Source organism: Chiloscyllium plagiosum, unplaced genomic scaffold, assembly GCF_037043375.1.
Source record: "Chiloscyllium plagiosum isolate Xiang-an unplaced genomic scaffold, Cpla_swu_hap1 HiC_scaffold_13, whole genome shotgun sequence".
NCBI classification, from domain to species: domain Eukaryota; kingdom Metazoa; phylum Chordata; class Chondrichthyes; order Orectolobiformes; family Hemiscylliidae; genus Chiloscyllium; species Chiloscyllium plagiosum.
Genome location: NW_028270151.1, coordinates 109651511 through 109723599, shown reverse-complemented (window position 1 = coordinate 109723599; position 72089 = coordinate 109651511). Strand labels below are relative to the sequence as shown.

The window sequence follows — 72089 nt, the reverse complement described above, 5'->3', positions numbered from 1 at the left end:
ATAAAAAAAGTGAATAATGAGCTGAAAACATGGAAACTGCTCTGTTAGATTCAAAATCATTCAATGCTCAGTTACTGAACATTACTGACTCTCAGAATATTCGAACCTGCAGAATCACAGTAAAAGGGGAAAGTAAACAACATTCTTGGCAAAGATTTAATGAACTAACTGCTTGTATAAAAACAGCTCAAAACAAAGGGGCTGAATCCTCCACAAACTGACAAACACAGGTACCATTAGATTTATCGATAGACAATGAAATCCTTCAGAAAAACACTTCCCAGTTTATGGTGTGTGGTAGCCACCATTCTCAGAGTGAACTGCCACTTATTTCCTTTGAAAAGAGTCTCTGTTTCCCCTCAGAAAAGCAGATGTGTCGCGCACTTACAGACTGACTTACAGACAAAGGAAACTTGATCTGAAACTCACAGGTTAATTCAGCTATTAGTGACAGTCCCTTCCACACAACAAGAGCTTAGACCACAACAGATTCTAGTGAAACCAACAATGCAATGAAAAAGATGAATAGTCTTTATAATCATGCGGCCTCTCTCAATTAAATAACCCCAGTCAACTTCCAAACACTTTAAAACTATTAATACCAATGTATACATATTTATTTCCTTTCCTAATTTCCTCAAAAAAATATATCTGACTATTCTCTTCAAAATGTATTTTAAATGGTCAATTCATAATCACAATTCATTTCCAATTATTCTTAGTACAAAACAACTTGCAAACTAAAGTAGTTTTCATGTTAATAATAACACTGGAAACTTTGTTATGTAGTTTAACCATATTTCCAAATATTGGTTTGGTTCATTATTGCAGTGAAGCTAAAATTAAAGTCTTTTTATTTTCTCTGATATCCTTCCATTAATTTATTCCCTAATAACAACGCCCATGGTGTAATAGGTGACAAGTATTAAATAAAATTGAATTTTCATTACAAGAACTTGTACAAATAATCACATATTATTCAGTCATTCATTGTCGTTGATTATCAGTTATTTTCACTGTATGATCTCGTTAAAATCACTTAAATAATCACAGTAGAAATTTCACCTCTGTAGATATGTAAAGTCAATATCAAATTATTAATGTTTCAAGTCAAACCAAATTCACATTTTGCTCTGTTTTATTCCAGGAATGAAAATGTGTTGCTGGAAAAGCGCAGCAGGTCAGGCAGCATCCAGGGAACAGGAGAATCGACGTTTCGGGCATAAGCCCTTCTTCAGGACTTATGCCCAAAACGTCGATTCTCCTGTTCCCTGGATGCTGCCTGACCTGCTGCGCTTTTCCAGCAACACATTTTCAGCTCTGATCTCCAGCATCTGCAGACCTCACTTTCTCCTTTATTCCAGGAATGACAGGATGTGTTATTTTATTATGGGAAACAGGAACAAGTGAGGACTTAAAGCCAAAGGGCCAGATGGTGGTAACAGTGGGGGAGGTACCGAGTCTCCCACTCTCCTTAGAAGGCAGTGAGGATGGTGACACTGACTGGAACAGGTTAGCTGACAAAGCGCCCATGTATGGACAGAGGTATGGCAATGGGTGGGATCACCCACCACACTGCAAGGCCCAGAAGGCCGTGTCTATGGCACCGCTGGGCATCAAAGCTCAAAGTTGGACAGACAGGAGGGGGCAAGAAAGGGAACTGACAGAAACTAAACCTGAACCATTTACCCGGCTACATAACAAGTGTTGGTGAATTAATACCCAACCTGATAGAGAAATGGTAATAATGGGCCTTATTGGGAGAATACAGATGAATTAGTTGAGGTACAGTCTCACCGATGATGGTGTCAGGCCAAAATCTTTTAGGCCAAGATGTCCCGAAGTGTACAGCAGAACCTGTCCCTGCAATGAGAGGGTGAGTGCGCGAGCCGGTTCCCCCCAGTGCACAGCCGATCAGTGCCTCCAGGCATTTACAGATATTACGGGGCACACTGGGGAGAGGACAGGCTGAATGGGCTAAAATAACCTTGGTGTCTCAGGGAACCAAGGGTAATATCGAGGATCATACAGAAAGGAAACCTGAAGTATGTAAGGACCACAGAGGATTACCAAACCCAACCTGTGATCATGATATTAGTTTGCTGTTTTTAAACTGGGAACCTATTTAACTGTAATTATAAACATGGGACTGCCAGTGGGAGATAATTCTAACCACATTCTGAATTGGGCCATGAGAGCTGAGGCAAACTCAGAAACACAGGGAAATAGCTGCAGTACAGGGAGGGTAACCAGACCCACATTGTTACAAGTGAATCATGAAAGGACACATAGCCAAGGTACGTAGGGAGATAGATATTCACACTGTGTGTGTGCATGTGTTCACATAGGCACATGAATATTCATTGATGCTGCGTTTGGGAACCAGCAGAACATAATATTAATATAGGAGCATCTATATCAATTTCGGATACGGATTTGCCCCTCACCCCTCAATTACTAAAATGAGAGCAGTTGGAGAGGGAATCGAGGAAGCTGGATGAAATAAACCTGTCATGCAGATCATGGATATGGAAAAATATATTCAGATATGGGAGTGTGAAACTGAGGAAGGGACCATTCTGGGAGTTGCCATTTTAGAACAGTTCAGACCAACTATTGATGTAGAGACACAAACTGTAATATGGGAACAACCTGGCCAGGCCCGGGACAGGAAGCAAAGGAGAGGCGACATCTCCAGAGTAGTTACCTTGCAGGGAGACTGGAACAGTCAAAGAATCTGGGGAGTTATAGCTAGGACCCAAACAGCAGTGCGGGTAACTCAAACAGGAATGTGGTTTATTATCTGAAGATCCTGTAAAGATCCAGGGCCCTCTCACTCCCCACACAAACCAGATCCCATTAAAGCTGGGGCTGAGGAGGCAATAATTGTGACAGTAACAGATTGAGAGAAGCAGGGAATAGACAGACCAACAGTATCCCAGACTAACTCACAGAAGCCGAACGGCTCATCCTACCTCATAATTAAGTATACCTCCCTCAGTAAATCCGCCACTAAAGAGTATCCTACAGTAGCGAACCACACCACATTATTTAATGGATTAAAATTGCAACACGATACAGTCTCAGCCCTTGATATTGTGATTGGGTTCCTGTGGACCTGGAACGGCAGAATAAGCTAGTATTTACTGTCTGAGGGATGCAGTAGACCTGGATCCAGTTACCTCAGGGCTCCCATAATATTCCAGTATATCCCACCGATACATGGCTGATGGAGTTTGCCGATTTAATCTGACCATCACCTCATTACCTCAGTTGGTGAGAAAGAACATATCCGGATATTACACAGAGTATTGGGTCAGGCCAGGCAGGCCGGGCTTAAAATTAACCCACAGAACGTGAGAACGTAGGGAGATATGTACCTGGGACATCACATCAGGGAGATGAAATCAGGAAGGGAGGGGGACAATCTCAGTGGAACGAAAGACCATGATTTCAAAACTATCCACCCGCACACCGTGAAGGGGATAAGGCAAACTTTAGGATTGTTTAATTATTGGAGGTCTTTTGTGGAGAATTACCCAGAAATGGCAGAACCATCACGAGACCTGACAGAAGCATTGACATTAGCCAGGGGTCAGGGAGTCAGCATATACACAGACAGACAGCATGTCTTTGGTATAGTTCATGACCAAGTGATGGCCTGGGGTCGGTGAGGGTACATCACCCTGTCTGGTGGCACATAGAGCATGAAGGACAGGTCAGAGAGTTTGTGGAAGCAGCTAACTTTCCCAGTGAAGCAGCAATAATGAAGATTATAGCTCACAGGAAAGTAGAAACCTCACACCAACAGGGCAGTGAGTATGTGGGTAAGGCAGGTGAATAGACAATAGGCGCAGGAGTAGGCCCTTCTGCCCTTCCAGCCAGCACCACGATTCATTATGATCATGGCTGATCATCCTCAATCAGTATCCTGTTCCTGCCTTATCTCCGTGACCCTTGATTCCACTACCCTTAAGAGCTCTATCCAACTCTTTCTTGAAAGTATCCAGTCTTGGCTTCCACAGCCTTCTGGGGCAGTGCATTCCATACACCCACCACTCTCTGGGTGAAGGAGTTTCTCCTCAATTCTGTTCTAAGTGGCCTACCCCTTATTTTTAAACTGTGTCCTCTGGTTCAGGACTCACCCATCAGCGGAAACATGCTTCCTGTCTCCAAAGTATCCAATCCTTTAATAATCTTATAAGTGAAATGCTGACTGAAACAGTGCAGACATTTGAGGAGATGGCAATGGGCGTAGCTTCAGACGTGAGAGAGGAGGTTTAAAGATATTCCCAGAAACAGTCCCACAACAGGAGAAACAGGAATGGGAAAAGGGTGGGGCAGTAATAGGACACGTCAGAGTCTGGATGATCCAGCAGTGCCACTACATTGTACAAGACAAACATTATTAAAAACATATCATGGGCTGGCCCATATTGGGGAGGATAAAATGCAATATCAGATGATCCACTCCAATCCTTGCCTGGAACAGGGAGAAATACAGCAAGGTTTTGTCGAAGGTGTGTCGTCTGTTCACAGTGTGAACCAGGGAAAGCAATCAGGATAAAATGGAGGCAGCAGCAGGGACCCAGGGGCCCATGGGAACAATTACAGATGGATTTTACACACACAGCCATCCCAATCCCAGGGAAGGAAGTCATGCTGGGTTTTAATAAATAGGTTTACTCAGTGGGTGGAAGCATTCCCCTGCAGATTCTGACCAAAGGAAAAATGTTACAGGGAACATAGCTAAAGAGCTATGTGCCCTGTTTGGTACTGAACAGAAATCCCATCTCCCATACCACCCCCAGAGCTCCGGGACAGTAGAAGGAATGACGCAGACACTGAAAGCTAGTCTGATTAAGGCTCTCTCAGAGACAGGACAGCGATGGGTTAGAGTACTCCCCACCAGCCTAATGAAACTGTGGACAACCCCAGGAAGGCGGACGGGGCTGTCACCCTTTGAATTAGTGACTGAATGGACTATGCAAATGCCACATGGTATGGTAGTGGGGGGGGGGGGGGGTGGCAGAGACATGTGGTAGTGGCAGGCTGGAGATGTGCAATGACAAGGATAAGGTTAAACCATTTGTGTAAGAACTGGCAAAGCAGCTGCATGAGCTGAGAGAATCCGAGACTGTGAAAGGGAACATGGAAATATCCAAGCTGACATTCCAAACCCTGGAGTTCAGGTCAGGGGGAAAATATCACTGGAACGTATTAAGTAAACACATCAAAATGCTGGACTTATCTGGGGGAGACAGAGAGAGACCTCTCCCATCATGTATTAGTAAGGACCTCTGAATAAACGTTGGTCATGCTGCTCAACACAGACCTCAAGGCTCCTCTTTGATATTTCTCCCAGCAACAGTTGTGCAGGGGCATGTTGCTGGCTTGAGGTCTATGGCTAGTGCTGTTCCACAAGAATCAGAACTGGGACATCTGTTGTTTGTAATTTATATAAATGAAAAGTTTGAAAATGTAAACGATTTAATTAGCAAGTTTGTAGATGGCACAAACTGTTGAAGTTGTGAATCGTGAAGAATGATGTCAAAGGATACAGCAAGAAAGAGATGAGTCAGAAAGTTTTGTGGAGAAATTGCAGATATATTTTAATTCAGACAAGTGTGAGGTGATGGGTGTTGGAAGACACATAGCAAGAGGAGTGTAAGCAATAAACGGAAGGGTCCTGAGCAGCACTGATATACAGAGGGATCTTCAGTTGCAAGCTGAGAAATCCCTGAAAGTGGTGAAGGAGGTGAATGGCAGGCTTGACTTCTTTTGTCAGTAGAGTGAATATAAAACTATAATCAGGCCACCTTTGGGGTATTGTGTGCCGTTTTGATCAAAATATTATAGGTAGAATGTGAAGGCTTTTGGGAAGGTGGAAACAGGTTTACCAGGATGTTGCCTGGATTGGGAGAGGTTGGAAAATCTTGGATTGTTGTCTTTGGAAAGTCAATGGCTGTGGGGTGACCCAACTGGCACAAACAGAGTTTGTAAACCATGGTTTACTACAGAAATTGCATCTCTTGTTAAGGAGAAGATAGAGGCTTTTGTGTTGATGAGGCAAAATGGTACAGATGAAGCAAGAGAGAGTTATAGATCAGCTAGGAAGGATTTAAAGAGAGAGTTAAGAAAAGCAAATGGAGGACACGAGCAGTCTTTAGCAAACAGAATAAAGGATAAGCCTGAAATTTTCTATAGGTATGTGAAGAATAAAAGAATGATTAGGGTAGGAATAGGGCTAATCAAAGACAGAAGTTGGAAGCTGGGTGTGGACCCTGCAGAGATCGGAGAAGTGTTAAATGAACATTTCTCATCGGTGTTTACACAGGAAAAAGAGAATATTGTAGAGGACAAAAATGTGGTACGAGATATTAGACTAGAAAGGATTGAGGTTAGTTAAGCACAGGTGTTATCAATTCTAGAAGGAGTGAAAGGAGACAAGTCTCCAGGCCGGATGGGGTTTATCAGTGGATTCTCTGGGAAGCTAAGAAGAAGATAGCAGAGCCTTAGACTTTGATATTTGAGTCATCATTGTCTATGGGTTTAGTATCTGAGGACTGGAGGATAGCAAATGTTGTGTCCTTGTTCAAGAAGGGCAGCAGAGATGACCCAGGTAATTATAGACCAGTGAGCCTTACTTCCATTGTAGGAAAGGTTTTGGAAAGGATTATAAAAGATAATAGTTATAATCATCTAAAAAGCAACAATTTGATTTCAGATAGTCAACATGGTTTCGTCAAGGGCAGGTCGTGTCTCACAAACCTCATTGAGATTTTTGAGAAGGTGACCAAGCATTTAGATGAGACGAGGACAGTTGACGTGGTATACATGGACTTCAGTAAAGCCTTTGATAAGGTTCCACATGGTATGTTGATGGAGAAAATGCAGAGGCATGGAGTTGAGGGTGATTTAGCTGTTTGGATTAGAAACTGGCTTTCTGAAAGAAGGCAGCGAGTGGTGGTTGATGGAAAATATTCAGTCTGGAGCCCAATTACTTGTGGTGTTCCACAAGGATCTGTTTTGGAACCACTGTTGTTTGTCATTTTTATAAATGACTTAGACGCAGGCATAGGTGGATGGATTAGTAAATTTGCAGATGACACTAAAGTATGTGGAGTAGTTTGGAAAAATGTTGCAGGTTGCAGGGGGATTTAGATAAACTGCAGAATTGGGATGAGAGGTGCAAGTGGAGTTCAATGCAGCTAAATGTGAGGTGATGCACTTTGGGAAGAATAACAGGAAGGCAGAGTGCTGGGTCAATGGAAAGATTCTTGGTAGTGTGGATGTGCAGAGGGATGTCAGAGTCCATGTACATAGATCCCTGAAAGTTGCCACCCAGGTGGATAGTGCTGTTAAGGCGGCATACAGCGTGTTAGGTTTCATTGGTAGAGGGATTGAGTTCTGGAACCGCAATATCATGCTGCAACTATACAAAATGCTGGTGCGGCCACAGGTTTAACGTTGTGTACAGTTCTGGTCGCCCCATTACAAAAAGGATGCGGAAGCATTGGAAAAGGTGCAGAGGAGATTTATCAGGATGGTGCCTGGTCTGGAGGGAAGGTCTTATGAGGAAAGGCTGAGAGACTTGGATCTGTTCTCATTGGAAAGAAGGCGGCTAAGGGGGATTTGATAGAGACATACACGATGATCAGAGGATTAGATATGGTAGACAGTGAAAGTCTTTTTCTTAGGATGATGACGACAGCTTGTACGAGAGGGCACAACTACAAATTGAGGCGTGATAGATTTAAGACAGATGTCAGAGGCAAATTCTTTACACAGAGAGATTGGTAAGTGTGTGGAATTCTCTACCAGCTAAGGTAGTCAACTCAGCCACATTAGGGAGTTTTAAACAATCCTTAGATAAGCTCATGGATGATTTTGGGAGAGTGTAGGGGGACGAATTGAGAAAATTCCACAGGTCGGCGCAACATTGAGGGCCGAAGGGCTTGTTGTGCACTGTATTGTTCTATGTTCTATGTTCTATAATCTGAATCTTTTTCCAAGGTAGAAATGACAAATTCTAGAGGCCATAGATTTCAGGGGACGGGAGAAATTTAAAGAAACTAAAAACCAAGAGAACAGCAGATGCTGTAAATCAGAAACAAAAACAGAAACTTCTGGAAATGCTCAACAAATCTGAAAGCATCTGTAAAGAGAAATCAGAGTTCACATTTCTGAGGAAGGACCCGAAACATTAACAGATTTTTATTTTCACAGATGCTGCAAGACATGCTGAGCATTTCCAACAACGTGTGAAAGTTTAAAGGGAGTTATGTCAGGCAAGTTTCTTATGTAAAAGGTGGTAGATGACTGGAATGTATTCTCCTGGGAGGTGGTAAAAGCAGAAACAATCACAATGGTTAAGATGCATTTGGGCAGGCGCATACACTGGCAGGATTTGGCAGGTATATGGATCATGACCAGGCAGGTGGAATTAGTTTGGGATGGCATCATGGTCCGCACAGACATGTTGGGCCAATTATTCAGGTGCTGCACTGTTCTGTTTTCCAGGGTGTAGAATGTGTGGAGTGAGAGATAATATTTTGAGTGGAATATGTCTCTTCTTTAGAATACACAGTAAGTTGATGCATTTTGAGAGAAGCAACGTTGAAACGGAATATATATTTGAATGTCACAGACACAGAGAGCAGGACAGCAGGAATGGGGGACAATGTGTACCAATCATTAAAAGAGAGAAGTGTTTTGAGTGTTTTGAGTAAAACAAATGGGATGTTGGGCTTCATTAATGGGGGAATGATAACAAACTCACGGAAAAAGATGCTGACCCTTGACAAAGCTCTAGTTGGGTCACAGTCAATCATTGCATTCAATTCTGGTCAACAGATTCCTGTTCAGAGTGAGGAAGTTAAAATACCATAGAGGGACCAGTTCCATACCTTTTGTTTTCTTTAAGGACACCGTGGGGTCTCAAGGGTTAAACAGTCCCTTGCCAAAGGCCTTATTTCATCAACTGAAGGTCTGTACTCTTAGACTAGAGACAAAACACCTCGAAAGTGGGGAGGCTGACAGTATCCCAAAATAGAACCTCTTGCAGCCACACATGTGGATTGCCCGGTAACCCCAGACAGAGGAATTTGCCCTTTCCAGACAAGACTGAGTGCCCTGGGCAAAACCCTGTTAAACTGCCTCCCGCTCCGATTGTCTTACCTCCCCTCCATATTAGCATAGGTAAGTGAATCCCCCATTTACTGAAGGAAGAACCCTTCTGCCTTAGTCTCTTCCCATCAACACATAAACATGAACATTACGATAATCAGTTAATGTAATCCATCACACGTTATCACAGGACATCGCCATTCATCAAGCTTTGTAAGGTAATAATTACCTACTTTAAACTATGTAATGACAATCGCCCATGTGACTGATATGCATTTGTCTAATTCCTATTAAATATACTGTCTCTGTGGGTAAGGCAGAGATTCTTGAAGAAGAGTCTCTACAATTAGACACTCGGCTACTTCAGAGATGCTTTGAAACTCTCGCCGGCTGTCCAATAATAAAACTACTGCTGTTGTGCAGAAAACTTGTGTCATCTGGATTTGTGGAACAAAATAGGCATCAACAATGAAGGATATGAGTGATCTTCAGAGTGTGGAGTACAGACTTACTGGAGTGGTTCACTGATGAAGAAAATGCAGTCACTGGATTGATCTGAAGAAATTGCAATTTTCTTTGAAGTGAAGAAGTTGGAAATATTTTTGATAGAGCTGTATAAGATTATAACAGACCTAGATATAGCAGACAAAAATATCCGCATTTGATAGTTGATGGCACAAGAGTTAAGGTCAGGTGTAAGGTTTTGAAACAGTGGGAGATGAACAAGTGCTTTTGCTGACTGTATTGGCTGGAAATATGCAGAACATGTTGCCTATTATGGTGGTGCAAGTTGAGAAGATCAATGATTGAGAAAAAACAATTAGATCAGTTCTGAGGGAAATAAACTTGCAGAGTTTGGGGTACGTAGAGGGAATGAGAATATTGGATTCTGCTACAGAGATCCAGCTTGGATTTTATGGGCCTCGTTCTGTGCTAAAGTGCATTTTATTTGGACTTGCTTAACTTGCTGTGGTCACCGATTAAGTTGTCATTTAGGTAAATCTGCTCAGTGTTCCTACTCAGACCAATACAGGCTGTCTCTCCACAGCAGCAGATAATGTTTACTGCTTTATACTGGGTTCTTGGGGGGATGTTGGAGGGGGGTGGGGTGGGGGCGGGCTAGCGGTGTGTGTAACAGTCTGCTACCATTTATCTGAAATGGCAAAACACCAGTGCAGCCAGACTAGGGACCGACTCTGGAAATGTAGGGAATGCCAGAAGATAATTATTTACCCATCACACCTGGAAACTGGCCAAACCAGTCAGACTGGGGAGAAGCTGTTCATCTGCTGTACGTGTGTATGTGTGGAGGGGGTGGGTGGGGGTGGGGGGGGGGGGTGGGTGGGGGTGGGGATGGGTGGGAAGGGACTCACTCAGGCATCCAGCCTGCTGAGATACCAGTCAATTTACTGATAGCCACAGTTGAAGGATTTATTTTCTCTTTTTCACGCCCAAGTAATGAACAATGGTTTTGGCAGCTCATAGAGTTGTGCACACAGAGATCTTAGCTTTGGAAATGTTCACAACATTATAGAACATGCACAGATTCACACTGGGTACATACTTTTATTTTCCTTTATTCATTCACAGGATGAGGGTGACGCTGGCCCGGCAGCATTTACTGCCCATCCCTAATTGCCCAGAGGGCAGGTAAGAGTCAACCACATTGCTGTGGGTCTGATGTCACAATGTTGGCCAGACCAGGTAAGGATGGCAGCTTCTTTCCCGAAAGGGCATTAGTGAACCAGATGGGTTTTTCTGACAATCGATTAATGGTCATCATTAGACTCTAAATTCACAAGTTTTTTTAAATGAATTCAAATTCCCCCATCTGCTGCAGCAGTCTTTAAACCCAGGTCTCAAGAACACTATCTGGGGTTTTAGATTAACTGTCTCGCGCCAATACCACTCGGCCAATACTTCCCCACATCGCTGTCCAGCTGCACAGAGTGAACAGCGATTTTCTGGTTCATCAGAACTGGGTAATCACACATACGTTTGCTCAATGATTGTAGGAGTTGGATGTTGATTGGCTATTGACATCCATCTCCGAACCATGTATTCTGGGGTTTGTTTCTGGTGATGATTGGAAGCACCATCAGTCTTGTTATCTTTTGGGGATAACAACAGTTTCAATTAGCTTTCTGTTAAATGCATGGCAATCAATTCTATCTCACAACTCTCAGGCAGATAAGTTTCTTTTGAAGGGCTCTCCATCTCCCCAACCACCTCCATCCTCACCCCCAACAGTACAATAATCTCATAAAGTCTCTTTATGACTGTGAATGAGACAATCTGATCAGCTGCTTCTTTCCCTACTCCTATGTCAAGTTGGATCTTAAACTCCGCCCGTTTACTGCAGTTGTGATCCTGCATCATTGTACAGTGTTGCTCGTATTTCATGTCTTGGCCTATCATTGTTCATGATACTGCAAGTATTATATGGGGCCAACAGTGTAAGAGTTTAGCTCATTCCTTCCAACAACAGCAATAGAATTGCGCTCCAACAAAAATTACAGAGATCACGGACAAGGATATCCCCCAACTTACCTCTTACTATCAAACCAGAGTATCAATCCTCATTCAACTGAGAGAATCCAGGAGGGTATGCCAGTAACAGCAGCATGAATACCTAAAAAATGAGGTGTTAACCTGATGAAGTTCCCAAAGAGTTCTACTTGTGTTCCAAACAGCATAAGCAGCAAGTGATAGACAGAGTGAAGCAATCCAGGAAACAACAGAACAGATCTAAGATCTGCAGTCCAACCAAATCCAGTTGTGAATGAAATCAGAGCACAGCTGGAGTTCTGAGGACAGTTCTCTTCAAGATATTAACCAACAAGAATGTCAGACTGGATTAATTGTCATAAAACTCAAGTCCTTTTGATATTCATATATTTACAATCAGTGTTCAATTCACCAAATGTAGCTGAAGGTAAAGATAATCTTCAAGTGATTGTAACAGTGAAGACATCTGAATACTTGATCAGCAAATTAAAGCCTGTTGTGTTGAGAAAGTAATAATTTTAAAGATAATTTTTAAAAAGTAAAGTGACTTGAGTATAATGGAAGAAGTTGATTGATGGGTAGCTGATAATTTTGTTTTAATCTGAAGTTAATTTAGGATTAGTGAACAAATAAACACATGGTAGGGAATCCAAGCCCCATGGAGTGCACATCCAGTTCCATGTGGGAAATCCAAGACATTTCTTGTCTGAGCGACAACCACAAGAACACGGAGGTGACGTGGGAAATGTCTGGAACACTCGTTTGACTGCGGTTAAAGTACTGCACACACTTCTGATCCCCTTATTCCAGGGTTGATGTGATCACACCAGAGAGGGTACAGAGGAGACTGATCAGAATGTTTCTACAATTGTAAAATTTCTGCTCTGAGGAAAGGTTGGAAAGGCTGGGGATGATTTCTGGGCAGGATGAGTTGAGATTTAATTGAAGTGATAAAATGCTGAGGAATCCAGATCGAGTGGATAGGAAGGAGCTATTCATTAACTGAGAGGTCAGAAACTGGAGGTTTTAGATTGAAACTAATTCCCATAAAGAAGGAGGGGAGAATTCATTTCACTCGGAGATGGTGGGGAGCAGGAACTCATTGATGGGATGGAAGAGGCAGTAACCAGCATCACATTAGAATAAAAGGACATGGATGTAACTGAGATGCTGGAACATGCAAGGTTGTGACTAAAGTCTTCAGAATGGGATCATTGTGATTTATTTAACATTTCCCCAGAATATTAAACTCAAGTCCAATTTGAGAATTTATGAACATCATCCGACCTGAATTCCAAATGTCAGAATAAATTTATCAGAAAGTACAGCACAAATCGAGGCCACTTGGCCTATCCTGCATGTATTGGCTGTAATAGAATGACCCAGGCTTTACAGCGTTCTGTACTCACCAATGAGAGCAACAATTTCAGGCTGCGTACTCTGCCATCTATGTTGTTATAACCTGTTTATTCAATGTATTTCTTTGACAGCTGCTCCCCTTGTTTCCTGGTTTCTTTCCCAGCCCTAACTCCATTCCACGTGGCCTTGAGGGGCTACCATTTCTGCTGTTTAATCTCTCCTGCCTTCTCCCGTGTGACAGACTGTCGTTTTGTCCTTGTCTCACTCCCACTTTGCTCACAACTTGTTACATTTCTGACGGTTCCCAGACCTCTGTGACTTCACTGCGTCCCCCGGGTCAGTGGCACGAGTTTTGAATTCTCTTCCTCATGAGATAATCGGAAATCTTTCTGGCTGCAGTTTCCCCCAGATTTTATTTTGGAAAAAAAAAGGATTTGCGTCTGAGTCAAGTACTTGTGAGCCTTATCCACAATCCTGAGCACTTAGACATAATATGTGACCCTCCCACAGATGTGCAAGTTTGATGGATTGGCTGTGCTAACATGGCCTGTAGTGTGTAGGTTCGGCGGGTTGGGTTAGCCATGCTAAATGTGGGGTTATGGAGGTAGGGTGGGACAGCAGGTAATTGCAGACTCGATGGACCGAATAGTCTCTTTGTGCGCCTAAGGGACTCTGTAATTCGAACTAGTTGTGATTGTTGTCACATTTTCCTAAGTCCAGGTTCATTCAACTCAGGTACACATGCTGCCTTTTGTGTTTCTGTGGGTGCTCACTCAATCCTTTCCTTCTGATTTACATCAATTTCACACTGTATGTGAGGGTGGGAATGAATGTGTAAATTTAAATACTCCAACCGAAACCCCTCACAAGTCAGGAACTGTTTCTGCTACTAGCATCACTCACAACAGGAAAATAAAGGGTCAGTCACAAATCTGACAGAAACACAGTAGTTATAATCACCCGGAAAGGCTTAACAGCTTAAAACTCTTTTCTTAAGAAAAGAGGAGGCTGAGACACAACCTGGTACAAGTAGGAAGCTTTGTGTCTGTGTTTTCAGAGGTTTGAGGTTGAAATCATTGGGTCGAAGCATGTTTCATTGCCCCAGGTCATCGAAGGTGCTATCTAAATGTGCATCCATCTTTCTGCCTATCTGTCTGAGTCAACAATCAAATGGATATGTCATTGTCTGAGTGTTTTCCCAAATCCCTGATTGAATTTGCCTCCCCCCACAATCTCAGGTGCCAGCTGCCTCTAGTCCACCCACATGGGCATGTTGAAGAGCATGGCAGGAGAATGGATTGAAACCGAGAGTTCAATGCCAGAACGAAATAGGAAGAAGGAAATAGACGGGATTTTTGGATCCCAGGGGATACAGACTCCAGGATTAGTCCTTGTGGGCATTCCCGCAATAACACGAGACAGCATTCCATGATGAGAGTTAAATCCGGGTGGCAGAAGAGGGAATCACTGAGCATGAGCAGGTTTAGTTCAAACACAGGAGGATTTTTCAGTCAGTAACAGTGTGTTAGACATGGATGTGAAGTGATCATTGAGGGGAAATGTTACCACAAGCTGCAGATGGATAACTTTAATTGGAACAGGAGGAAGCCATTCAGCCCTTCAACCCTGCTTTGCCATTCAAGAGATCATAGTTGATTTGTGGCCTAAGTTGCAAAGTTCAAAACTCTCCAAACTCATCAATAAACTCCTCTGCAACAGACAAGATCAATATACAAAAACGAAACATCTGCAAATGCTGGGAAATCAGGAACAAAAATAGAAATTGCTGGAAAAAATCAGCAGATCTGGCAGCATCTGTGGAGAGTGAACCTTTGGGTCCAGTGACCGGTCAGGTGACCACCTGCAGCTGACCATTCTGCCTTTTCTGTAACACTCTCTGGAACAGGTTCCAGTGCAAGGGGAATGAGATTGTCAATAACAACTGAGAGAAACAGGAGGACGTGCTCAATCAGAATAAATCCCATTTTGGTCTTTCGCTTTTAATTCAACTGTAAAAAATTGTTCATTATCATTTAAGAAATACGATAATAGGCCAGAAATCAACTCTTCATGTCGTTGGGTCTGGGAAACTGTGTTAATTCTGACCTGGTCCAGCCTACATGTGAATCCAGACATTGAATAACGTGGTTGACTCTGAACGATCTCCTGGGCGGTTAGAATGGATGACAAATGCTGCCCCAGCAAGTGATGACATGCTCACATGAACAAATCCAATCGCTGTGGTTAGTTGTGAACTCGCCAGTGTTATTGGAATTGGACGAATGGGAAGGTTTGTGGGGTAAAGGGAGAAGAATGCATTCAGTGAGGTGATCCTTTGGAGAGCTGATAAGCCAATCAGCCTCCTTTCGTACAGTAACAATTCAGTAAATATTTCATTCTGAGCCATCTCAGGAAATATCAGGGCAGGGTTTATAAAGAGGTCAGATTGAATGAGTGTCTCGGTGAACACAAGTGAGACACAGGTACAGAGAGGTTTTGGGATGGATTTAATTATGTTTTATACATTTGCATAGTCATCAACATTATAGCAGTTAAAACTGGGAGTTATTTATGCAGCGAAAGGGGATGCTGGGTAAAGATACCGGAGTTAGTGCTTATTTTATTCCAGGCAAACCAGCTGAGGAGCACATCCTTCCTGTATCTATCCTCTCGAGCTCTTGAAGATTTTTCTTCCTTTGAAGTGTTTCATGTTTAGATACTCCAGAGAAGACAGCTTGAAGCTCGTCAATCTCTCCTGCCAGGGCATGTTACTGGCTGCTTCATGGACTGGAACTGACAATTGAGACTGAAATGTTACTGTATAAAATATCTTCAATGGTATTGCCAGACGAGAGTGGTTTTCGGGAAATGACCTTGACTTACGGGCATTGAGTGTCAGAGCACTTCCTGTTGTGGGGCATCCTGTTTAGATTCAATCTATTGATAACTATTAGAACTGACTTGCACTGGCTCCGTCAACGTGGTCAGAGCATTATGACTGTCATCGAAGCTGGTAACAAACTTCCCATCGGTTAAAATCGTAAATGATAGAGTAGGTACGAGGCCTGAGGGCACTGATGGAGTATCGATGTTGTTGTTAATCACATTAACTCGGCTGGAGTTGACTGAATTTATATTGTCTCTTTCTGAATCTCAGGATGTCTCTCTGGGCAGGAAGTCTCCACAAACAGCAATGTGACAATGAGCAGGGATCATCTGTTTTGATTTAAATTGTGACTGTAGCACTGCTGCTTCACAGGACCAGGTACAAGGTTGGAGTCCAGCCTTGGTCAACGGCCTGTGTGGAGTTTCCACATTCCCCTATGATTGTGTGGGTCCCGTCCAGGTGCTCTGGTTTCCTCCCACAGTTCAAATATTTGCGGGTTAGGTGGATCAGTTGTGCGAAATTGTCCACAGTGTCCAGGATTGTGCAGACTCGGTGGATCAGCCATGGGAAATGCAGTGTTACAGGAATGGAGTGCTCCAGGTGGGATGCTCTTTGGATGGTTGGTGGGGTTTGATGGGCTAATGCTCTCCTGCCACACTGTTGGGATTCTATTCTATGATTGAGGATAAAGCAGGGTGTTCTTAGAGAAGGAGCATGTGGTATGTTTCAATGCTCTCGATGCCTTTAGATAGAGGTTGGCATCGCAGGGGATACCGTGCTTTATCTCCACTGCTGCCCCCTCACCCCTAACTCTACTTTGATTTAGTCCCTTCCCATTCTGTCATTTGAAATGGTTTGCTTTGCCCCTAATGGGCTTTGTTTGTAAATATTCAATTGGTTACACGGGTGGTTTACTGCAGGTGATTGTATCTTAACAAAAACCCAAAATGGCGTAATGATGAACGTCGGAAGGTTGCTCAGCTGTATGTGATAACACTTCTGGGTAGGAGAAATGGGGGGGGGGGGGGGAAAGAACACTTCACAGCTCACAGAATGAGAAATGAAAAGCAGTGAAATCAAACCAAAGGTTCAGACAGGGAGGGAATATTTCCCTGGAGTTTGAGTAACTGGAAAGAGGTGGTGTCCGGGAATAGACAAGATTTTGTTTTACAAGGCATTTGAAATTTTTAAAAACTGTTATATTCAGATAGTGTCATTTCTTTTTTTTGGTTTTATTTATTGTGGAATAAATAGCTACAATATTTTAAACCCAACTTCACAAACCTTGCATTAAAGACAAATGTTAAATAAATTCATCAAACCGTCCCTCACTGAAAACTGATGTGGAGGTGCAATCTCCTGGAGAATCCCTGTCCACTTCTTCCTACCCGGGCTCCAAGGCTATATACATACCTGGGAGATAGCAGCAGGAGGCCATTCGGCCTTTCAATCCTGCTCCACCATTCAAGGGAAATCAGCTAACCATGCATCGCAGTCTCCTGTTCCTGCTGTGTTCCAATCCCCTTTCATTACTTTACCTTGAAGAACTATATCTAAGTCCTCCTTTGGCTTCACCACCTTTTGTTCCAGTGATGTTGCAGTGTTACTGTGTGGGTATAGGCAGGGGTATCGTGATGGTGCTGCCTCCTGGAGGATGCACTCAGCGTCCCTCATCATCCTGCAGTAACATCAACTGGGTTTCAGCATTTCCAGGATATGGGCATCACTGGCTCAGCCAGTATTTATTCCCCATCTCTAGTTACCCTTCAGTAGATGGTAGTGAGCTGCTGTCTCGTACCATTCACAGTCCATTTGGTGCAGGTAGACCGACAATGCTGGGAGGGAGAGTGTTGCAGGATTTTGGCCGACTGATTCTCTATCTTTGGTTCTTCAAATGTTGTTTAACTTAATCACAATCTGCATATGATTTTGAGATTTCAGTCTGCAAATCTTCACCATCTCGCACCCTCTATAAAGGAATATGTACAGATTAGAAATTCAGAGCAGACAATTCTAGTTTCTCTGGAATATCTTTTTCCCCCTTTCTTCCCTCAAAGCTGTAACCCTCCATCACACTTACTCTCTCCCACCATTCTGACTCTGCTACCCCCTAATGTACACCCTCCCCATTCTCATGGAGTTGTTGATAAACAGATCCATGCCACCACTTCCCGCCCCTGGTTAGACGCTGCACCCTTTCTGGGTTCACTTCCTTTCCCTTCAGTTGCTGCAAGTCAATAATGTAACAGCAGAATGAAACGAAAGGAAACAGACAGGGAGGTGGCAGATCCTGGACAGTAGAGGAACCTTCAGTCTGGGAGAATGGGTCAGATCCTTCTTTGTTTCTCATTGGTAGATTCCAGTGTTATCACAAGTTGGGGATGGAACTTGGTCCCATGTGGGTGTGGTGACACTTTGACCCTCGAACAGATCAATACTACAAGCAAATACGTTCCTCCTCCAGCCAATCACAGTGTGAAATCCTTTCCACTAGTTCCCCCAAAGCACATGCTCCAAAACTTACCCACATTCTGTACTCGGGCAGTTCCAGGTTTCCCCACAGACGTGTGGTCCCTGCCTCGGAATTTGGGATTTGCAGTCCTCATGCAGCCACTGGATCCCTGTCTCTGGAACGTGAATGAAAAGTGTGGGGTGGAAGATGTTGTGTATTGGACCCCCATTCAGACACACGGGACTTGTGGGCTGTCACTGGGATGCACTGAGACATCCGCTTAGACAACCTGATTTCTGATGTAAGGAACATAGATTCAGCCAATTGGGGGTTAGGGAGGTTAATAAGGGGCAGCAGGTTTTAAGCAGAGGTGGCTCAGTGGCTAGCACTGCTGCCTCACAGCATCAGAGACCTTAGGCGACTGTGGGGAGCTTATACATTCTCCCCATGTTTGCATGGTTTCGTGCAGTTCTCCAGTTTCCTCACACAGTCCGAAGATGTGCAGGCTAGGTGGATTGCCCATGCTAAATTGCTGACAGTGTCCATGCACGTGCCAGTCAGACAATTAGCCATGGGAAATGCAATGTTACAGGGAATGAGTGGGTCTGAACGGGATGCACATCATAGGGTTGGTGTGGACTCGATGGATGAATACCCTGTTTCTGCACTATAGGGACTCTATTCTATTCTCATGAGGAAGAATGTACTTATCTCAATGTGTTGTGAATCTGTGGAATTCTCTATTCAAAATGCGGTGGATGCCAGGACAATGAGCCAATGTAATGAAGAGATACAGATGTTGAATTTGCAATGGGTTGAAGAGTGAGAAAGAGCTGGCAGGAAAATCCAGCTGAGACCGATGTGAGCTCAATGATCACCGTATTAAATGGTGGGGCTGGTTCTCCTGTGCCCAGTGCGTCTCTTCTTACGGTAATAACTGGAAAGCGGAATCCAAAACTCACCACCTTCACCAAAGGAGATTTTCGGAAAATGACATAGTCAGGTGGATTAGCGTTACAAGCTTAGACAGTGAGGAAGTGTGTAGGAGATAATGATTTTGCAATTTTAAACTGAGGGGAGACAGTGATTTATGGTTTTAGATTGCGTCGTACATTCGCAGCGTCCAGTGTACGCTGTTGTGAATATCTATCCTGTACTTTATTACAAAGCCAAGGTCACTGACAATGAAAACCGAAACACCCAGGTAACATCATCTCACCTCGTAATCTGATAAAAGACTTGTGATAAGTCTGGTTGAATTTAGAACACAGATGGAAAGCTGGAAGATTAGATCCACTCCCAAGATCCTGTGCTTTTTAAACAAAAGGAGACTACAATAGGATGAGGCAGAAGTTGGCTAATGTAGACTGGAAACAAAGACTTTACGGTGGGAAAGTTGACAGACTGCGGGAATATCAAAGCAATTTTTTGAAGTGCTCAGCAAAAGTATATATCAGTGAAAAGGAAGAACTGTAGGAAAAGGAATAATCTGCCATGGGTGGCTCAGGAAATAAGAGAGTGTATCAAACTGAAATAGAATGCATACAAATTGCCAAAGATCAAGGAGATTAAAAAAACTTTAAAGATCAACAGAAAGCGAGATGGGATTGGGGGAGAAAAGTGATGAGTAGCTATCCCCAGGGCCAGAATAGCAGTTTACACTGCTAGAGGGGAACCTATTGTGTGGGGAACATATGGCGTCTAATTGTTGAAGCACTGAACTGTGACCATAGAGATAATCCTGATCAAGTTAAAAATCACAACACACTCCAAAAGCTTGTACTTCCAAATAATCCTGTTGCACTACAACCTGGTGATGTGTGGTTTTTAAACATTGTCCACCCCACCACCGGCTCCTCCACATCAGAATCCTGATAGAAAACCCCACTGAAACTGAAGTGCCTGTCAGATACTTGAGGGAGGCACGGGGGCGTGGGGGAGGGGTGTGTCGTTTAACCACAAAGTGCTGAACTGAACTAGACTTTCTAACTGACCGTTGCCATGGAGATAATACTGAGAGACAGTCTCTATTCAAAGTCCCAAAACACAAAGGTATAAGAATGGGAGCGGCACATCGGACAGGCGGGGAGTTACCTGATGCTGGCTGGAGGTGTTTTGCATGTTCACTATCCAGGTAACTGCCATGTCTCATCAATAAAGACTCAAAGAAGACCTCTCAGAGTTCTGTGCCTGGTTATTCCTATCCAGCAGGGTTCAGGAATATGAGTACACCAGCAGTCAGTCTTCACATTGGAGAGTACGAAGAACATGCCAGTAATTGATAAGGAGACTGAGGAAGGTGAGGACCTAGATAACCATTATCATGAAAGAGTTAGAGCTGGGCAAGGTATGGAGCTAAAGGGAGACAAGTCTCATTGCCCTGATGGAATGTATCCCAGGATACCAACAGAGTTAGTGGGAGAAATAGCAAATGCACTTAGAGTTATAAAATCCTACAGCAGAGACAGGACCTTTGGCCCAAACTGGCCCATACTGACCAGAATGTCCATCCATGCTAACCCCATTTCCCTGCACTTGGCCCATCTGCTTCTGACCCTTTCCTATCCATATATTTGTCCAAATGTCTTTTACCTGTTGAGTGTTCCTGCCTGAACCACTTCCACTGGCAGCTCATTTCATATACATACTACCCTCTGTGTAAAACATTTGCCCCCCCCCCCAGCTTCCCTTTTATTCTTTCTCCTCTAACCTTAAACTGATCCAATCAAGCCGTCCAATCCTTGAGTTCGTGGGAAAAAAGACTGAGTGCATTCACCTTATCCAGGCCTCTCATGGTGTTATACACTTCGAGAAAAGAACCCCCTCTGTTTCCTCTGCTCTAAACATAAAATCCTCACTTGTCCAACCTCTCCCTATAACTCTGACCCCTGAGCCCTGGCAACATCCTTGTAAATTGTTCTGCACTTTTTACAGTTTTATAACTGAAACCTATATTACATTCATCATATTTCCAGTATTTGCCCACAGCGCTGGAACCGACGTGACAAGTCAATGGATTATAATCCATGATCGAGAATGAACTCCTTTACAACAATCCCGTTTTCATAGTGTTTCCCATGGTGCAGGTATCCTTGTGTCTTTCTGGTTGCATTATTAATTAAAGACTTGTCCTTCTAGAAAGCAAAGTTGTGGCTTAATTGTTCCTTTGAAATGTGCCATGATTTTCCAGACTTTCAAAAGCAAATGGAATCTCTCTCCCCAGTCACCATGCTGACATGGACTTGGCTGTGTCTCAGTACTTTTGCAGTCACACTGACATTTGGAATAGTCGCCCACGGACAGAATGCACACCTTTCCTTCCAGATGAAAAGGCCAATGATATTCAGAGCGGCACGGATCAAGTAACGATCAGATCTGAACATGAAGTTCAATTTGAATTTCTCATCCGCAAATCCACCCTTTCAGTACCTTACAACAGAGCACACAAGTTACCACTGTTCATACAAGATGGAAATTCATAAGACAATTGTAGTATTTAAACTGTAGCTTCCTTGTTCCTCCAAAGCTTTAAGCATCAGTCTCACAATTTCTCTCTTCTGTGAACTGAAATCCAAACCCACCCCCCCCCCCCACTCATTTCCTCCATACCCAGTTCTCTCACACATTCTCTTCGAATTCAGTTTCCTAGCTCCTGATGAGAACTATCCTGCATACATTGCTTCCTGCAACTCTGGCCAAGACCCATCTTACTAAAATGAGCCAAATTAGAATTCTAATTGCAGGCCCATCCTTGTCCCTTTCCATAACAACTCTGAATCTTCACAAAAGAGTTCTGATCATTTTCTGCAAAACGCTGCACCACTGATGGTCTGATCACATGTCAGAGTAGTAAGAAAGGTGCCATTTCCCTGGGTCCTGCTCCCAGAGGAATGAAGCTGCTAATGATAGATTAATTCATCACACCCACAGCTTCCTTCCCAGACACTGACCTAGACTGCACATACTCCCACAGTTGCAAGCACTGCGACCGTGCACTGGTCTCCCTCCTACAGCACGTGCTCCCGATCATACAGGAGTCCGGGTGATTGACAGCAGCTGCTGCCCAATATATCCGAACCCCTACAGTATGGAAACAGGCCCTTCGGCCAAACAAGTCCATACTGACCCTGCAAACAGTAACTTGCACAGACCCATGCCCACTAACTAATGTAACTAATACTATGAGCAATTTAGAATGGCCAATTCACCTGCCCTGCACATCTTTGGATTGTGGGAGGAAACCCGCTCAGACACGGGGAGCACACGCAAACTCCACACAGACAGTCGCTCGTGGCCGGAATCTAACCCGGGTACCTGATGCTGTGAGGCAGCAGTGCTAACCACTGAGCCGTCTCTATCGAGTGGAGGGGGCATTGCTGGAGGACTGGGTCAATGGGATTGTGAACAGTGAATGAATTTGGAGGACACTGGGGGATGGACATGTCAGTGAGCGACAGGATCAGTGCAGCAGCAAGAGGGGATCCTAGACAAACTGAGCAATGGGAGAGTCTGACAGTAGAGAAACTACAGGAAGGTTCTGTTTAGAGGCTCAGGCAGGGACAGCTGGAAGACAGTATGGCCTGGTGGCTTGGGCAGGTTTACTAATCAGCCTCTTCAAAGATGCTTTTACACAACTCTGAGCCTGATCCTCCTAGTCCAGAGGTAAGGACATTTATACTATTTCCTGGTGGGCAAGGGATACAGGGACTGCCTTTCAAAAGGAACTTACCTGTGTTGGTGACATTAACAGGACTCAATACAGACTCACTGACAAAATGCTGGTGTACTTGAACTTCATCCAGAATATTAACACCTATAACTGGGCAGCGCAGACCCCAATGTACAGAGTTAAATCCTGGATACTAATAACAGCTTTGTGCATGGGAAATCATATCTCATGAATTTGACTCAGTTTTTTTGAAGAAGTTAACAAAAAGGATTGCTGAGGTCAGAGCATGGACATGATCTACATGGACTTCAGTAACGTGTTTGACAAGGTTCCTCATGGGAGACTGGTCAGCAAGGTTAGATCGCATGGAGTACAGAACTGGCCCAAAAGTAAAGGGCAGAGGGTGCTTTTCAGGCTGAAGGCCTGTGACCAGTGGAGTGTCACAAGGATCGGTGCTGGATCCACTACTTTTCGCCATTTATATCCATGATTTGGATGTGAACATAAGAGGTATTGTTAGTAAGTTTGCAGATGATACCAAAATGGGAGGTGTAGCAGACAGTGAAAAAGATTACCTCAGAGGACAAGGGGATCTGGATCAGAAGGGTGAATGGGCTGAGGAGTTCAGTTCAGAAAAATGCAAGCTGCTGCATTTTGGAAAAGAAAACTTTAGCAGGACTTATACAGTTTATAGTAAGTTCCAGGGGAGTGTTGCTAAACAAAGAGTCCTTGGAGTGCAGGTTCATAGTTCCTTGACAGTAGAGTAGCAAGTAGATAGGATAGTGAAGGCGGCAGTTGGTCTGCTTGCCTTTATTGGTCAGAGCATTGAGTGTAGCGGTTGGACGGTCATATTGTGGCTGTACAAGACATTGATTCAGCATCTTTTGTAATATTCCATGCAATTCTGGTCTCCTTCCTATCAGATGGATGTTCTCAAACTTGAAAGGGGTCAGAAAAGAATTACAAGGATGTTGCCAGGGTTGGATAGACTGTTTTCGCTGGAGAGTCAGAGGCTGAACGGTGACCTGAAAGAGATTTTTAAAATCAGGCCGGGCATGGATAGGGTAAGTAGACAAGATATTTTCCCTGCAGACGTGGGAGTACAGAACTAGGGGGCTGAGAGGGGAGGGTAGGCAGAGAGGGGGTGGGCGGAGGGTAGGAGAGGGTGGATGGATCGAGAGGGTTGGGAAAGAAATGGGTGGGGACAGAGAGGGGGATAGAGAGGGGAGGCACAGAAATGGATGGGGACAGAAAGCGGGATTAGAGAGGAGGGGAACAGACAGGGGGATCAGAGGGGGCGACCGACCGACGTTTGGGGGGGCGACCGTCAAAGAGGGGGAACAGACTGAAGCGGGGCAACCGATGGAGCGAGGAAAGAGACGGGTGTGCGACCGACAAGGGGGCGACTGACAGAGGGGGAACAGACCGAGGGGGCAAAAGATGGGGGGACAGACCGACAGGGGAGGGACGACCGACGAGGTGGGGGAGCCGACAAAGGACTGACCGACAGAGGGGGGAACCAGACAGAGTGGGGGGAGACGGGGGGAACAGAGAGGGGGAAGATGGAGAGTTATTTTATACATCTACAACTCAACCCTGTTCGTGTTTTCTCCTCTTCACCTTAATTTCCTCTGAAGGGCTCAGAACAACTGCACAGTTCCTGGAAAGTGGAGTTTCAGGGAGATCAGGTGCTGAATGTGGCATTTGGGACACTGACCTTTAATGGAATGTGCTGGTCAATAAACGGACTCTGGTTTGATTCCACTGTCTGTGTGGTATTTGCACATTCTCCCCGTGTGTCTGCGTGGGCTTCCTCTGGGTGCTCTTAATTTCCTCCCACAATTCCAAAGACATGCAGTTTAGATGGATTAGCTTTGGATAATGGTAGGTTACAGAGTTAGGGTGGAATACTGTTCCGATGGTTGGTATGGTCTCATGGGCTGAAAGGCCTGCTTCCACACTGTGGGGATTCTGTCACTGAGTGTAGGGGTTAGGAGGTCACGTTGTGGCTGAGTAGGGCATTGGTTAGGCCAGTTTTAAAATACTGCATTCAATTGTGGTCTCCATGATTTCAGAAAGATGTTATCAGAATAGGACTCAACCTCTTAATGGCAAGTTCTTGGGAAGTGTTGACAAACAAACAGACCATGCAGTGTAGGTTGATTGTTCCTTGAAAGTGTGGTTGAAGGTAGTCAGGTCAGTGAAGGTGGTGTGCTGTATGCTAGCTGTTATTGGGCAGTGCATTGAGGATAGGATGTTTCAGTTGTACAGTTTATTGGCTCGGCCACTTTTGGAATCCCCAGACTGCTTTCAATTCCAGTCTCCCTGTTACAGGAAAGATGTTGGGAAACTTGCAAGAGTTCAGAAAAGTTTTACCTTGTGGTGCCAGTATTGGAACATTTGAACCATAGGAAGAGGCTGAATAGGCTGAGGCTATTTCCCTGCAGCAGCACTGGACATTTTAAGTGGCTTTATCGAACTTTATAAAATTATGAGGAGCAATGATAGGGTGACCAGTCATGGTTTCTTTTTTCCCAGGGTAGGGGAGACCAAACAAATGCTCCTATTAACAAGCAACAATTTAAAATTCCCACCCTTGATGTAATTCCTGGTTGTGAACATCCCTGTCTCCCTGCACCACACAACCTGTGAGACCCCGACAACTCATCTTCTTTCAGACTCCCAACGATGAGTTTATTCATTGCTTCAACTGTCTGGCTGGTTCTACTGTTGCCAAGGCAACACGGTCTGGAATTCCCACCCTAACCCCCTCAGACGTGCTTTCCTCCTTTAAGGTATTCCTAAATACCTGCTTATTTGGCAATTATTTTGATCACCTGACCTAATATCCCCATCTGTGGCCTTATGTCAGAAGTTCTCAATAGTATTTCTGTGGATTTATAAACATGATAAAAAAAAAACTGTTGTTGATTTGCACATACATTGTCAACTCTTCAATGTCACTGAGTGAATAATCTATAACAGCTCTTACCCAACCACATTGTGGGAGCACCTTCACCACACGAATTGCAGCTGTACAACGAAGTCAAACATCACCTTCTCCACAGGCAATAGGGCTTTGGCACTGATCAATGGTATCTGTGGAGGGAGAAACACACAGTTGATATTTCAGGGAGTGCAAAATGCATTATAGGGAGGGAAAATGGTGCAGAATTTGGATTTTGAAATTTGTGTTTTACAATGTGCACTAAGTTCTATAAAACCTCTCATCCCATACCATGAAAATTTCCGCCTCTTCCTGGTCAATATGTCTTTCCTTTCCCCTGCCCTTCACCTTCACACATTGCCAATGCCTTGGTCACAACAACACTGTGCTGTCAGTGAAGTTTTTTCATGTGGTTGAGTATTGTCTCGCCCCTCATTCACTCCGATTGGTTGAAGGACCAACTAGCACCTCTAGCCCCCGTTCCCCCACTCTTATTGGTCCTGCGCTGACATCAATAATCCGAGGCCCATTGTGGGCTGGAGCATGCTCAGTGCTTCCTGCTTTTGCTGCTATTCATTCGGTATGAGAGAGAGGGCTCATCCCTGTTTCTCCTGATGTCAGACAATAACAACAACTACCTGCATTGTATGGAGCCTTTCACATTGACAAATCTCCTAAAATGCTTCACGAATGATGAAAACGTTGATTAAAGAGAACGATTTTTAGAAAGATCTTTAAGGCAGACAAAGGGGGTTCGGGAGGATATTCCAAAGGTTTGTGTCCTCGGCAGCTCCAATCGTGGAGTGATATAGGTGGGCAACAGCTTACAATGGAGACAGTTAGTGGCTAACCATAGGTTAACAACCTCATGTCGTAGCCCCCTACCCCATCTCCATTAACAACTAGTCAACCTCCCCCGGCCAGATCGTTATCCTTTATCCAACTGTTCCTCTCACTCTGTCCCCACCTATCCTTTACTCCTTTTATCCTTCCCCCACACTACCTTCTGCACATAAACTGACTTTTTTTTCTCAGTAACATCTGTTCTGTGGAAGGGACACCGGATCTTAAACTTTAACTCTGATTTTTCGTCATAGATGCTGCCAGACCTGCTGAGCTTTTCCATAACCTCCTGGTTGTTGTTTCTGATTTACAACATCCGCAGTTCTTTTGGTTTAAATTTACCGGGAGTTTGTAATTCAGGTCCAACAGCATCTGTCCCAGTCTCTGCTGTCTCTCCCAACCCCAAACAGTGACACTGCACCTGCACAGCTCATGGACATGTGTTATCTTGCTGGCCACACCCCTCATTCAATCTCATTGGCTGCAGGACCACACAGACTCTCCTCCCATTGGTCTGGAGCTGCCATCAATCAGCCGGACACCATTGTGATGAGAGTGGGGGGCTAATCCCTCTCTCTGCCCTGGGATGAGCTTCATGGGGCAGTGAATGGGGCAGTATCACAGAGCACAGGGGCTGGGGTCTATTCAGCCAATTGGGGCTGTACTCTCTCCCTCTGGAGATGCTGCAAGTCTGTCCCAAGTCCCCTCCCATGTGCCCACAACCCCCCAAATCTTTCCTTAAAAAGTAAAATTCCAAGTCTGTTTCAGAATACCTGCTGAATCTGTGTTGTTCAGAGTGTTCCAGATGCTCAGAACTTTCTGAGTAAAATAGTGTTCACATTTTCACCTTGTATTATTTGCCAGTTACTTGAATGTAGTTACTAAAGATTGTGAAAGTGTTAACAATTCCTCTCTCTCTTTCTGCAAATTCAAGACCTTGGAACCAAATCTGCACCAGATCGAAATCACTGCTTCACCTTCTCAGCTCCAAGGATAATTATCTGTGCTTCAGTTAGCTCTCCACACAATAGAGGAATACATCTTAATTTATTAAGATCAAAGAAACAGACCTTCGGTCCAATTCGTCCGTGCCAACAAGGAATCCTAAACTAATGGATTCCCATTTAACATCTATTGGCCTGTATCCATCGAAACCCTTCCTATTCATGTACCCAATTGGAAGCCTTTTAAATGTTGTGATTTTTATCAGCCTCCACTACTTCATCTGGTAGCTCCTCCCATACACAACCACACTCAGCTTGAAAACGTTGCCACTTAGATCCCTTTTAAATCTTTGCCCTCTCAACTTCAACCCATGTGCTCTAGTTTTGGACCCATCTAACCTGAGGAAATAGGACTCCGGCTGCTCACCTTATCCACGCCCCTCGTGATTTTATAAATCTCCATGAAGTCACCTCTCAGTCTTTGACTCTCCAGAGAAAATAGCCCCAGCCTATTCAGCCTCTCCCTGTAGCCCAAATCCTCCAATCCTGGCAACGTTTTTGTAAATCTCGTCCAAACCTTTTCAAGTTTCACAACATCCTTCCCAGAACAGGGAAATTCAAACTGAAAACAGAATTCCAGAAGTGGCTTAATCAATGTCCTGTCCAGCCACAATATGACGTCCCAGCTTCTGTATTCAATGCATTGACCAATAACGGAAAGCGTTAATGGAGTCCCATTTGCCAGCGGTTCACCCTTATTCATCTAAAACCTTCCTCTTCATGTACCCAATCAAATGCCTTTTAAATGCTGCAATTGTACTATCCTCCACCCCTTCCTCTGACAATTCATTCCATACTTGCAATGCCATCAACATGAATAAGATGCCCCTTAGATCCCTTTTAAATCTTTTCCCTCTCACCTTAAGCCTGTACCATCTCGTTCTGGACCCACCGAACTTTGGAAAAAGTCCCTGACTGCTCACCTTATCCATGCCCTTCATGATTTTATAAGACCACCTCTCAGCCTCCAACTCTCCAGGGAAAATAGTCCCAGCCTATTCAGCCTTTCCCAATAGCTCAAACCGTCCAACCCTGGCAAAATGCTTGCAAATGTTTTCTGAACCCTTTCAAGTTTCTCAACATTATTCCAAGAACAGGGAGATTGGAACTGAAAACAGCATTCCAGAAGGGCCTTAATCAGTGCCCTGTCCAGCCACAATATGACGTCACAACAGCTGCATTCATTGCATTGACCAATAACGGGGAGCGTACTAAATGCTCCATTCACTCCGCTGCCGAACTGTGACTCGACTTTCAAGGAACTATGAACCTGCACTCCAAGGTCTCTCTGTTCAGCAATGTTCCCCAGGACTTTACCATTAAGTGTATAAGTCCTGCCCTGATTTGCCTTTCCAAAATACAACACCTCACATTTATCTCAGTTGAACTCCGTCTGCCATTCCTTGCTCCAATGGCCCATCTGATCAAGGTCCTGTTTTATTATGAACTAACCTTCTTCACTGTCCACTACACCTCCAATTTTGGTGTCTTCTGTAAATCTACTGACCATACCTCATATATTCACATTCAAGTCATTTATTTAAGGGCCCAATATCCATCCTTGCAGCACATTGCTGCTCACAGGCCACCAGTCCGCAAAGCAACCCTCCATCATCCTCTGTCTCCTACCTTCAAGGCAGTTTTGTCATGGCTTGCTCTCCCTACATTCCATGTTATCTAACCCTGCTAACCAGTTTGCTTTGTGGAACCTTGTTGAATGTCCATATAAACAACATTCACCGCCTGGCTTCATCAATTTTCTTTGTCACTTCAAAACACTCACTCAAGTTTGTGAGACACAATTGTGCATGTACAAAGCCACATTGACTCTTCCTGATCATTCCTTACCTTTCCAAATAGATGGATATCATGTCCCTCAGAATCCCTTCCAACAACTTGCCTTCCACTGACTTCAGGCTCACTGTTCTCTTGTTCCCTGGCCTCTCCTTACCACCTTTTTAAAATAATGGCACCTCACCTGTCGCTATCAACGATACAAATACCTCAGGAGAGGCCCAACAATCACTTCTCTAGATTTCCAGAAAGTTCCAGGATACACCTGATCAGGTTCCAAGGCTTTATCCACCTTGATGCGATTTAAGACATCTAGTACCACCTCCTCTGTAACATGGACACTTTTCAAGTTATCCCTGTTTATTTTTCCAAACTCTCGAGCTTCCATACACTTCTCAAGTCAAAATGAAGTGAATTATTTGCATATCTTTTGCACCCATTGTGGTTCCACAGACAGCCTTGTTGACCTTTAAGGGGTCCTATTCTCTGGGCCAGTTAATCTTTTGTCTGTGATATATTTGTTTAATCTCTTTGGATTCTATTCCAGGACATCCCAGAAAGGCCTACTTCACGGACCGTAATTTTCCTCTGACTTGATCAACAATGCCCTCCAACACATACCCTCCACTTCCCGCACCTCTGCCTTTACCCATCCCCTCCAGCCATATTAAAGAATATAACCCTGCGGTCTTCACCTTCCACCCCACTAACCTCCAGATACAGCGCATCAACCTCGGTTATTTCTGCTACCTAAAGTCAGACCCCATCACCAGAGACATATTTCCCTCCCCAACCCTATCTGTGTTCTGCAGAGACCATTCCCGCTGCACCTCCCATGTTCGATCCACACCCTCCCACCAACCCACGCTCCACACCCTTGACCCACCCTTGCCACCATGGGAAATGTAAAGCGTGCGGCCACACCTCCCTCTGACATCTGTCCAAGACCACAAAAGGATCTTTTCACATCAGGCAGAGATTTGCCTGCACATCCCAAAACCTCATATACTGCATCTGGACACAATGGGAAACTTAACGTGGTTCATCCAACTAACCTACACATCTTTGGACTGTGGGAGGAAACTGGAACACCAGAAGGAAATCCTCACAGACACTGTGGAGAACGTGCCAACTTGAACACAGACAGTCGCCTGAGGCTGTAATCAAACCCAAGTCCCTGGTGCTGAGGAAGCAGCGCTAACCACTGAGCCTCAATACTGTGGTATCTTTGGTGCTGATGCGCTGCCCTACTGATACCTCTGTTACGCACCCTGCCTCATTTCCTAACAGGCAGTGATGACGGAGTGAAATTATCGCTAGACAGTTAATCCAGAGACCCAGATAACGTTCTGGGGACCTGGGTTTGAATCCCATCACGGCAGATTTTGGAACGTGAATTCAATAAATATCTGGAAACAATAATCTAGTGACTACAAGGAATCCATTGTCAATTGTTGGGAAAACCAATGTGGTTCGCTCACGACCTTTAGGGAAGGAAAATGCCATCCTTACCTGGTCTGGTCTGCATGGGACTCCAGACCTATAGCAACGTGGTTGGCTCATAACTGCCCTCTGGGTAAACGCAGCAATAAATGCTGGCCGAGCCAGTGACAGCCTCATCTTGTGAATGAATAAAGAAAACAGATCAGGTTTTGTTCCTTCTCTAGTCGGTACATCCTACAAACTGAATCTGAAATGTTCTCGTACACACTGAACAAATACCTTTCCATCCAAGCCCTCAACACTACAGCACTCCGAGGCCATGTTGGTAAAGTTAAAACCCCTTATCATTGCATCCATATTATTCTTACAGATAACTGAGGTCTCCTGGTAAAATTGTGTCTCAATTCCCCGCCGACTATTGAGAGAGAGTCTATAACACAATCCCATTAAGATGGTCATCCCTTTCTTATTTCTCAGTACCAACCAATAAATTGCCTGGATGTACTCCCAGGAACATCCTCCTGAAACCCAGCCATAATGTTATCCCTAATCAAAAACATCTCTCTGTTGGCACCTTTCTATCCTTGCTATAGCATCTATACCCTGGAACATTAAGCTGCTAGTCCAATCCATCCCTGAGTAATTGCTATAATATCCCAGTGCCATGTTCAAAACCATACCCTGTGCCCACCTGCCTGACCTGTCAGGTATCTTGCACTGAAATAAATGCAGTGCAACTGGTCCGTCGCACCTCATTCTGTGGCTTGCTCTTGCCTGCCTTGACATTCTGATTGGTGAACACTACCAGCCTCAGGCCCACCTCTTTTCTCACTATCTGTTTGGGATTACCCCGACTCAGGTTTAATGCCTCCCGAGTGGCACTAGCAAATCTCCCTGCTCATCAGGACCCCATACCTTCCCCTTCCTATGCCATTGGTACCAATATACAATGTCCTCCCACTGGTTATTTTCCCTTTTGAGAATATTCTTCTCCCTCTGTGAGACATCCTTGACACTGGCACCAGGGCAGCACCACCCCATTCTGATGTCTCACTGTCAGCTGCAGAAATGGCAGACTGTGCCCCTGACTAGAGAGTCCCCTATCACTATTGATCGTGTCGAACTGGATATTCCTCACATTATGTTAGAAGCCAGTCTCAGTACCAGTAACTTGGCTGTCAGTGTTACATTCCCCTGAGAGTCTATTACCAACTACATTTTCCAAAACAGTATACTTGTCTGAGATGGGGAGAGCCACAGGAGACTCCCGTCTGAATCACACCCAGAAGGTGTATGGATGATGTCATTCAGGAACAACAAGCAGAAGGTGCTGGGAAAGCTCAGCAGGTCTGGCAGCATCTGGGAACAGAAATCTGTCCAGTGGCCCTTCCTCAGATCCGATGGGAGCTGGGAAAATTAGAATCTTGACAGCATGGAAACAGGTATTCGACCCAAAATGTCCACAGAGTCCATCCGAAGGGTATCCCACCCAGACCCATTCCCCTACCCTACTACTGTATATTTCTCCTAACTAATGCACCTAACCTACACATCCCTGAATATTATGGGAAATTTAGCTTGGCCAATTCAACTAACCTGCAGATCTTTGTATTGCAGGAGATAGGTGTTAAAGTGTAAATAACAGGGAGGGACAGAACCCAAAGAGAGACTGGAACATTTGGAAAGAAAAATGAGTGGATTACGATCTGGCTGGGAGGGTGCATAGCTGTTAATGGAGGGGGACAGGAACCTGTGTCTGGCAGCATCTTAGTGGAGGTGGCCGAAATGACAACTGATGATCTACGTTCTGCTGCAAAAACAGACCCCGAGCATCCAGCTGCCTGCCACTTTAAACACACGAGCCTGTTCCCTGGCCAACATCTCTATCTCATGCTTACTGCTGTGTCCCAGTGAAGCCAGAACATACCAAATGGCCCCATATTTCGAGGACTGCAATTTCCCCTCTCATGTGGTCAATACCATCCAATGTATCTCCTCCACGTCCTGCACCTCTGCCTTTGAAACCCACATCTCCAACTGCAGCAAGGAGAGAACCCCTCCTCCACCAAGTCCTTACCTTCCACCCAGATACAACACATCATCTTCTATCATTTCCACCAGCTATAATCAGACTGCACCACCAGATTCTTCAGGGGTTTGATCGAATAAATACTGATGTGTCTGAGGGTAAATACTGAGGAGGGGGGGGGGGGGGGGGGGTCTGAAACAGATTCTGAGCCAGTCACAGAATCAAGGGTTCTGCTTTGGGTTCATCAAGTTTAAGGCAACACAGACACGGGTAAGGGGTTTCAGTAGCAATGGAGCCGAGATGAGGAGGAGATACGCAACGGTTTAAAGATTGGAATTCCTGGTGTTTGGGATTGTGTAGATGTCTAATCAGAAGGTCAGCTTCGCGTCAGATATAACAGCAGTATTGTGATGAGTCTAGTTCTGCTGCATAGTTCCCAGTGAGAGGGAGAGGCTCAGCAGTTAGGGAAAGGAACTTGTTAGGCTACGGGTTTAACCATTACAATGTTTTATTGGAGGAAACTGCACCTAATCGAGTAGTGGGAGCGTGGTAAGCAGTTTGATAACTGAGTAACAGTGGAGTAATGGAGAGGGATGATGGGGAGGGAGAGCTGGGCATCGTCAGTGTACATGTGAAACCCAACATGGTACTTTTGCACAATGTCATCTCCTGGCAGTATGTAGGTGTGATACAGAAGGGGCCAAGGATAGATCCACGGGGGACACCAAATGCAAGGAATTCAGAAAGGAAAGGGAAAGTGGAGATGGAGCAGCATTTTCCAACAACCGTGAGGTCAAATGTCAGTTTTTCACAGAATGGGTGAGAAGGACCATAACCAGAAAAGATAGAACAAGAAACAATGTCTGTGAATCGGTGAGGGGGACTGATGAGGAGGAGGAGAAAAGAGAGTTGGAAAGTCTATGGTTTAGTGAGATTAGGGTAAAGGGTCAAGATGAGCTCTGATAAGGCTTGACATGAGATGAGATTGGAGAAAGATGTAGGTTTGGACAAAAACCGGGAACACCACATGAAGCAGTTTGACTTAGTGGGCTAGTGGGAGGGAGAGAAGCATCAGATCGGATTATCTCAGTCTTAGTGACAGAGAAAATCCATGTGCTCCAAACTCTTGTTGTTGGAGGGGAGAGTGGAGGAGACAGGAGGATGGACAGTGTTTACAAAGAAACAAAACCTGGGTAAGTGATATTTAAAGTGAGTGAACAAACCTAATGTATTTAAATTTTATCCAAAATATTAAAACAAACGACTGAAGTCCTGGTTCGAATCCCATCTTGGCAGATGGTGGAATCTGAATTCAAGAAAAAATAACTGGAATTAGGAATCCCCTGAACTCCATGGAATCATTGTCAATGGCGAAAAACACCCTGCCAACCTGACAGTGACCCAGCAAGCTACTCACTGAAATAATCACTGCAAAGGAATGAAACTGGATGGACCACTCGGCATCTAACAAGGCACCAGAAAATACAACCACAGAACCAGCCCTCTCGATGGTGCAATGTCTTCCAGACGAACATCTGGATTTTGGTACCAAAATGTGCAGAGCTGTCTCACAGACCAATCAAGGAACAGCCTGACATACTCATACTCATGAAATCAACCCTTACAGACAATGACCAGACACCACCATCACAAGATATTGAGATTGTGGTGATGGAAAAGCGCAACAGGTCAGGCAGCATCCGAGGAGAAGGAGAATCGATGTTTCGAGCCTAAGCCGTTCATCAGCCTGACCTGCTGTGCTTTTCCAGCACCAGACTCTTGACTCTGATCTCCAGCATCTGCAGTCTTCACTTTCTCCTGAAATCTCTGGATATGTCCTGCCCCAACAGCAGGACAGACCAGGCAGAGGTCGTGGCACAGACAGGGAGGATTTGTCCTGGGAGTACTCAGCATTGACTCCGGACACCAGGAAATCTCATGGCTCCTGCTGATTACCACGTACCGTCCTCCCTTGGCTCATGGATCAGTTCTACTTCATGTTGAACAATATTTGAAGGAAGCACTGAGGAAGTAAAATGGTGTCAAACGTACTCCGGGTACAGGATTTCAATGTCCACAATCGAGACTAACTCTGCAACAGAATTACTGACTGAACTGGTCATGTCCTAAAGGACAAAGCTTTCCTTTTGGAGACACAAGTCTTGGCTTAAAGTTGAGAAAAACCTCCATTGTGTTGAGTGACACTATCACCGTTCTAATTGGAACAGACTTTGAAGAGATGTAGGATCTCAAACTGGGTATCTCTGAGGCACTGTGGGACATCACCAGTAGCAGAACTGTACTCCAGCACAATCTGAAATCTCATGGGTTTGCAAATCCCGCACTCACCCATCACAATGGACAGGAAAGGAGGGCATGCCATGAGCAGCACCAGGCAGACCTAAAAATGAAGTGCCAACCTGGTGAAGCTACCATACAGGACCATCTGCATTTCAAACAGCATCAGCAGCAAGCAACAGAGCTAAGTGATCCAACATCCAATGGAACAGATCGGAGCTCTGCAGTTCTGCCACACCCAGTTGTGAACGGTGATGGACAATTAAACAACTCACTGGAGGAAGCATCACAGAAATCCCCACCTTTACTGATCGAGGGGCCTCACACATCCATGCACCAGATAAGATGACAGCATTTGCAGCAATCTGCAGCCAGAAGTGTAAAGTGAGATGATCCATCTCAGCCTTCTCCAGTGGTTTCCAACATCACAGATGTGAGTTTTAAACTAGTTTGAATAACATCAAGAAATGCTTAAGTCGTGCAAAGGCTACGGGCCCTGCCAATATTCTGGCAATAATACTGATGGCTTGTGCTCCAGAACTTGCCACCAACCGAGCCAAGTACCACTCCAGCAGTGGCATCTACCGACAATGTAGAACATTGCCCAGGCATGTTCAACACAGGGCAATCCAACCCAGGCAATTTCCCTCTATCAGTCCACACTCGATGAGCAGTAAAGTGATGGAAAATGTCATCAACAGGGCTATCAAGCAGCAGCTGCTCAGCAACAGCCAACTGAGCGACACTCATTTTAGGCTCCACCAGGGCCACTCAGCTCCCGATTGTGTTACCGCCCTGATTCACAACCTGACGACCAACTGAATTCCAGAGGTAAGGTGACGGTGACAGCCCAGTCCCACTCCAAGATCACTATTTCTAGCTGATTCTACCCTTGTCTCAGCTCATATACTCTCATCCACCTTGTGTTATCTCCAGAATTCATTATCCAAACACACTCCTGCCAGCTTCCCACATTCAACCTCCCTGTAATCTCAAGAAAAACTAAATCTCTGCTGCCCAAGTGCTCCCTTGTACCAAAACATGTTGATCCATCAAAAGGCTCCTATTCATAATCAACAACATAGAGCCACAGAGATATACAGCATGGAAACAGACCCTTCAATCCAACCCGTCCATGCCGACCAGATATTCCAACCCAATGTAGTCTCATCTGCCAGCATCTGGCCCACATCCCTCAATTTAAAATTCTCATTCTTGATTTAATTCCTGGTTGTGATCATCCCTAGCTCGCCGCATCACACACACTTGAAGACCTCGACAACCCAGTGTGTTCGAAACACCCAATGATCTGTTCATTCATTATTTCACCTGTGTGGCTGCTTTTACAGTTGCCAAAGCAACATTTTCTGAAATTCGCAGCCAAAACCTCACAGGTCTGCTTTCCTCCTTTAAGACATTCCTCAAAGCCTGTTTATTTGGCAATGCTTTTGGTCACCTGACCTAACATCATCAGTCTCTGACCTTATGCCTAAAGTTCCCACTAAATTTTTGTGAAATTATAAGCAGGATAATAAAACTACAAACTGTTCTTGATTTGGACATTACCTTCAAATCATCACTGTTGCTGTAATTAATACTCTGTAATGTCTCTTACCCTACCACATTGTGGGAGCACCTTCACCACACAAACTGCAGCTGTACAAGAAAGTCAAACATCACCCTCTCCCCAGGCAACAGGGATTTGGCATTAATCACTGGTATCTGTGGAAGGAGAAACACAGTCGATGTTTCAGGGAGTGCAAAACGGATTACAGGTAATGAAAACGGTGCAGAATTTGATAGTCAGAAATGGAAGGAAAATGCATTTGCTTATTGGAAAAAAAGAATTCTCGACTGTGAAAGATTTTCCAGAAAAAAATTAATAAGCAGCACATGGTCAGGGGCTGGGCGGCAGTGAAAAATTAACTTACAAAAATGTCTGTAAAAATAATAGTAAAATACTAAACAGACCAAATATACACGCATTGTTCGAGACTGAGGAAGCTGGATATTGATAAAGTGGTCATGAGGGATCCCAGAGATGAAGCAGAGCAGTATAAGCTGTTATGATCCCACACAGAGATGTATAGCACCAACACAGACCCTTCGGTCTAACTCATCCACGCCAACCAGGTATCCAAACCTAATCTATTCCCATTTGCCAGCACTTGGCCCATATCCCTGTAAATGCTTCCTAATCATATCATGTGTCTATTTAGATGCATTTAACATGTTTTAATTGTACTAGCCTCCACCACTTCCTCTGGCAGCTCATTCCACCCACTGCATGAAAGAGTTGCCCTTTAGGTCCCTTTGAAATTTTATCCGTTCACCCTAAAGCAATGCCCTCTACTTCTCGACACTCCTACTCCAGGGAAAACACCTTGTTCATTTACTCTATTCATGCCCCTCATGATTGTACAAACCTCCATAACATCACCACTCAGCCTATGGCACTCCAGGGAAAACAGTCCCAGCCTTTTATGTCTCACCCTACAGCTCAAATCCTCCAACCCTAACAACATCTTTGTAATTCTTTTTTAAACCTTTCAAGTTTCACAGAACCCTTCTGATAGGAGGCAGGCCAGAACTGCACACACTATTCCAAAAGTGGCCTAACAAATGTCCTGTACAGCAACATGACCTCCCACATCCTATACTCAATGCTCGAACCAATAAAGGAAAATATACTGAACACCTTCTTCAGCATCCTATCGACCTGCAACTTGACTTGCAAGGACTATGAACCTGCAATCCAAGGTCTCTTTGTTCTGCAAACATCTCCAGGGCCTTGCCATTCAGTGTATAATTCCTGCCCTGATTTGCTTTTCCAAAATGCAGCACGTCATTTATCTAAATTAAATCCCATCTGATCAATATCTTATTGTCATCTGAGGTAACCTTCTTCATTATCCACAATACCTCCAATTTTGTATGACCTGCAAACTCATTTACGATACCAAATCAGTTAAATGAATGACGAAACAAATCCAGAAATAAACATCCATTTCTCTGAGTTTGAATGTGCTCTGTGTAAATCCTGCCCAATGACTCTGTACCAGAGAAAGGCTGCACATGCGCCTGGCTGCACCTTGCCCCCTACAAAGCTGGCGGCTCCGCACGTGTCCAGTGAATTCTTGCCCCGAATAAAGATGGTGGCGGTCACTCATGCCTGCAGCCACACTGAGGCAATTCCCCGTTTACTGAAAACACGAGACTGAAACGTTCAACTTTGTGTGTTCCGATTTGCACATTTTGTTTGTAAAACCTCTCCGCTCATACAGAATCGCTCTCACCTCCTGCGGTTCCACAGACAGCCTTGATGATTTTTGCGGGTACCTATTCTCTGCCTGGTTACTCGTTTGTCCTTAGTGTATTTGTACAATCCCTGTGGATTCTCCTTAAACCTATTTCCAAAAGCTATCTCATGTCCCCTTTTCACCCTCATGGTTTACCTCCTACTGCCCCTACACTCCTCTAGGGATTCACACAAACACAGCTCTCTGTACCTGCCATATGCCTCCTTCATTTTCTTGACCAGGTCCACAATTTCTTTCGTCAGGCAGCATTCTTTACACCTACCAGCCTTGGCCTTAACAGGAACATACTGTCTATATACTCTCATTGTCGCAGGCCTATGGAGGCAATGGCAGATGAGGACAGAGAAGCAATCATTCTCAGTAAAGAGGTAATGCTGGGAAAGATAACAGCCTAAAGGTACATGGGTCTCCTGGCCCTGATGAAATGCATCCCAGGGACTAAAGGAGATGGTGGGGAGGGAAGGGGCGGGGGGTAAATAACAAATAGATCTTGTGAAAATTCACTAAAATTTGTTGGATTCTGGGATGGTTTTGACAGAATGGAAGCTCAAATGTGGTGCCACTATTTTACAAAATGTTAGCTTAACTTCTGTTGTGGAGAAAATGCTTGAACCTCAAGGAAGTAGTGGTGAGATATCTGGGTAGAAACTGTCTCATTGAGCAGACAAAGCATGGATTCATGAAAGACATGTCACGTTTAATGCATTTACTGGACTTATTTGAGGTTACGATGAGTGCGTTGGACAAGGGGGACTCGGTGGATGTGGTGTACTTGGATGTCCAGAAGGCATTCGATAAGTTGCCACATAAAAGGCTGCTGAATAAGGTAAAGATGCACAGCATTGTGGGTAATGTATTATCATTGATACTGGATCGGGGTTAACCAACAAAAAGAAAAGAATGGGGATAAATGTGAGTTTGGATCAGTGTTGGCACTACAACTGTTTACAACTTACACAAATGTTTTGGAGTTGAGGACCAAGTGTACGGTGTCAGAGTTCACATTTGATACAAAGATGAGGTAGAACAATGTCTGCAGAGGCCACTGTAAGTCTGCACAGGGATACAGATCAGTTACGTGAGTGGGTAAGGATCTGGCAGATGGAGTTCAATGTTGAGATGTGAGTCCATCCATTTTGGTCGGACTAACAGCAAACTGGATGATGAAATGGTGACAATGTGCACTATGCTTCTGTACAGAGGGAGTTGGGTGTCTTTGTGCATGAATCACAGGAAGTTGGTTTGCAGGTGCAGCAGGTAATTAAGGCAGTGAAGGGAATATTGTCCTTCATTGCTAGAGGGATGGTTATGCTGCAGCTGTACAGGGTGCTGGGGAGGCCACACCTGGAGTACTGGGTACAGGTTTGGTCTCCTTACTTCAGTAAGGATGTATTGGCATTGGAGGGAGTACAGAGGAGGTTTACTAGTTTGAGTCAGGAGTTGAGAGGATTGGTGTATGTGGAGAGATTGAGAAAACTGGTTCTATAGTCATTGTAATTTAGAAGAATGGGAGGTTGGATAGGAAACAATAAAATTATGAAGGGAGTAGATAAGACAGAAGCAGGGAGGCTATTTCCACTGGGGGTGAGTCAAACTACAGAGCATTACCTCAAAATAAGGGGGAGCAGATTTAGGACTGAGTTCAGGAGACGCTTCTTCAGCTAAAGGGTTGTGAATCTGTGGAAATCCCTGCCGAGTGCAGCATTTGACCTTATCAACTTGAATGCCTTTAAGGCAAAAGGTAGATTTGTGAAGAGGAAAAGAATTAAGGGTTATGGTGAGAGATCAGGAAAGAGGAGCTGAGGCCATGAAAAGATCAGTCCTGATCTTATTGAATGGTAGAGCAGGCTTGAGGGGCCAGATGAAAGTTCTTGCCTTGTGCCATCAAAATTGGCCTTTGTCCAATTCAGAACCTTAACTTTTAGATCTGGTATATTATTTTCTGTAACTATTTTAAAACTTGTAGAATTATCAGAGATTCCGAACAGTGTGGAAGCAGGTCATTCAGCCCATCACATTGATACTGACCAGGAGAGCCTCCTAACCTCCCCCTATAACATTGCATTTCCCAGGGCCAGCCAACCTACACATCCCTGAACATTATGGGCAATTCAGCCTGGATAATCCACCCAACTCTTATTTATATAATTCCTCTCCAGCCACAGAACGCTCCCTATCTCATGTCCTCCAGTTTCTCAAATCTCTGCAATATGTGCCTTTCTTTAGTTCCAGCCTTGAGGATACCCTCATTCACTCTGATTGGTTGGAAGACAAACTGGTACGGCCTGGTCCTCCAGGACTGCCCTCTGCCTCCTATTGGCCTGCACTGACATCAATCATCAGGGCCCATTGTGAGGCGAGTGGTGGGATCCTGCCTCTCTCTGCCCTGGGATGAGCTACAACATTCACAGTCAATGGGGCAGTATCACAGAGCACGGGCTGGGGCTATTCAGCCCATTTGGGATGTACCCTCTCCCTGTGGAGATGCTGAAAATCTGTCCCAAGTCCCCTCCCATGTGCCCATAGCCCCCCAGATCTTCCCTTAAAAAGTAAAATTCCAAGACTGTTTATGAATAACTGCTGAGTCTGTGTCCAGCTGCCATTCAGACTGTTCCAGATACTCAGAACTTACTGAATAAAATAATGTTCACATTATTTGCCAATTACCTGAAAATAGTTACTAAAATTGTGACATTGTTAACATTTCCACTCTCTCTGCAGATTAGATATCCTAGAAACAAATTTGCACCTGGTCAAAATCACTGCTTAACCTTCTCAGTTCCAAGGACAATTATCTGTGCTTCTGCTAGCTCTCTACAAAAGAGGAAAACATCTTATTTTCATTTATTAGTGTCATAGAGATGTACAGCACAGAAACAGACCTTTGGTCCAATTTGTCCATGCCAAATAGGAATCCTCAACAAATGGAGCCCCATTTGCCAGCTATTGGTCACTATCATTGGAAACTCTTCCTCTTCATGTACCCAATCGGATGCCTTTCAAATGTTGTAATTGTATTAGCTTCCACTATTTCACACATTCCACACATACACCACACACAGCTTGAAAACTTTTGCCCCTTAGATCCGTTTTTAATCTTTGCCCTCTCAACCTAAGCCCATGTGATCTTATTTTGATCCCACCTAACTGGGGGGAAAGGACCCTGGCTGTTCACCTTATCCATGCCCTTCATGATTTTATAAATCTCCATGAAGTCACCTCCCAGTCTTTGACTCTCCAGGGAAATTAACTCTGGCCTATTCAGCCTCTCCCTGTAGTCCAAATCCTCCAACCCTAGCAAAGTCTTTGTAAATCTTGTCTGAACTCTTTCAAGATTCACAACATCCTTTCCAGAACAGGGAATTTCGAACTTAAAACATAATTCCTGAAATGGCTTACTCAATGTCCTGTCCAACCACAATTTCACGTCCCAGCTTCTGTACTCAATGCATTGACCAATAAATATAAGCATACCAAACCCCACCTTCACTAGTCTGCCTAACTGCGACTCTACTTTCAAGGAACAATGAACATGCACTCCATGGTCTCTATGTTCAGCAACATTCCCAAGGACTTTACCATTAAGTGTACAAGTCCTGCTCTGATTTGCCTTTCCAAAATCCAACAGCTTACATTTGTCTAAATTGAACCCAGTCTGCCATTCCTGGCTCCAGTGGCCCATCTGGTCAAGATACTGTTGCATTCTGAACTTGTCCACTTCTTCATTGTCCACTACACCTCCAATTTTGGTGTCTTGTGTGAACCCACTGACCATATTTCATATTCACATCCAAGTCATTTATTTAAGGACCCAATATCCATTCCTGCAGGACAATGCTGCTCACAGGCCTCCAGTCCGCAAAGCAACCCTCCATCACCACCCTCTGCCTGATACCTTCAAGCCAGTTTTGTATCCAAATGGGTCGTTCTCCCGCCATTTCATGTTGTTATCTAACCTTGCTAACCAGTCTGCTTTGTGGAACATTGTTCAGTGTCCATATAGACAACGTCCACAGTCTGCCTTCATCAATCATCTTTGTCACATCTTCAAAAAAACTCAATCAAGTTAGAGAGAGAGAATTTCCCACACATAAAGCCATGTTAACTATCCCTAATCAATCCTCGTCTTTCCAAATACATGTAAATCCTGTCCCTCAGAATCCCTTCCAACAACTTACCTACCACTGACGTTAGGCTGACTGTTCTCTTGTTCCCTAGCCTTTCCCTACCACCTTTTTTAAATAATGGCACCCATCTTCCAGCATCTCACCTGTCACAAACAATGATATAAATACTTCAGGGAGGGGCACTGCCATCACCTTCCTAGCTTTCCAACAATTTCTGGGATACACCTGATCAGGTCCCAGGGATTTATCCACCTTGCTACTGTTTAAGACATCCAGTACTTCATCCTCTGTAATATAGACACTTTTCAAGTGATTACTATTTATTTCTCCAAACTCGCTAGAATAGAATAGCATAGTATTTCTCCCACTTCCTGTTGTTCCATAGATGGCCTTGTTGATCTTTCACAGGTCCTATTCTCTGTCTGGTTATTATTTTATCCTTAATGTATTTGTAGAATTTCTTTGGATTCTCCTTAAACTATTTCCTAGAGATATTTCAAGTCCCCTTTTTGCTCTCCTGATTACCCTCGAGTATATTACTGTAAAAACGTGATCCTGTGCTCCCAATTCCTCCGCCTCTGCCATATCTGCTCCCAGGAGAAGCAGTTCCACTCCAGGACATCCCAGAAAGGTTTCCTATTTCAAGTACCACATTTCCCTTCCACGTGATCAACAATGCGCTCCAACGCATATCCTCCACTTCCCGTACCTCCGCCTTCCCCCCACCCCTCCAACCACAATAAGAATATAACCCCCCAGTCCTCACCTGCCACCCACTAATCTCCATTAACCTCTGCTATGTCCGCTACCTACAGTCAGACCCCACCACCAGGGATATATCTCCCTCCCCAGTCCTTTCTATCTTCCGCAGAGACCATGGGAAATTTGGTGCTGATGTGCTGCCCCATGGATACCTCAGTCACTCACCCTGCCAAATGGCCTAGTGAGATTATCACTAGATGGATAATCCAGACACCCAGATAACATTCTGGGGCCCAGGGTTTGTATCCCATCACGGCAGAGAGTGGAATATGAATTCTATAAAAATTTGGAATTAAGAATCTATTAAAGACTCATGAATCCATTGTTGATTATTGCGAAACAAAATCTCATCAGATTCGCTAATATCCTTCAGGGAAGGAATCTGTCATCCTTACCTGATCTGGCACACATGTGACTCCAGACCCACAGCAATGTGGTTGACTCTTTACTGCCCTTTGGGCCCAGCCAGTGACACCCTCATCCTGTGAATGAATAACAAAGAAGGTCAAGTCTTGTACACAACCATACTATTCTTACAGAGAAGTGATCTCTTAGTAAATTTGCTTCTCAACTCCCCGCTGACTATTGGGGAAGGGGGGTCAATAATACCATCCCAATAAGGAGATCATCCCTTTCTTATTTCTCAGTTCCACCTGTATCACCTGCCTGGATGTACTCCCAGGAATACCCTCTTGAAGCCTAGCTGTAATGTTATCCCTAATCAAAAATATCTCTCCCCTTGCTCTGTTGCCCCCTTTCTATCTTTGCTATAGCATCTATACACTGGAACATGAAGCTGCTGGTCCTATCCATCCCTGAGTCATGCCTCTGTAATTGCTATAATATCCCAGTGCCATGTTCAAAACCATACCCTGAGCTCCTCTGCCCGACCTATCGGGCCTCCTACATTGAAATAAATGCAGTGTAACTGCTCATTCTGTGCCTTGCCCTTGTGTGCCTTGACTGTTTGATGTCTGAACTGTACCAGCGTCAGGCTTAGCTCTTCCTCACTCTCTCTCTGGGTTTACCCATATTCCTTCACTGGTTTCATGCCTCCTGAATAGCACTAGCAACTGTTCCCTTCCAGTGCAGGTACAATCCATCCTTCTGATGGAGGTCAATTCTACCCCACAAGAGATTCCAATGATCCAATAATGTGAACTCTTCTATTCCTGTCATTGATACCAATAAACAACAGCCTCCCCTCAAAATGGTTATTCTCCCCTTTAAGAATATTCTGCTCCCTCTCTGAGACATCCTTATACAAAAATTACACATTCGAATAATAAACCTTACACTCATCAGGTCATCATAAAAGGATTACATGACACATTGAAGGTTTGGGGAGACCTTTTGCGAGAATGCGATGATTCAAAGGAGAATTTTTAAGCAGCAAATGGGATTGATCTGGAACACAATACTCACACACACAATGCGAATATCCAGGTCCTGATATACTGAGTAATTCAATCAGAGTTTAGCAGAATATTTACTAAGATTACCATCTGAATGTCCACCTGTAATATCCTGTAATACAAGTTTATAAAATCTGTCACTATCAGTTCAAGTTAGAAACCCACACCATTCCCTCCTTGTGGCCCAGGATTACTGTACATATTACCCTTGATGACATCAGCAGTCAACTCAGGGGGAAATTTGTGGGTTTCTAGGAGATTCCAACTTGAGATCTCATGTGACTGAACACAGCAGTTCTTTCACACGTTGGAGAAAATGATCCAAGCGTCAGTGAGATATGGGGATCAAGAATTACTTTATTTTCTTTCATTCCGTGCTGCCGCTCTGCCTCATCAATTAGACATGGGTGTGAAAGGCTAATGCCTAACGATGGGCAAGTTGTCTCCATCCTGACCAATGGGTAGGAGGATCCTTGCAATCACTCCAAAGCGTATCCCTAAAAAGGTAGCAACGCTGCCTGCTTCCCACTGCCCAGTGCTCCCAGTAAATGTTTGGAAGAATGGGAAGGGGGGATATCTCCTAGAAAAGGCATAACTGTAAAAATGTCTAGGAGGATTATGAAAAGAGAGAGATGCACAGGAGAAGGGGGCAACAAGTTGCCCGATAGGGCGTAACTTGGAAAAGTGGGAAGTTGCTCAGTTTGGAGGAGATAATAAAAGAACAAAGTACTATTTAAATGGTGGAAACTGTAGAAAGCTGCATCGCAAAGGGACCAGGGGTAATTGTTCAGGAAACACAGAAAGCTACCACACAGTTACAACAGGGAATCAGGAAGGGGAATGGAATGTTTTGTTTCAAAGGTTTTTAGTATTAGAGTTTGGAATATATACCTGAGAGTAACGTGTGGAAGTGCTGGTGAGACAACCATATCTGCAGTAATGAGAACAGTTTTGGTCCCTTTAGATAAGGAAATATGTCACTTTATTGGAGGCATTTCAGGGAAGATTCAATGAGATGATCCCTGATTTGAAGGCATTATCTTTTAAATAAAGGCTGAAAAGGTTGGGACTCTACTCACTGGATTTTGGAGAAAGAGAGGTGGTCTCATTGAGACAGATGGGATTCTTTAGGGGTTTGACAGGATAAATACAGAGAGGATGTGTCTGAGGGTAAATACTGAGAGGGGAGTCTGAAACCAGATTCTGAGTCACGAAATCAAGGGTTCTGTTTTGGATTCAAGGTTAAGGCGACACAGACAGGGGTAACGGGTTTCAGTGGCAATGGAACTGGGGTGAGGTGGAGAAAAGCAACGTTTAAGAGACTGGAATTCCTGGTGTTGTGATTGTGTGGATGTCTGATCAGAAGGTCATCTTCGGGTCAGATATAACAGCAATATTGTGAAGAATGTAGTTCTGTCTCAGAGAGTTCCCAGTGAGAGGGAGGGGCTCAGCAGAAAGGTAAAGGTAAGGCAATGGGTTTAACCGTGACAATGTTTCATTGGAGGAAATTGCAGCTAATCGAGTAGTGGGAATGTGATAAGCAGTTTGATAACTGAGTAACAGTGGAGTAATGGAGAGGGATGATGGGGAGGGAGAGCTGGGCATCGTCAGTGTACATGTCAAACCTAACACAGTGTTTTTGGACGATATCACCTCCTGGCACTATGTACGTGAGATACAGGAGAGACCAAGGATAGATCGTTGAGGGACACCAAATGCAAGGAATTCAGAAAGGAAATGGAGAGTGGAGATGGAGCAGGATTTTCCAACAACGGTGAGGTCAAATATTAGTTTTTCACAGAATGGGAGAGAAGGACATAACCAGAAAAGACCAACAGGCAGAACAAGGAACAATATCTATGAATTGGCGAGGGGGGGTGATGAGGCGGCAGCGGAGGAAAGAGTGTTGGAAAGTGAGTTTAGTGAGATTAGAGTAAAGGGTCAAGTTATGCTCTGATAAGGCTTGACAAGAGACTGGAGAAAGATGTAGGTTTAGGACAAAAACCAGGAACATCACCTGAGGCAGTTTGGCTCAGTGGGCTAGTGGGAGGAAGAGAAACAGCAGATCGGATTATCTCAGTCTCAGTGACAGAGAAACTCCATGTGCTCCTCACTCATTGTTGGAGGGGAGGATGGAGGAGACAGGATGATGGACAGTGTTTCACAAAGAAACAAAACCAGGGTTAGTGATATTTAAAATGAGTGAACAAACCTGATGTATTTAGCTTTTATCCAGATTATTAAAACAAACGATTGAAGTCCTGGTTCGAATCCCGTCTTGGCAGATGATGGAATCTGAATTCAAGAGAAAAAACAACGTATTAGGAATCTCCTGATCTCCATGAAACCATTGTCAATGGCGAAATAAATCCTGCCAACCTGTCAGCGGCCCAGCCAGCTACTCACTGTACTAATCACTGCAAAGTCTCAACACAGGAATGAAACTGGATGGACCAGTTGGCAACTAACAAGGCACCAGAAATTACAACCACAGAATCAGCCCTCTCGATGGTGCAACGTCCTCCTCACTAACATATGGTTTTTGATGCCAAAATGTGGACAGCTGTCTCACAGACTAGTCAAGGAACAGCCTGACATAGTCATACTCACAGAATCATCCCTTACAGACAATGACCGGACACCACCATCACCATCCCTAGATATCGAGACTGTGGTGCTGGAAAAGCACAACAGTCAGGCAGCATCCGAGGAGCAGGAGAATCGACGTTTGGAGCCTAAGCCCTTCATCAGCCTGACCTGCTGTGCTTTTCCAGCACCAGACTCTTGATTCTGATCTCCAGCATCTGCAGTGTTCCCTTTCTCCTGAAATCTCTGGATATATCCTGTCCCACCGGCAGGACAGACCAGGCAGAGGTGGTGGCACAGTGGTGTACAGACAGGGAGGATTTGCCCTAGGAGTACACAGCATTGACTCCGGAGACCAGGATGTCTCATGGCTCCTGCTGATTACCATGTACTGTACTGGCTGATGAATCACTTCTCCTTCATGTTGAACAACATTTGGAGGAAGCACTCAGGCAATAAAATGGTGTCAAACGTACTCTGGGTACAGGATTTCAATGTCCACAATCGAGACTAGCTCTGCAACAGAATTACTGACTGAGCTGGCCAGGTCCTAAAGGACATAGCTGCTCAACTGAGTCTGCAGCGGATGGTGAGGGAACCAACAAGAGGGAACAACATACTTGATCTCATTGTTATGAATTGACCAGCTGCAGATACATCTGTCCATGACAGTATCAGTAAGAGCGACCATCACACATTCCTTTGGAGACAAAGTCTTGGCTTAAAGTTGAGAAAAACCTCCATTGTGTTGAGTGACACTATCACCGTTCTAATGGGGACAGACTTTGAACAGATGTAGGATCTCAAACTGGATATCTCTGAGGCACTGTGGGACATCAACAGCAGTAGAACTGTACTCCAGCACAATCTGTAATCTCATGGGTTTGCAAATCCCGGTCTCACCCATCACAATGGACAGGAAAGGAGGGCATGCCATGAGCAGCACCAGGCAGACTTAAAACTGAAGTGCCAACCTGGTGAAGCTATCAAACGGAACTACTTGCATATCAAACAGCATCAGCAGCAAGCAACAGAGCTAAGTGATCCTACATCCAATGGATCAGATCGGAACTCTGCAGTTCTGCCACACCCAGTTGTGAATGGTGATGGACAATTAAACAACTCACTGGAGGAAGCATCACAGAAATCCCCACCTTTACTGATGGAGGGGCCTCACACATCCATGCACCAGATAAGATGACAGCATCTGCAGCAATCTTCAGCCAGAAGTGCAAAGTGGGATGATCCATCTCAGCCTTCTCCAGTGGTTTCTAAGCCAGATCGATTCAGTTTGAATAACATCAAGAAATGGTAAAGTAGTGCAAAGGCTACGGGTCCTGCTAACATTCTGGCAATAATACTGATGGCTTGTGCTCCAGAACTTGCCACCCACCAAGCCACGTACCGCTCCAGCACTGGCATCTACCAACAATGTGGAACATTGCCCAGGGATGTTCAACACAACAACACAGGGCAATCCAACCCAGGCAATTTCCCTCTGTCAGTCCACACTCGATCAGCAGTCAAGTGATGGAAAATGTCATCTACAGGGCTACCAAGCAGCAGCTGCTCAGCAACAGCCAGCTGAGCGACACTCATTTTAGGCTCCACCACGGCAACTCGGGTCCCGATTGTGGTACCGCCCTGATTCACAATCTGGCAACCAGCTGAATCCCAGAGGTGAGGAGAGAGTGACAGCTCAGTCCCACTCCAAGACCACTAATTCGAGCTGATTCCACCCTCCTCTCAGCTCATATACTGAAACTCTCATCCATCGTGTGTTATCTCCAGACTTCGTTTTCCAAACACACTCAGGGCCAGCTTCCCACATTCAACCTCCCTGTAATCTCAAGAAAGTCTTAATCGCTGCTTGTTGATTCATCAAAAGGCTCCTAATTAGAATCAACAGCATACAGCCATAGAGATGTACAGCAAGAAAACAGACCCTTCGGTTCAACCCATCCATGCCGACCAGATACCCCAACCCAATCTAGTCTCACCTGCCAGCACCTGGCCAATATCCCTCAATTTAAAATTCTCACACTTGATTTACTTCCTGGCTGTGATAATCCCTAAGGTATTATCCCTACTGCGAATCCTCTACAAGGATGCCTGCCTTGAAGAGGTTTTCCTCCTCTCTCTACAAGAATCTCAGGGAGTCTCTCTCCCACTGCAACTCCCAGGTCATTTCCTCTGCCCTGAAGCTCTTCAACCACGTCCTGAAACAAACCCGCTACTACAGCCACTTTGGTTACTTGTCTGACCTGCCCAGCTCCTTTTCCACCTATCCACTCCACCCTCTCCTCCCTGACCTATCACCTTCATCTCGTCCCCCACTGACCTATTGTACTCTATGCTACTCTATCCCCACCCCCACCCTCCTCTAGCTTATCTCTCCACGCTTCAGGCTCTCTGCCTTTATTCCTGATGAAGGGCTTTTGCCCGAAACGTCGATTTCGAAGCACCTCGGATGCTGCCTGAATTGCTGTGCTCTTCCAGCACCACTGATCCAGAATGTGATAATCCCTAGCTCCCTGCACCACACACACTTTGAGACCTTGACAACCCATTTTCTTCGAGACTCCCAACCATTTGTTAATTCATTACTTCACCTGTGTGGCTATTTCTACATTTGCTGAAGCAGCATGATCTGAAATTCGCAGCCAAAACCTCACAGGTCTGCTTTCCATCTTTAAGACATCCCTCAAAACCTGCTTTTTGGCAATGCTTTTGGCAATATCTCCATCTCTGGCCTTATGTCTAAAGTTCTCAATAGTATTTTTGTGAAATTATAAGCATGATAATAAAAACTGTTGTTGATTTGGACATTATTCATTCAGCAACAGTGATGATTTGAAAATAACCTATAATGCCACTTACCCAACCACACTGTGAGAGCACCTTCACCACACAAACTGCAGCTGTACAAGAAAGTCAAACATCATCCTCTCCGCAGGTATCAGGGCTTTGGCATTAATCACTGCTATCTGTGGAAGGAGAAACACAGTTGATGTTTCAGGGAATGCAAAATGCATTACAGGGAATGAAAATGGTGCAGAATTTGATAGTCAGAAATGGAAGGAAAATACACTTTCTTATTGGAAAAAAGAATTCTTGACTGTCAAAAATATTTTAGAAAATAATCTGATAATAGAGCAGTACATGGTCAGGGGCTGGGCCGCAGTGAAAAACTAATTTACAAAGCGTCTATAAAAGTAACAATACAGTCGTAAACAGAGCAAAAAAAAAAACCATGGTTCGAGACTGAGGAAGCTAGATATTGACAAAGTGGTGATGAGGGAGCCCAGAGGTGAATCAGAGCTGTATTGGCTGCTATGATCCCAATAACTCTAAACTGGAGAAACTCTGCACATGCGCCTGGCTGCACCTTGCCCCCTAGAAAGATGGCGGCGGTGCACATGTCCAGTGAATCGTTGTCCCGAATAAAGATGGCGGCGCTCACTCAGGCCTGCAGCCGCGCTGAGGCCATTCCTCATTTACTGCAAACACGGGACTGGGACGTTCAAATTTGTGTTTTCCGACGTGCACAATTTGTTTGTAAAACCGGTCCACTCATAGCAACACAGTTTTTCTCCCGTTTCCCTGTTTATTTCTTTCCTTACCGTATCCTTTCTCTCCATAACTTCCCGAAGATTCATTACAGCGACTGTGCGCCAGCGCGAGGGTGATCACATGGTTTAGTTTAGCTCCGCCCTTCATTCACTTTGATTGGTTGGAGAACCAACCGCCCGTAAGGTCCTCCAACACCGCCCACCGTCCTTTCATTGGTCCGGTGCTGACATCAATCACCCGGGGGTCCCTTTATTGGCTAGAGCATGCGCAGTGTGTCCACCTTTAGCTGATATGTTGGGTAATGTGATGGGAGAGTTTACTGAGGGTAAGAATTCCCTTTGTATGAGCTCTGCAGTAGGTTTCCTTTATTCATGGAGGGAATTGCCTTCCTACTCATGACTGTATATCTGTGATTGATGAATCAATGCCATCTGAATCAGTACATAAACACCACTTTTTCACAACATCTGAGATCTTTAGCACATTGTATCACGCTCTTCTTTGGAAACAAAAAAAAAACATGAAATGGAGCCTCAAGGAATCGGAGCAGGAGTAGGGCATTCATTCCCTTCAGCTTGTTCCCCCATTCTATCAGATCATGGCTTGGCCAACCCAGACCTCAACACCTCTTTTATGCTTGATCTGCATAGCCCTCAACTGCTCAATATTTCAAAAATCTATCTGCCCTCTTTTAAAATAATTTGTGATTGAATCATAGATTCCCTACTGTGTGGAAACAAACAGGCCCTTCAGCCCAACAAGCTAGAACAACGCTCCAAAGAGGAACCCAACCATTCCCCTCCCACATTTAATTTTCACAAAAGTTTGGGCGAGAAAATTCTAGCCATTCACTGAGAGAAAAAAATCTGTACTTTTTCTAAAATGAATGTTCCCTTATGTAATGTCCCCTGGTTTGAGACTTCACTGGTGCTAGAAGATCTAGTCAACATCCACCCTGTCAAACTCATCAGAATCTTGTTTCCATAAGATCACCCCTGCATATCTATTCTTGATAGGTGAACCCTATTGTCCTCAAAGCAGCTAAGTGAATCTTATTTTGAATGGTCTCTGATGTTGGTTTATCCTTTATTAAATATGGGAGCTAACATTGTATACAGTACTTCAAGTGAGGACTCAACAAGAGCCAGTGTGGTTAACCAATCCTCAGTCCATGCTAATACATTACCCTGATACCATGAGCTCCTAAATTGTGCAATTAACTTTTATGTAGCACCTTATCATTTGCATTTTTAAAATCCAAATACAGAACATCATTGGATTGCCCTTTATCAGCTCTGCTTGTTATCTCCTCAATGAACTGTCGTAAATTTGTCAAATATAGTTTCTCTTTCACAAAACCCAGTCTACCATGTTTAATGATAAGCTTTTCTAAATGTCCTGCAATTTCTGACTTTAATATTCTGTAGATTCTTTCAGTAGATTTGCTAAGTACTTAAATCCATGCGGACTCTGTCCAATCCTGTCCTTTTTCAGTAAGAAACTTGACTGTACTCCAATATAGTTAGTAAATGTATCTGTATTTATTTTTAAAAATTGATTACTTATAAATGCTGGACCCATGCAATATCAATGAATTAGTGACTCTGAATTGGGGTTAGAATTTTTTTTTGTTAATTCCTTTTTGTACTGTGTTATGCAGACAGCACCAAGTGATCACTCTTAATTGTGAGTGTAACTCTTAAAAAATAATATGTTAAAAATGCTGCCTCATTATTGTGCAATGACGATTTTGCATTCAATAGTTTGCAGATAAAATTGAACAGATTTTTGCTGCAATTTGGCCAGACTGCAGGTTACACCAAAGTGGCAACCCTGTTGTCAAATTCTTACTTGAAACTGCCCAAGGCGATACTAATGGGACTTCACTTTGCCATTCTTGTTCACCAGCTTTATTTCCAGGTTTAATTCTATAATCATTCTAGAGCTTGTAATTTTAGACAACTTCTCCTTTAGGTACATATGTAAATATCATACTGAAATGTTGCACTGAATGGTACCAATTCTGAAATTAGTCTCTAATCTGATAGTAACATACTCTGACCCTTCTACCTATGTATTGGCATAAGTCTATGCCAGTTATTTTTCTGTAGCCTGTGATTCCTGATGAAGGGCTTATGCCTGAAACATCAAGTCTCCTGCTTCTCGGATGTTGCCTGACCTGCTGTGCTTTTCCAGCATGACAGTTTTCGTCTCTGATGTCCAGCTTCTTTGAGTAGATTAAACTAAGAATAAGTTTTGTTGATCACAGTGCAATAGGAACCAATTCATGAAATTCAGATATCTCACATTTACCTTAACTGTGTGAAGGCTAAGACATTACTAAATTATTGTCAGTAATTGAAATTGTGCTGACAAACTTGTGCAGTATCAGTGCCTCACCTTTAGAGTGTTCCCAGATAAAACTCAGCTGCAGTATTTTGTTTTGTGCTCAGCTATATGTTGTTCTCACTTGTTTCTTTGTGAAAGATTACAAAATTAACTTGGATGAATGAACTTATGATTTCTTAAACCAATGTTGGGAGAAAAAAAATGGCAGTATTTCAAGTGCTGATAAAGTAAAATAAACTGATAATCAGTAGAAAGGGTTTAAGATGGATATGGAACAAATGCTGGCAAATGGGACTAGATTAATTTTGGATACCTGGTCAGCATGGGCAAGTTGGACTGAAGGGTCTGATTTTGTGTTGTACAACTGTGACTTCATTCTCTCAGTTATTCAAGAAGTTGAATACTTCGAGGAGGAAAAGGAGAATTTATGCAGAGAATGCACTTGAAATGATGATTGAGGTATATCAAACTCACATTATTTCATGACTTTTTCCTCTGGGTTCTTCAATGAACAAACTTGTTTTATTATCTGAATAATTATGTATCATGTGATTTGTTTCACACAAAATATTTCGTCAGGATCTGGTGAACTATTAAGAAGTGTTCATGTTTAAAATTTAGGCAGCGTGATTGTTAAGCAAGAAAAGGTTAGCGTTTTACTCCCACTGAATCATTGCTCTATATAAGGTAACAAGCTTTTTATCTGTTCTGGGCACTGAATATATGGAAGTCAATTCTGAAGGAAAAAAATCCTCGTCAGTAATGTTCCCACATTTGTGGAGTAATTGCTTCTGGTCACTCTTCAGGCAATAGAGGCTCGGAAAGAAATGAGTTGGCCAAAGTTAGCCACATCATTTCGATGGACTATGCTCATTGGGGAAACTTGCAGGATCTGTAGAAGGAACATGTGTTTCAGAGTGTATGCAATAAACCTGAACATTGTTATTTTTTCACAGAGCTTGAGACCCGACTGGAGCAGCAATGAAGCTCGTATTGTTTTTTAAATTTCCGAGTTTGCCAAATTATTGTTGGTAAATGCAGGTGACTTTATCAAAACACATTTCACACTCCCCAGCCAGGAATTTGGTCCCAATTCTGTCAGTCCATCCATTCATATGGATAACAGGTATTTTAAATGTGAACACTCCATTTAACTATTTGAATTGAATAATTCAGTGGTTACGTCCTCTTGGATTCTTAATTACTCAATGTGATTTTTTTGTCCCCCCTGAATTTGCCAAGCACTGGGCAGTTCTGGAATATTCCAAATATTTACAATAAATGCATTCACACTATTGAAGGCAACCTGGCAGATTTGAATACCATTCAGGTAGTCAACAACAATACATAAGTAACTTTATGAATTGCTTACTGTACACCAACAACGCAAGCCAAGTATTAGTGAAACCACAGATTGTTTCCCATGGATTCCCAAATCTAAACAGTGCATTCCAGATGTGCTCACTATCACCATCTGGGAGCAGTCTCCCAAAGTGCTCCCAGAATTTAGAATGCGCATACACTGCCCTCCAAAGCTAAATCTGTTGTCACAGGCTTCACTCTTATTGTATACAATGATATTTATTGTCCAGTTCTTTAATGTGACAATGATTTTACAAACAATTTATAAAATACTTTAAATCCTGAAGAAATGTGATGTCAGCCCTTTGTAAAAGTGAATGGAAAGTGTGATGTTTGCTTGACCTTTGGCTCTATGTATCAGGCCAAACTGAACCTTTAGCAAGGTGTGGGATGTTTCCCACACTCTTTGTTTAAAAAAAGCAAAGATTATGCTCTGAGATTTAAATGTTCAATCAGGTTTAATAAAAATCTTTCCAAAAATTGAGTTTGACTTCAGCTCCTTTAAAGAGACATGCTCTTGGCCTTCAATTTTGTGACATGTGATCATTCTTTGGTAAAAGTGGCTGTGTGCAGCACTGCAGGATGTTGTGCTGAAGTGCCTCATTGGGTGGATGAGCTTTATTACTGGTGTAACTCGGCTAATTTTGAGATGGAATGTTACTTTGAGTTAAATCTTGTTTTTAAACTGAGACGTGCTTGTGTAACTCAAGTGTGGAAACTATGCTCATGTTTGCAATGAACCTTTCACTTTTGGAGATTAATATTTTTCCGATCTGTTTGTAAATAAAGTTCAATATAGAAAGCACAATGTTGGAGAACCGCAGGCCCTGCAGCATCTCTGAGGGGAATAAAACATTGTAAGCTCCAAGTCTCATGACCATTTTTCCGTTCAGACGAAGAGTCAGTAAACTTGAAATGTAACATTATTTTTCACTTCACTGATGCCCTCAGAACTGCTGAGTTTCTCCAGCACTTTGTTTCTGGGGTTCAGATCTCCAGCACCTGCAGTTTATTGTTTTGTTATCGATCCTATGATTTGACTTGGGGAGCGAGAGGCAGCAACTGTGATCAACGCGGATAAAACTCCCCAACCATGAAAAAAAAAACGCATAGTTCTTTATACTTTGCAAAACACGATTGTAAATAAGAAATGCAATTAAGCTACGTGCAAGAAGGCAAACCACCTGCCTTGTCTCAAACTTGCTACTCATCTTTGAGGACTAAACTGTCAGAATTGTGTTTGCTCCCTTCGTTTGAGATCACACTCCACAAATGTCCCAGTTCCAATTCCTGGGCCGGGCCTGGTTACCACATTGCGGTGGGGTGGGGAGCTTTGTGTCAGCCTGAAGTTTTTGTTAATAACAACATTGCAGGTTGAAGTTGACGGTTTTGACGAATATTGTGTCATCAAACTTGGAGGAAATCCTTCCGAATGTATTGATTAACTGGACTGAGCCTGTTTACATGCAGTCCTGTTAGTAGTGCTGTAATATTCTAAGTTAAGAATCACACAACACCAGGTTATAGTCCGACAGGTGTAATTGGAAGCACACTAGCTTTCAGAGCGCCATTCCTTCATCAGGTGATTGCGGAGGGCACAATTCTAAGGCACAGAATTTATAGCAAAAGTTTAGTGTGATGTAACTGAAATTATCCATTGAAAAATACCTTGATTGTCTGTTGAATCTTTCATCTGTTCGAATACCACAATAGTTTCACTTCTTTCATGTGTAAATCACAAAACATTTTTTTAAAAGTTGCATTCCTGACAGTGGCCCATCAAATCACTCATTGTATTAATCACTGCACAGTCTCAACAAAGGAATGAAACTGGATGGACCACATTACATTACACTGGAAAATACAACAACACAATCAGCCCTCTTTACCCTGCATCTTCTGTCTCACTGTGGGCCAAAACAGCAGCAGAACTGTACTCCAGCCCAATCTGAAATCTCACGGCCTGGTATATTCCCCATTCAACCATTAACATCAAGCCAAGGGATCAACCTTAGTTCAATGGAGAGTTCCGCAGGGCATGCCAAGAGCAATACCAGGCATACCTAAAAATGTGGTGCCAACCTGGTGAAGCTACCCAACCTACATGCCAAACAGCACAAGCAACACCAAATAGAACTTTGTGATCCAACAACCAATGGATCAGATCTGAGCTCTGCAGTTCTGCCACACCTAGTCAGGAATGGTGATGGACAATTAAACAACTCACTGCAGGAAGCATCACAGATATCCCCACCCTTACTGATGGAGGGGCCTCACACATCCATGCAACAGACAAGATAACAGCATTTGCAGCAATCTTCAGCCAGCAGTGCCAAGTGGATGAGGCTTCTACATTGATCCCTGACATCACAGACGTGAATCAACTTGATTGAAAACATATTTCAAATCAGATCAAGAAATGGAGAAGTAGTGTAAAGGCTGTCGGCCCTACCAACATTGTGGCAATAATACTGATGGCTCTGCTCCAGAAATTGCTGCCCACCAAGACAAGTCCAGCACTGGCACCTACTGACATTGTGGAACATTTCCCAGGGATGTTCCAACACAAAAACGCAGGACAGAGTCAACCCAGCCAATTTCCCTCCATCAGTCGACACTCGCTCAGCAGTGAAGTGATGGAAGGTGTCATCAACAGTGCTGTCACGCAGCTGCTCAGCAATAACCTTCTGTGACACCCAGTTTGGGTTCTGCCAGGGCCACTCAGTTCCTGATCTTGTTGCAGACTTGATTCACAAACTGACAAACAGCTGAATTCCAGAGGTGAGGTGAGGGTGATAGCCCAGTCCCACTCCAAGACCACTATTTCGACTTCAGTGATATTACCTGACCTCACCACAGTCTCAGCTCATTTACTGAAACTCTCATTCATTCATTTTGTTAACTCTCGATTTCATTATCTAAACCCACTCCTGGCCAGCATCCCACAATCACCCTCCCTATAATCTCCAGAATATTTAAAACTGTACCGCCCAAGTGCTGACTTGTACCAGAACTTGCTGATCCATCAAAAGGCTCCCATTTGTAAGCAACAACAATTTACTTTCACATCCTTGACTTAATTCCTGGCTGTAATCATTCCTATCTTCCTGCACCACACACCCTTTCATATCTCAATAACTCATTTTAGTTTAGACTCCCAATGATGTGTTTATTTTTGAGTTCAGCTGTGTGACTGTTTCTATAGATTCCAAGGCAACATGGTCTGGAATTCCCACCATCTAAGATCTGCTTTCTTCCTTTAAGGCATTCCTGAAAAATTGCTTATTTGGCAATGGTTTTGGTCACTGGACATAATATTCTCCAGCTGTGGCCTTATGTCAGAAGTTCTCAATGTTTTTGTGAAATTAAAAACATGTTGATTTGTACAGATATCTTCTACTTTTCACTATCGCTGAGTGAATAATCTGTAATGTCTCTTACCCAACCACGTTGTGGGAGCGCCTTCACCATTCAAACTGCAGCTGTACAAGGAAGTCAAACATCACCCTCTCCACAAGCAACACGACTTTGGCAATGATCACTGGTATCTGTGGAAGGAGAAATACACATCATGTTTCTGGGAGTGCAATATGAATTATAGGGAATGAAAATGGTGCAGAATTTGACTGTAAGAAATGGAAGAAAAATCCACTCACGATTGGAAAAAAGAATTCTTGACTGTCAAATATATTGTGGAAAAAAATAACCTGATAATGGAGCAGCATACGGTCAGGAGTCGGGCAGCAGTGGACAATCCATTTACAAAAAGGTCTGTGAACGTAGTAGTTAAATACAAAACATGGCAAAAATACACTCATGTGAGACTGAGGAAGCTAGATAATGAACAAGTGGACATCAAGGAGCCCAGAGGTGAATCAGAGCAATGTTCACTTGTATGATCCCACAGTCAGTGATGTCTAGCACAAAAACAGACTCTTCAGTCCAGCCCATCTATGCAAACCAGATATTCTAACCTAAAGTATTCGCATTTACCAGCACTTGACCGACATCCCTCTGAACCCTTCCTATTCAAATGCCTTTGAAATGTTACAATTTTGATTGCTCTTTAGGCTATTTTTGAATTTTCTCCTCTCACCCTAAACCTATATCCTCTAGTTCTGGGCTCCACCACTCCAGGGTAAACACCTTGTCTATTTACGCTATCCATGCCCCTCACGATTTTATAAACCTCTTCAACATCACACCTCAGCCTATGACACTCCAGGGAAAATGGCCCCAGCCTATTACGCCTCTCCCTGCAACTCAAATCCTTCAACCCTGGCAACATCCTTAAAAAATCAATTCTCAAACCTTCCATGTTTCAGTGCCTCTTTCTCATGAGAGGGAGACCAGAATTGCACACAATATTCCAAAAGTGGCCTCACCAATATCCTGTACAGCTCCTTTACTCAATGCTCTGACCAACGAAGGGAAGAATCCCAAACAATTTCTTCACTATCCTATCTACCTGTGACTCTACTTTCAAGGAACTATGAACATGTATTCCAAGGTCTCTTTGTTCAGCAAGACTCTCCAAGACATCACAATTCAGTGTGAGTCCTGCTCGAATTTCTAAAATTCAGCACCTCACATTTATCTAAATTAAACCTGATCTGCCACTCCGCAGCCCATTGGCCCATCTGATCAATATCCCATTGTATTCTGAGACAACCTTTATCACTGTCCACAATACCAACAATTTTGGTGTTATCTGCATACTTACGAACCGTACCGGCTCTAGTCACATCCAAATCATTTAAATAGATGAAGAAACAAATCCAGAAAAAAAACATCCATTTCTCTGGGTTTGAATGTGCTCTGGGTAAATTCTGCCCTATGACTCTCTACCAGGGAGGACTGCACATACACACCTCTGAACTTTTCCCCCTACAAAGCTGGCGGCCGGGCACGTGTCCAGTGAATCTTTGCCCCGAATAAAGATGGCGGAAATCACACGATGAGGTAATTTTCCCGTTTTCTGCAAAAACGGGACTGTAAGTTTCAAATTTGTATCTTCCGATGTGCACCAAATGTTTGCAAAATCTCTCTGCCCATACCAACACCATTTCCCTCCCACTTCCTGCTGTTTATTTCTTTTCATACCAACAGCTCTCCATCCACACGTCTAGCACATCCGCGCCCACCATGAGGATGATCACGTGGTATAGTCTAGTCCCGTCCCTCATTTACTCTGATTGGTCGGAGGACCAAATGCCCCGCCAGGTCCTCCAGCTCTGCCCCTGCCTTTCCATTGGTCTTCCGCTGACATCAACCACCAGGGGCCCATTGTTGCCTGGAGCATGCGCACTGCTTCGTGGCTTTTGTTGTTGTTTATCAGCTACAAGAGTGAGACAAAAAGTTAAAAATCACACAATCATCTGATGAAGAAGCTGCAAAGCGAGTGCTTCCAAATAAACCTGTTGGACTATAACCAGGTGTTCTGTGAATTTTAATTTTGTCCATCCTAATCCAACAGCAGCACCAGAAAGTCAAGAGTACGGGAGGAATGTAAAATAAAACAACAAAAGACCTAGGAACAGGAGAAGGCCGTCCTACCCTTTGAGCTTGCTGTGCCATTCATTAAGATCATGGCTGATCATTTTGTGGACGGAGAACCATTTACCAACGTTCTCACCATAATCTCTTAATTAATTATTTATTTTTAAAAAAAGTTACCTTAGCTTTAAAAACGTTTACTGAACTAGCATCAACTACTTCCCTGGGCAATGAATTCCATAGAGATCAAGAAGTTCCTTCTCAATTCAGTCCTAAATGTACTGTCTCTAATCTTGAGGTGATGCCCTCTTGTCCTGGCTTCATCTGCCAGTAGAAACATTCTCTCTAATTCTATTTTATCCATTCCATTCGTTATTTTATATGTTGCCCATTCTTCTGAATTCCAATCAATATAATCCCAATCTACTCAGTCTCTGTTAAGCCAACCCCCTCAACTCCAGAATCAATCTAGTTAACCCCCTCGAGTGCTGGTACATCCTTGAGCAATTAAGGAGACAGAAACTGCATGCAGTACTCCAGGTATGGCCTCACCAGCACCTAATACAGCTGGAACATAACCTCTGCTTTAAAACACAATCCCTTCAGCAATGAAGGCCAAAATTCCATTTGCTTTCTGAATTGATTGTTGTACCTGGTGACCAACTTTCATGCAGAAGGATACTCAGGTGCCCCCGCATAGCAAATGATGCAACTTTTTTAAAATTCATGTAATATTCTCTTTTTTAATGTTACTCCAACCAAACAGTATGACTTTACATTTATGAACATTCTATTCCAAATGCCAGACCATTGCCCACTCACTCAATGTATTTATGTTCCTCTGCAAAGTTTCACAGTCCTCCGCACACTTTATTCTGCTACTCCTCTTAGTGTCATATGCAAACTTTGACACCCTACATGTGGTCGCCAACTCCAAATCATCTGTATCAATTCTAAATAATCGCAGTCCCAACACTGATCCCTGAGGCACACTATTAGTCATTAATTGCCAGCCACAATAGTACTCATTTATCCCCACACTTTGCTTCCTGTTAGTCAACCAATCTTCTATCCATGCTAATACTCTACTCCTAACACCATGCACCTTTATATTATGCAACAGCCTCTTGCACAGCACCTTGTTAAAGGCCTTTTGGAAATCCAGGTACACCACATTCACTGGGTCCCCGTTGTCCACCTTGCTCGAAATGTATTCATAGAATTCCAAAAGATTTGTGAAGCATGACCTGCCCTACATGAACCCATGCTCTATCTGTCCAATGGGACAATTTCAATCGCAATTCCCTGCTATTTCTTCCTTGATAATAGGCCCAAGCATCTTTCCCACTACAGAGAATAAGCTAACTTGTGTATAATTTCCCACCTTTTGTCCACCTTCTTTTTTAAAAAGTGGCATCACTTTTGCTGCTTTCCAATCTGCTGAGACTGCCACAGAGTCCAGTGAATTTTGGAAAATTACTGCCAGTGCATTTGCTATTTGTCCTGGCATCTCCTTTAGTACCCTGGGATGCATTCCATCAGGGTCAGAAGACTTTTCTGTTATTAGTTCAATTACCTTCTACAGTCCAACACTCGCTGTTCCCTCATAATGATAGGTGAGGATTTGGAAACTGTCTTTATCTCTTTGCTAATTATTGGCAAGTATTTAGTGTCCTCCACTGTGATATCCCATAATTAAATGCTCCTTCTCATTGTCCAAAGGACCAACATTTACTTTAGCCACTCTTTTCTCATTCAATATAAAATTTTGCTATCTGTCTTTATAGTCTGTGCTAGTTTATTTTTCTCATGTTCTATCTTACGTTTCTTTCTCACTCTTCTGTGGCTTTCTGTTGACCTTTAAAGTTTTCCCAGTTCTAGTTTCAGGCTGTTTTTGGCCACTTTGCATGCCTTCTCTTTCAATTTGATCGCTTTCCTTAGATACCCATCGCAGAGTATGCCTTTTCTTACACTCCTTCCTTTTCACTGGAAGTGCCTTTGAAAATCTTCCACTGCTCATCAACTGTCCCACCATAACATCTTTGTTTCCAGTCTACTTTATCTCCCTCATTCTATTGTAGTTCCCTGTGTTGAAGTACAGGACCCAGGTATTAGATTTTATCTTCACCCTCTCCATATGTATTCTAAATTCAACCATACAGTGATCACTTCTTTCAAGAGGATCCCTAACTCTGAGGTCATTAATTATTCCTGTCTCATTGCACAGGGCCAGATGCTGGATAGATTGCTCCTTGTCGGTTACATTTCATACTGTTCAAGAAAACTATCATGGATACACTTAATGAAATCAAGGCTACCTTGACTGAGCTGGTTCGACCAATCTACATGTAGATTACAATCACCCATGGTAATAGCCGTACCATTTTTACAGGCAATAGTTATTTCTTTGTTTATTGCCCATCCCAATGTGAAGTTATTATTTGGTGGCCTGAACACTACACCTGTCAGTGACTTTCTTGTTAGAATTTTGAATGCATCATTCCTGTTTCTCCTAATGTACAGCAATAACAACAACTACTTGCATTGTATGGAAACCTCCTAAGGTGTTTCATGAATGATCAAAGAGAATTGATTAAAGAGAATGATTTTAAAATACATCCGAAAAGAGGATAGAGAAGGTTAGGGAGGGTATTCCACAGACTTCTGCCCTTGACAGCACCATTCTAGGAGTGATGTAAGTGGGGTGGGTTGGAAAGGGAACGTGGAGAAAGTGAGGTCTGCAGATGCTGGAGATCAAAGTTGAAACTTTATTGCTGGAACAGCACAGCTGGTCAGGCAGCATCCAGGGAACAGGAGATTCGACGTTTCGGGCACAGGCCCTTCTTCAGGAATGAGCAGAGAGTGTTCAGCAGGAGAAGATAAAAGGTAGGGAGGAGGGACTTGGAGGAGGGGCGTTGGAAATGTGATAGGTGGAAAGAGGTCAAGGTGAGGGTGATAGGTCAGAGTAGGATGGAGGCGGAGAGGTCAAGAAGAAGACTGCAGGTCAGGAAGGCGGTGCCGGGCTGGAGGGATCCGGCTGAGACAAGGTGGGGGGAGAGGGGATGAAGAAACTGGTGAAGTCCAAGTTCATCCCCTGCGGTTGGAGGGTTCCCAGTCGGAAGATAAGACGCTCCTCCTCCGACCGTCGGGTTCTTGTGGTTTGGCGGTGGATGAGTCCAATGACCTGCATATCCTCGGTGGAGTGGGAGGGGGAGTTGAAATGCTGTGCTACAGGTTGGTTGGGTTGGTTCGTCCGGGTGGCCCAGAGGTGCTCTCTGAATCGCTCCGCAAGTAGGCGGCCTGTTTCCCCAATATAGAGGAGGCCACACTGGCTGCAGCGGATGCAGTAGATGATGTGGGTGGAGGTGCAGGTGAATCTGTGGCGGATATGGAAGTTTCCTTTGGGGCCTTGGAGAGAAGTGAGGGGGGAGGTGTGGGCGCAAGTGTTGCACCTCCTGCGGTTGCAAGGGAAGGTGCCAGGAGTGGAGGTTGGGTCGGTGGGGGGTGTGGATCTGACAAGGGAGTCGCGGAGGGAGTGGTCTCTATGGAAAGCTGATAGGGGAGGGGAGGGAAATATATCCTTGGTGCTGGGGTCTGTTTGGAGGTGGCGGAAGTGACGGCGGATGATGCGCTGTACATGGAGATTGGTGGGGTGGTAGGTGAGGACCAGTGGGGTTCTGTCCTGGTGGCGGTTGGAGGGGCGGGGCTCAAGGGCGGAGGAGCGGGAAGTGGAGGAGAAGAGGTGGAGGGCACCGTCGACCGCGTCGGGGGTGAAATTGCGGTCCTTGAAGAAGGAGGCCATCTGTGTTGTACGTATTTTGAACTGGTCCTCCTGGGAGCAGATGCGGCGGAGATGAAGGAATTGGGAGAATGGGATGGCGTTTTTACAGGGGGCAGGATGGGAGGAGATGTAGTCCAGGTAGCTGTGGGAGTCGGTTGGTTTGTAGTAGATGTCCGTGTTGATTTGGTCGCCTGAGATAGAAACAGAAAGGTCTAGGAAGGGGAGGGAGGAGTCCGAGACTGTCCAGGTGAATTTGATGTCGGGGTGGAAGGTGTTAGTGTAGTGGATGAACTGTTCAACCTCCTCGTGGGAGCACGAGGTAGCGCCGATACAGTCATCAATGTAGCGAAGGAAAAGATGGGGGGTGGGGCCAGTGTAGTTGCGGAAGATGGATTGTTCCACATACCCTACGAAGAGGCAGGCATAGCTGGGGCCCATGCGGGTGCCCATGGCTACTCCTTTTGTTTGGAGAAAGTGGGAGGATTGGAAAGAAAAGTTGTTCAGGGTGAGGACCAGTTCGGTCAGTCGAAGGAGGGTGTCGGTGGAAGGGTACTGGGTGGTACGGCGGGAAAGGAAGAAGCGGAGTGCTTTGAGTCCTTCGTGATGGGGGATGGAGGTGTACAGGGACTGGATGTCCATGGTGAAGATGAGGCGTTGGGGACTGGGGAAGCGGAAATCCTGGAGGAGGTGGAGGGCGTGGGTGGTGTCATGAACGTAGATGGGGAGTTCTTGGACTAATGGGGACAGGACCGTGTCGAGGTATGCCGAGATGAGTTCGGTTGGGCAGGAGCAGGCTGAGACGATGGGTCGTCCGGGGCAGTCAGGTTTGTGGATTTTGGGCAGGAGGTAGAAACGGGCGGTGCGGGGTTGTGGGACTATGAGGTTGGAGGCGGTGGATGGGAGATCCCCTGAGATGATGAGGTTATGGATGGTCTGGGAGATGATGGTTTGGTGGTGGGGGGTGGGTTCATGGTCAAGGGGACGGTAGGAGGAGGTATCTGCGAGCTGGCGTTTGGCCTCAGCGTGTAAAGGTCAGTGCGCCAAACTACTACTGCGCCTCCCTTGTCAGCTGGTTTGATGGTGAGGTTGGGGTTGGAACGGAGGGAGTGGAGGGCTGCGCGTTCCGAGGGTGAGAGGTTGGAGTGGGTGGGAGGGGTGGGGGAGTTCAGGTAGCGGTTAATATCACGGCGGCAGTTTGCTATGAAGAGGTCGAGGGCAGGTAGGAGGCCAGCACGGGGTGTCCAGGTGGACGGGGTGTGTAGGAGGTGGGAGAAGGGGTCGTCAGAGGGTGGGCGAGAGTCTTGATTGAAGAAGAAGGCACGGAGGCGAAGGCGGCGGAAGAATTGTTCGGTGTCACTCCGTGTATTGAATTCATTGACCCGAGAACGTGTGGGAATGAAGGTGAGGCCTCTGCTGAGGACTGATCTTTCATCCTCAGAGAGGGGCAAGTCTGGAGGGATGGGGAACACACGGCAGGGCGGGGAGCTAGGACCTGGTGTGGGGCTGGAGCTGGATGTGGGGGCGGGGTTAGGCCTGGGGGCGGGGACAGAGGTCGGCGTGGGGGCGGATTTGGACATGGTGATGGAGACCGGCGGGAGGGCGGGGTTAGGCGCGGTGACGGAACGCGGCCGGGGGGCGGAGTTAGGCGCGGTGACGGAACGCGGCGTGGGGGCGGGGTTAGGCGCGGTGACGGAACGCGGCGGGGGGGCGGGGTTAGGCGTGGTGACGGAACTCGGCTGGGGGGCGGAGTTAGGCGTGGTGGCGGAACGCGGCGTGGGGGCGTGGTTAGGCGCGGTGACGGAACTCGGCCTGGGGGCGGAGTTAGGCGTGGTGGCGGAACGCGGCGGGGGGGCGGGGTTAGGCGTGGTGACGGAACGCGGCGGGGGGGCGGGGTTAGGCGTGGTGACGGAACGCGGCGGGGGGGCGGAGACACATGCTGCGATGTGGTCCAAATGTAGGTTGCTGACGTCACTGGGGGCGGAAGTAGCTGCGGCGACCACGGAGACAGAGTTCTTCCCCATAGCCGCGGAGGTCGCCAATCTGTTGGTGATTGTCTTCATGACGATCGCAGAGCAGGTTGTCTGTGCGGCGATCCTGGAGGCGGTTGTTTGGGCCGCGATCATGAAGGTTGCGAGGTCGGTGGGGGCGGAAGTGACGTCATCGTCGGCGGCGTCGGCGGCGGTGTGTAATGGCGCCGGACTGGTTTCGGAGGCCGATGGAAGTTTCTGGAACGGTTGAGGAATCCGGAGTTTGGGGGTAAGTGCATGAAAGTTTTTGGTACTTACTGCCTTTAATTTCCGATATGGCTAGAAAGAACTGGGCGGCACGGTGGCACAGTGGTTCGCACTGCTGCCTCACAGCGCCTGAGACCCGGGTTCATTTCCCGCCTCAGGCGACTGACTGTGTGGAGTTTGCACGTTCTCCCCATGTCTGCGTGGGTTTCCTCCGGGTGCTCCGGTTTCCTCCCACAGTCCAAAAGATGTGCAGGGTCAGGTGAATTGGCCATGCTAAATTGCCCGTAGTAAATGTAGGGGTATGGGTGGGTTTCGCTTCGGCGGGTCGGTGTGGACTTGTTGGGCCGAAGGGCCTGTTTCCACACTGTAATGTAATCTAATCTAATCTAAACTGTTTGTTCAGTCTATGGATTCTTCTGTAAATGAAGAACAGTAGAGGTCCTTTACAGGTCTGTGAGAGAGTTGTCCTGAGCTGGGGTAGGTCGAGTTGCAGGGAATGTAGGTACCGGCGCATGGCTGCAAGCGTGGAGTGGAGGATCCGGAGGGAGGTCCGTTGCTGGAGGCTGCGGATTTGTTGCAGGTACTGGTAGTCCTGGTTGGGTCCAAATTGTGTTGGTCGGAAGGTGATCTGGAGTCCATGGGGGATCAGTCGGTTCCGTAGGCAGGTGCTGAGAAAGGAGATATGGCTGTGGTAACGAGTCTGCTTCAGAATGTGGCTGAAGAGCTTCTGTGCAGAGGAGATGACCTGGGGTGTGCAGTGAGAGAGGGACTCACTGAAATCTTTGTAGAACGTGCAAAGGGGAAATGAAGGAGCACAGGCAGTGCATAAGGTCTTAAGGACAGAAGAGGTTCCAGACTGAGTCTGTCAGAGAGTATGGCTGCCTCATGGAGTTTGAAGCTCTGCAATGGGTCCATGCATGTCACGTTAGTCGAGGAGAGTATAACGGTGGCTGAGAGAACTTTTGATGAGGACTAGTCTCCTGAGGTAGTGTGGGCTGAGGTTAGAAACAGGAGAGGAGAGGTCACACTGCTTGGAGTTTCTTTTTTAGGCCTCCGCAGAGTTCCAGGGAGGGGGAAGAGAGGATTAGCAAAATTATTCTGGATAGAGTGAAAGTAACAGGGTGGTCATTATGGAGTCTTTAACTTCCCCATTGACTGGAAATGCTATAACTCTAATATGTCGGATGAATCGGTTTTTATCCACTGTGTACAGGAGGGTTTCCTGACACAGTATATTGAAGGGCCGACAAGAGGGGAGGCCACATTGGATCTGGTCCTTGGTAATGAACCAGACTAGGTGTTTGATTTAGTTGTAGGTGAGCACTTTGGAGAGAGTGACCATAATTCAGTTAAGTTTAGTTTAGCGATGGAAAGGAATAAGTACATGCCACAGGTCAAGAGTTATTGATGGGGTAAGGGCAATTATAATGCTATTAGGCAAGAATTAGATGCACAGAATGGGGTAGAAAAATGCAGGGGATGCAGACAATGGAAGTGTGGAGCTGGTTTAAGGAACAGATATTGCATGTCCTTGATAGGTATGTCCCTGTCAGGCAGGAGGAAATGATAAGGTAAGGGAACCGTGGTTTACTGCGGAAACTGCATCTCTTGTTACGAAGAAGAAGGAGGCTTAGATGTTGATGAGGCAAGATGGTTCAGATGGAGAATTACAGATCAGCTAAGAAGTATTTAAAGAGTAAGATAAAAAGAGCAAAGAAAGGACACGAGTAGTCTTTAACAAATCGAATAAAAGAGAACCCGAAAGCTTTCTGTAGGTATGTGAGGAATAAAAAGATGATTAGGGTAGGAATAGGGCCAATCACAGACAGAATGGGAAGATGAGTGTTGACCCTGTGGAGATGGGAGAGATGCTAAATGAACATTTCTCATCGGTTTTCACTCAAAAAAGGAGAATATTGTAGAAGAGGAGAATGAGGTATGATATATTAGACTAGAAATTATCAAGGTTAGTTACGAACAGGTGTTATCAATGCTGGAAGGAGTGAAAATAGACAAGTCCCCTGGGCTGGATGGGATTTATCCGAGGATTTTCTGGGAAGCTAGGGAGAAGGTAGCATAGCCTTTAGCTTGGATATTTGAGTTGTCATTGTCTGCAGATTTGATACCAGAGCACTGGAAGATTGCAAATGTTTTGCCCTTGTTCAAGAAGGGCAATGACCCAGGTAATTATACACCAGTGAACATTACTTCTGTTGGAGGAAAGGTTTAGGAAAGGATTAAGAGATAAGATTTATAATCATCTGGCAAACATCAATTTGATTTCAGATAGTCAACTTGGTTTTGTCAAGGGCAGGACATGTCTCACAAATCTCATTGAGTTTTTTGAGAAGGTCACCAGGCTTGTAGATGAGGGTAGGGCATTTGACGTGGTACACATGGACAAAAGTAAAGTCTTTGACAAGGTTCCACATGGTAGGCTGTTGGAGAAAATGCAGAGGCATAGAATTGAGGGCGATTAAACAATTTGGATTAGAAACTTGCTTTCTGAAAGAAGGCAGCGAGTGGTGGTTAATGGAAAATATTCAGCCTGGAGTCCAGTTACTAGTCACGTGCCACCAGGATCTGTTTTGGAACCACTGCAGGTATAGGTGAATGGATTAGGAAATTTTCAGACGACACTAAAGTCAGTGTAGTAGTGGACAGTGTGGAAGAATATTACAGGTTGCAAGGGGACTTGGATAAACTGCAGAATTGGGCTGAGAGGTGGCAAATAGAGTTCAATGCAACTAAATGTGAGGTGATGAACTTTGAGAAGAATAACAGGAAGGCTGAATACTGGCTCAACGGAAAAAATCTTGGTAGTGTTGTGTGCAGAGGGATCTTTGAGTCCATGTACATAGATCCCTGAAAGTTGCCACCCAGGTTGATAGTGCTGTTAAGAAGGCAAACGGTGTGTTAGGTTTCATTCGTGGAGGGATTGAGTTCCGAAGTTGAAATACCATACTGCAACTATACAAAACACTGGTGCAGTCACACTTGGAATATTGTGTTCAGTTCTGGTGCCCATATTTCCGGAAGGATCTGGAAACATTGGAAAAGGTGCAGAGGAGATTTACCAGAATGTTGCCTGGTCTGGAGAGAAGGTCTTGTGAGGAAAGACTGAGAGACTTGAAACTCTTCTCATTGGCAAGAATAAGGCTAGAGGGGATTTGATAGAGACATACAGGATGATCAGAGGATTAGAAAGGTAGACAATGGAAGTATTTTTCCTAGGATGATGACATCAGCGTGGGGGGAATGGGGGTGGAACCCTGTTCATGACTCCACCTCCATTCCCCCCACTCCAGTTACAGGCTCCACTCCCACTCCAGCTCCACACCCACACCAGATCTCAGCTCCCAGCCCTGCCGAGTTTTCACCATCCCTCCAGACCTTCCCCTCACTGAGGACAAAGGGTCAGTTCTCAACAAAGGCCTCACCTTCATCCCCCTCCGTCCACATATCAATGAATTTAATACACGCCATGACGTCGAACAATTCTTCCGTCGCCTCCGTCTCCAAGCTTACTTTCACAAGCAGGACCCCTGCCCACCTTCCGAGGACCCCTCGCCCACCTCCAACACACTGCATCCACCTGGACACCCCACGCTGGCCTATTACCAGCCCTTGACTTCTTCATTTCATACTGCCGCTGGGACATTAACCGCCTCAACCTGTCTACCCTCCCCCCTTCAACCTTTCACCCTCACAGCGCGCAGCCCTCCAATGGCTTGCTCCAATCCCAACCTCACCATTTCGCCAGCAGATAAAGGGGGCGCAGTGGTAATCTGGTATACTGACCTCTACACCGCTGAAGCCAAACGCCAACTGAAAGACACCTCTTCCTACTGCCCCCTCGACCATGACCCCACCCCCCATCACCAAACCATCATCTCACAGACCATACAGAACCTCATCACCTCAGGAGATCTCCCACCCACAGCTTCCAACCTCACAGTCCGGGAACCCCACACTGCCCGGTTCTACCCCCTTCCCAAGATCCACACGCCTAACCACCCTGGCTGACCCATTTTCTCAGCATGCTCCTGCCCCACTGAACTCATCTCTACCTACCATGACACTGTCTTATCCCCCCAGTCCAGGAACTCCCCATATACGTTCGAGACACCACCCAAGCCCTCCACCTCCTCCAAGACTTCCGTTTCCCCAGCCCCCAATGCCTCATCTTCACCATGGATATCCAATCCCTCTACACCTCCATCCGCCATGACCAAGTCCTCCAAGCCCTCTGTTTTTTCCTCTCCCGACGTCCCCAACAGTACCCTTCCACCGACACTCTCATTCATTTGGCCAAACTGGTCCTCACCCTTAACAATTTCTCCTTCGAATCCTCCCACTTCCTCCAAACCAAAGTGGTAGCCATGGGAACACGTATGGGCCCCAGCTATGCCTGTCTCTTTGTTGGATACGTAGAACAGTCGATCTTCCATAATTACACTGGCACCACTCCCCACCTCTTCCTCCGCTACATTGATGACTGCATTGGTGTCACCTTGTGCTCCCGCGAGGAGGTTGAGCAATTCATCACCTTCACCAACACATTCCACCCTGACCTTAAATTTACCTGGACCATCTCTGACACCGCCCTCCCCTTTCTTGAACTCTCCATCTCCATTAATGACGACCGACTTGACACTGACATTTTTTACAAACCCACCGACTCCCACAGCTACCTGGATTACACTCTTCCCACCCTACCTCTTGCAAAAATGCCATCCCGTATTCCCAATTCCTCCGCCTCTGCTGTATCTGCTCCCAGGGGGATCAGTTCCACCACAGAATACACCAGGTGGCCTCCTTCTTTAGAGACCACAATTTCCCTTCCAACGTGGTTAAAGATGCCCTGCAATGCATCTCATCCATATCCTGCACCTCCGCCCTCAGACCCAATCCCTCCAACCGCAACAAGGACAGAACACCCCGGTGCTCACCTTCCACCCTACCAACCTTTGCACAAACCAAATCATCCGCCGACATTTCCGCCACCTACAAACAGACCCCACCACCAGGGATATATTTCCCTCCCCACCCCTTTCTGCCTTCCGCAAAGACCGTTCCCTCCGTGACTATGCCCCCCACAACGCACCCTCCCAACCTGGCACCTTCCCCTGCCACCGCAGGAATTGCAAAACCTGCACCCACACCTCCTCCCTCACCTCTATCCAAGGCCCTAAAGGAGCCTTCCACATCCATCAAAGTTTTACCTGCACATCCACTAATATCATTTATTGTATCCGTTGCTCCCGATGCGGTCCCCTCTACGTTGGGGAGACTGAACACCTCCTAGCAGAGGGCTTTAGGGAACATCTCCTGGACACCCGCACCAATCAACCCCACCGCCCTGTGAACCAACATTTCAACTCTCCCTCCCACTCTGCTGAGGACATGGAGGTCCTGGGCCTCCTTCACCACCGCTCCCCTCACCACCAGATGCCTGGAGGAAGAACGCCTCATCTTCTGCCTCCCAACACCTCAACTCCAGGGCATCAATGTGGACTTCAACAGTTTCCTCATTTCCCCTTCCCCGACCTCATCCCAGTTCCAAACTTCCAGCTCAGCACTGTCCCCGTGATTTGTCCTGACTTGTCCTACCTGCCTATCTTCTTTTCCAACTATCCTCTCCATCCTCCGACCGCCCCCGACCTATCACCTTCATCCCCTCCCCCACTCACCTATTGTACTCTATGCTACTTTCTCCCCA

The 72089-nt window shown here is 44.9% G+C and overlaps 1 long non-coding RNA gene across 1 annotated transcript; it reads right to left on the bottom strand.

Moving 5' to 3' along the window:
- Window positions 1-17593: 17593 nt before the first annotated feature.
- LOC122547481 (uncharacterized) lies at window positions 17594-50560 on the bottom strand. The gene is made up of 8 exons (XR_015759066.1): window positions 50453-50560; window positions 47199-47281; window positions 44997-45098; window positions 43967-44053; window positions 25997-26103; window positions 21648-21764; window positions 18408-18510; window positions 17594-17852 (listed from the first exon to the last, which is right to left on the bottom strand). It is a non-coding gene; the product is annotated as an uncharacterized LOC122547481 (long non-coding RNA).
- Window positions 50561-72089: the final 21529 nt, after the last annotated feature.